Source organism: Typopeltis vanoorti, chromosome 5, assembly GCF_054136105.1.
Source record: "Typopeltis vanoorti isolate ZY-2024b chromosome 5, IOZ_Tvanoo_1.0, whole genome shotgun sequence".
Lineage (NCBI taxonomy): Eukaryota > Metazoa > Arthropoda > Arachnida > Uropygi > Thelyphonidae > Typopeltis > Typopeltis vanoorti.
Genome location: NC_143553.1, coordinates 156,739,927 through 156,812,015, shown reverse-complemented (window position 1 = coordinate 156,812,015; position 72,089 = coordinate 156,739,927). Strand labels below are relative to the sequence as shown.

At 35.0% G+C, this 72,089-nt stretch overlaps 2 protein-coding genes and 1 long non-coding RNA gene across 3 annotated transcripts; 1 reads left to right on the top strand and 2 right to left on the bottom strand.

Annotated features, from left to right (window-relative positions):
* The first annotated feature begins 20,879 nt into the window (after window positions 1-20,879).
* LOC150106983 (alpha-tocopherol transfer protein-like) lies at window positions 20,880-26,620 on the top strand. The gene is made up of 3 exons (XM_090392862.1): window positions 20,880-21,067; window positions 22,175-22,288; window positions 26,066-26,620. The coding sequence occupies exons 1-3, from the start codon at window positions 20,900-20,902 to the stop codon at window positions 26,339-26,341; spliced, it is 558 nt and encodes a 185-aa protein (XP_090248988.1). The 5' UTR covers window positions 20,880-20,899; the 3' UTR covers window positions 26,342-26,620.
* A 27,952-nt stretch (window positions 26,621-54,572) lies between these two features.
* LOC150106982 (alpha-tocopherol transfer protein-like) lies at window positions 54,573-64,237 on the bottom strand. Its single transcript, XM_090393528.1, has 5 exons — window positions 64,185-64,237; window positions 60,373-60,615; window positions 58,218-58,414; window positions 55,596-55,706; window positions 54,573-54,737 (listed from the first exon to the last, which is right to left on the bottom strand). The coding sequence occupies exons 1-5, from the start codon at window positions 64,207-64,209 to the stop codon at window positions 54,573-54,575; spliced, it is 741 nt and encodes a 246-aa protein (XP_090249654.1). The 5' UTR covers window positions 64,210-64,237.
* Window positions 64,238-64,244: 7 nt separating this feature from the next.
* LOC150106981 (uncharacterized) lies at window positions 64,245-69,161 on the bottom strand. The gene is made up of 3 exons (XR_016548338.1): window positions 69,109-69,161; window positions 65,284-65,512; window positions 64,245-64,343 (listed from the first exon to the last, which is right to left on the bottom strand). It is a non-coding gene; the product is annotated as an uncharacterized LOC150106981 (long non-coding RNA).
* Between the last annotated feature and the right edge of the window lie 2,928 nt (window positions 69,162-72,089).

The window sequence follows — 72,089 nt, the reverse complement described above, 5'->3', positions numbered from 1 at the left end:
AGAGCAATATCAAGTACTAAATGTGGTAAATCCATAACATGTTTCAGTGTCGTTGGTAGCTGAAAGTGAGATAATCCCGGAGTTCTTCACTTGCATCCAAACAAGCAAATCCTCAAAAGCCTTTCGAGTCTCTTGTAAGCAGAGCGACAGACTGGCTCACACCGGGAGACGAAAACCATCGAGCATCTAAAGCCATTCGCAGATATTCGTTCCACATCGGGATTCGAACCAGATTTGATTGCAAAGCTGAGACGCCAATCACTCGGCTATCCACAGCGGTGAAAACAACATAATAGACTGAAGGTTCAGTGGGCTCTGTTGATGTTGGCACAAAGTACGATTGCAGGCGTTTTACAAATAATGACACGAATGAAGTACATTTTGTTTTTTAATTCGTAAGCAATATTATCAGTTCAAAATGAGCACCATCGCACTTACTCACCGCTCTTTCGTTAAATAGAAATGGGTGCAAACTCTTTTGGGAACACCTTTCACGTTTCAGTTGAATTCGTTAGCGATTCTCGTACCATCACGAGAGATTTTTTCACCCAGAAACTCGGGATTTTCAGCACGCAAACCAGCTTCGTGAACACACACACACACACACACACACACACACACACACACACACACACACACACACACACACACACACACACACACACACACACACACACACACACACACACACACACACACACACACACACACACATCTACCGACACAAGTATTAAGTTGTCGTTCGTCAAGTCTTATTATCACTACATTATGGCTCTTCGAATCAATGAAAACAAACGTCCACGATTTGGTGGGATCAGACCTAAGTTTATCCATCATGAGATTGTGGCCCTTAAGTACTATTAAGACAGGGAGTACTCTGTATTATTTTATTAGACCCAAAGATATCAAACGACACACAGCTAACCTCGAAGCAATCGTACTAAAATTCTCGAACGAAAGATTAGCAACTGAAGAAATCCCCAACATGTTACAGACCACAATAAGCATTCACTTAAGGGAAAAGAGATTCGGTTAGCACGTGCAGACCCATAGCTACGCTCCCACTCATCAACCACATTAGGGAGCGATTTCTTAACCAACTCGGTCCCACACCTACGGAAACAAATTCGCGTCATCAAAACCAGAGCAGTTCCACGGAAAAACGTCCCTTTCTTCTTGCAAGACATTAATTAATTAGCGGTTATTTATCGCTCTTTAGACAGAAGCAAAACCAGTCGTGTTTGCTGACCTGTCTGAGAGACAAGTTCTTCCACTACGCAGATGACATCCACCCCCCACTAACCATTCATGCTTTCCCAATTATAATTTGTAAAAGCGAAACTTCCAGTTAAATCGCTTTTTAACTTCTCAATATTTCATAAGCAATTAATGATTAATTCATTGATGGTCTCTCTCTCTCTCTCTCTCTAACATGTTAAAAAACAAAAAAGAAAAGAGATATTTTGTATTTAATACATTTTACCAATAAGCTAACATAGTATAGTAATATAGTAGAATTTGTGATGTACTTACGCTCTTGTAATCTTAATTTTTAAATGCGAGTTAAATAGTACTGACTGCAATCAGGAGACTTTCACTCGAAAAGCGAAGAATTCCAGGTTTCATCGTTTGTATATTGCCAGTTTAATTGTTACGTCACAAAGTTTGGGAAATGCGGACCTTTTTATTCCCAAAAAATGGTTAATTGTTCAGAGAATTTAGTGGATAGCAATAAACTGTGAATTTCGCTTCATATACGAAAATAAATAAATAAATAAATACGAATATTATAAATTTCAAAAAGACGCATTGGTAATCATTGTCCTTTGTATTCATGCGAATTCAAATGAATGCATCACAAATCCTGCTGGTTCCTAATATTAAACACGCGGGGGAGGAGGGGGGGGATGAAGTTAAATTTGTTATTGGGAAAAATGTGTCGATTTTTTTTTCTGTATTACAATATATAATAAAGAGATGCAAACAAAATTGGCATTTTTTTAATTTGAGGCAAATAAACAAATTATTTAACAGGATGACATAAATGGTGTTAATAAGGAACCATCGCATTCGTCTAAAACTTTCTTTTTTGTGAACAATTTCAGCGAAGTTCAGTGTTTTTCACGAATGTGAATTTGTCAGTATTAGGAAAGATGACTCCCAATACACGATACGAGGAATTTCTTTATATTTCCATTTATATATTAGAATTCAGGTGTATCGAGTAACATTTCAAATATAAAAATATTTAATGATAAATTGAAATAAAAAAATTAAAATATATTATTTTATATTGTATAAATACATGTCATATTCATATTTTACCAAATGATAGCAAAGTTTATATATAAATAAAATGGAAGCCAAATAATAATTGATTTTGTTTTATACAAAAGTGGTGTATTATAATCAAATTCTACATTTCAAAAGGTGCAGTTTGTTTTTCTTTTTTAAATTATCAATGATAGTATTATAGCCTACAAGAAATCCTCTATTTACTTCCATTTGTATTTATAAATCCGAAATTCAAATAGGAATCAAAACACGCCAGTTAAATTGGAGAGGTAGTGTTTGTTTTCAGTGATGTATTTAGATCTTGCCAATGCCTTTGATCAACTGCCACAAGAAAAACTGATAATAAATTGGAACGGATGGGGTTGAACAGTAGATTAGTTAGCTAGATTGCAGATTGGCTGTCTGATAGGTATCAGCGAATTGCCTATGGAGGCGCGACATCCCAGAGGAGGACAGTTACTAGTGGTGTACCCCAAGGGTCTGTTTTGGGTCCATTGCTGTTTAATTTGTATGGAAATGTGGTGTGAATGGTGATTGCAGATGATGCAAAGCTGGGTAGAAGTATGCAGAGTAGAGTGGATGCTGTGGCTTTGCAAGGGGACTTTAATAGATCGGCTGAATGGGGAAATGAGTGGGATATCAATTCCATGTTGCAAAGTGTAAGGTTTTGAAATTTGGGAAGTAACGATGAGATGTAGAGTGCACAGTCGGTGGAAATATCTTGGAAGAGGTAGACGAGATGAGAGATCTGGGAGGGTTGTGGACAAGGACTTTTTCAAAGAAAATTTCTGGGACATTTGCTAAAATTGTGAGGACAGCACAGCAGTTAATGGGAACGATGCTCAGGATACTGACTTTTATCAGTAAGGATGTTATGGTTCTCTTGTATAAGGCTTTGATCAGACTACATATGGACTACTGTACACAGATTTGGTCATCTGGTTTTCAAAAAGATGTACTGGAAAAGGACCAGTGACGGTTGACTAAGGGGGGTTTCAAATAGCTAATGATGAGTATGAAGACAGATTAAGAAAATGCAATTTGCAAACATTGATGGATAGAAGGAGAAAGGGGGGTATCTTTGAGATAGGGTTTGTCGGTTTTTAAAAACCGGTTTTTTAGATAAATTTGTAAAATTCGAAACCAATTTTTAAATTTAAAAGCTGGTTTTCGAATGAATGTGATACTAGAATTAATATGTAAAAATTAATTATTTAATTAAAAACGTTAACGTTTTGATTTGAAATCGATGAATATGTTACAAGTGAGGAATCGGAAGATGACGGAGAATGTGAAGATGACTATGGCGTGATTATTTAAATTCTCGTGATGCAGATAACTACTGTAGATTCCCTATGTTGTCTGACAATTACAAACAACTTCCCAAATTAGAAAAATATGCAAATTTTTTTAGAGAATCTCCCGTAAGAGATAGCATTCCTTAAAATTATTTGAAACAAGAAAAAGAAAAGGAATTAAGTCTGATTGTTGACTGCCAACGAGATGGAATAGTTTAGAGGCCATCATTGAAAGATTTATAACATAAAAAGAATGCGTTGTTTTAGCTTTGAATGATTTGGTGCTTCTCATATGCAGAATGAAGCTCAATGTACAAACTCGTGGAGTTTCTTAGGGTAACGGCGAGATTCCAGTTTATTAACAAGTGCAGGCATATTTGAATTTCTGTTAAATGAACTAAAACATTTAAAGACTGAAATTAGTTCCAAATTATTAAATGTTTTAGAAGTACGAATTCAAGAAAGAAGACGAGTTGGATTAGTAATCCTTTTGCTATATTTGCAAAATCCACAAAACATTTAACCAAGAAATCTAGTGGATTTCCACTACCCTCACAACTCGATATTGTTAAGTTATCTGGAAAAATCTTGTCTAGAATATATCCCAATTCTTGCATGGAAACAGATTCCGTTGATAAATATATCGGAGACGGAGACACTATTAATCAGGGTAATGCTCCAAAAAAGCCTTGGAAAAATCAATCCATCGGTTTCTTGAGGAACCTGAAGAAATCATATCAAATCCGAAGACACTGAAAGCTGAATTTTCATATTTGAGGCAACCAATAAAAAAACAAAGAGTTTAGATTTACTACTTGATGCCCTGAAAACGATAAAACCAAGTTCAGTAGCCAGCGAGAGAGTATTTTCTGTTTCAGGCAATTTTGTATCCAGAATAAGAACAAGATTAAGTAATCGTGCAGCGGACATTTTATTTTTTTGAATTCATATTTCCTGAAGAAAAGTACTAAATGAAATAAAAATCTATAAACTATATTTTCTATGGATTTTAGTTATTTTCGTTTTTTTTATTTGGTTTTGTATGGAAGTACATTTTATTTTGTTATATTTTTGGAATTCCATAAGCATTAAATAAACTGAAACATTTTTAAAACAGTAAATATTTTTTTACTGTTTTAATTATATATTTATATTTGTAAAAATCCGAAAACCGGTTTCAGATGTTTTTTTTTTTTTTTTTTTTTTTTTTTGTAAATACCTGAATTCGGAAACCGGTTTTTTTCAAAAGTTGGGTTTTGTATAAACCCTGGTTTGAGACATAAGCTCTTAAGAAGTTATTAGCAGATTAGTGTCGGGGAGGTTTTGCACAGAATAGGTGATGATAGGGAGAGAACAAGAGGCGACCCCTGGAAGCTGCATAACGAGAGTGTGAGCAAGGGGCTGATGAGCAGGTTTATTCACGGAGAGGGGTGAGTGATTGCCCGAGAGCGCGATGAGCGAAGAGACAGTCAACATATTTAAGGCGGCGCGGGATGATAAACTGTGTGTGTAATAGTGGGACCTCCCGGGATGAATCTTTGACTCCATGGAGGTTTTTATAATTTTTTTTTATTATTAAAATTTATGAATACACATTTAATTAAATGTGATACATACATTGCATACATACTACATACATTTTATTACATATGATACATACATTACATGCATTTGATTACATAGGACATACATTGATTACATTTTTTTAAAATCCAAATCTTTTTTTTTAATTATTAAAATTATGATTACATATTTACAATAGGTTTAATTCTTTTTTTTATGACAATGAAATTAGTACAAATGTTTCTTTATTTTTTCTGTATAGTGTATTAATAATAATAATAGCACAGTTACTAATTATATGAAGAGCCAAAGGCTTCAATTCGGCGACATGAACTTATTTAAGTTAAGGGATATTACATCCCCTGTTGTTTCTTAGCCGAATAAGAAACTCAAAGAGTTTCATGCCGAATATAGAAACTAGATAAAGTTCGGCGATTCCAAGCGTAAGCAAATACCTGGGTAGTGCAGCACCTGACCCATTTGGTAGTGCAAACTGAAGCAACTCATAGTAGGGGTGGAGCAAGATCCGATCACTATTCTTGATATTTACCCATAATGTGAACTGAGCTCCTAGGAGCTGTATTACTGTTCAACATTATGAGAGAAGGTTACTACCCAGACCGGTTTCAACCTTTATTGAGGTCTCATCAGTGAGTAGGTAGACCTGGTTAATACCAATTTTGTAGCGAACAGAACTTACATCCCTTCTATGAGAATTGCTAAGAAGGTGTCTTAATAAATTACTAATTATATGTAGAGCCAAAGGCTTCAATTCGGCGACATGAACTTATTTAAGTTAAGGGATGGGTCAGGTGCTGCACTATCCAGGTATTTGCTTACGCTTGGAATCGCCGAACTTTATATAGTTTCCATATTCGGCATGAAACTCTTTGAGTTTCTTATTCGGCTAAGAAACAATATGGGATGTAATATCCCTTAACTTAAATAATAACACCGCATTTATTAACATGACAATCAGTTCTGTATATATTTACAATTTTGATTTTTATATATTTAAGCGCTGCAGCACTTAAATATGATAGAATATATCGAGTTTGTATCCTTTGTTTTTTTTTTGTTGATGTTGAATAAGATGGAATTTCTCAGCTTTCATCCTAGAAGCTTATATGTAAGCTTATCTGAGGATAACACCAGTGTTAGTTATTATTTATTGGTTTGTTTGCTGTGTTGGGAAGCAGACTGATGTTTAATAGGTTTGATTTTCACTATAGCCGTTGATTGATATATTCACGCACGCACGCACTCACGACAACTTGGAATGTCATGATGAGTCGCTGAACTGGAAGCCCGAACGAATATATTGTGTTTCAATAAGTTTGTATGGTATTTGGGGTGCGTGTTTCTTGTTCGTAGTATGTCCTTAGAGCTCTTTTCAGGCTACTGTAGTTTGTAAGGTTTCTGTATTCAAAAGGTAATTAAAAGGTAATTATCATGTCTGGGATGTAGAAGTTTCGAGTGGCCTTTCCGTAGTGATTATTGTATTTACATGTGATATAATTAGTAGTCTGAGGTCTTGTTATACGGTGTGTATTTCTGACTGTCCTGTAATTGGCATCGAAATAATGTGTTAGCAAAGCTGCATAGTGACATAAATGCTTTGCTGTCAGTATTTTGTGTTCTGACATTGCAATGTCAAAACACAAAATACTTAACACAAATTCGTTATTGTCTCTTTGTTCCAAAAAGATTAGTTTTATCATTTTGTACTGTAGCGACATTAATCTATTTAGTTTGTGGGGTGCACAGAAAGCATACGTTGTTATAGCGTATCTTAGTATATTTTGGCATAGTGCTTTGTATATTAGTGTTTTAGACATATAGGAACTATGTCTTTTAACCTGTAGAGGTTGCCAATTATTGTTCGGAGTTTGTTGTGTAGATGGTTTATATGGCTATTCCAGTTCATATTTGCATCGAAGTAAATTCCAAGGTAATATATTGTTTCAACCTGGGTGATTGTATTGGTTTTACTGTTCTGTGTGTTTTTTATGCCGGAGACTGGGTGTTGGATGGTTATATATTTGTTATCAACTGGTCGAGTCAGTGGATTTCTGAATATCATTAATTTTGTCTTTTCTGAGTTCAGGTGTATGGAGTTTTTTGGTGAGCCAGTCTGTGATCAGATTCATGACATGTTGCATATATTCGTTTGGGCTATACTTGCATTATTATAGATGGATATTACAGCTGTATTGTCTGCGTATTGCAAGATCTTACCTTTGAGGGTAGCTGATTAATATCGTGGCTATAAATGTTGAATAGAGTTGGGGAGAGTACAGCTCCCTGTGGCACTCCACACGTTACTCGTAGCTCTCTACTTCGGTTTGACCTGATACGTGTGATAGCTTTCTATTTTGACGGTGGTAGTTTGCAGACCACCTGTGCAGAGGCCCATCTATTCCAACGTGTCTCAGTTTTTCTAACAAGGTTTGATGTGTGAGTTTATCGAATGCTTTAGTAAGATCAATAAAGACAACCATTGCAATTTTATTTTTGTCTAAGGTGGTATTAATTATGTCTGTAAAGTCTTCCAAGAAAGATGTTGTTCCCTTATTTTTCTGAAAACCATATTGTGTTTTGGAGATAATATGAAAGTTCTCTGTATATGCTGTGAGTTTCTTTTGTACGACCCACTCCTTAATTTGATTGATAATTGGTAATATTGCTATGGGTCTGTAATTGCTGATTAAATTTCTTTTTCATGTTTGTATATGGCTGTGATTATGGCGGTCTTTAGGATACTTGGTATCTGTCCTATTTTAAATATTTTATTTATTAGTTTTAGTAGGATAGGGCCTAAGATAGTTGCGTGTTGCTTGATATCCTTAGGTCTTATACCATCAATTCCTGGGCTTTTTTTTTTTTTGGTTTGAATTGATGTATTACAGAGAGAAGTTCTGCTTCTTTTATGGTTGGAAACCATAATGTCTGTTTTGATTGTGGTCCAAGTGGAGGATCACGTTTTGTGATTGGGGGGAATATTTCTGTGCAGTTCTTGTTTGGAGTTTGCAAAGTGTTGGTTAAAGTCATTTGTGGGTTAAAGTCAGCACTCAAAACGTGTCTTCTACTTGGCAGATTTAGGTGAAATATTCCTGTCTTCAGCGTGACAAGTAGAATTACGTTATGACACTTGTAAATTAAAAACAGGAGTTAGAACCACTTTAAAACTATAAAAAATAGGAGCAGCGATACCATCGTGCAGCCGTTCGTATGCCTACACAGCGCCCTCTCTCTCTATAATAATAATAATAATAATAATAATAATAATAATAATAATAATAATAATAATAATGCATTTTGCATCTCATTTCAAACGACATGAACGCTCGGCTCGAGGTTGCGAGCGTTTGTCGTTGCGAGGATGGTTAAATTCGATTTTATGAAAACCTCCCATTCACCAAATTCACTGTGGTGTTAAGCATACGTAACCAGTAAATTATAATTTATTTTAAATTATAAATTTAAAAGAAACTTCCCTCGTTCTGCTCGCATTTCCCAGATGCACCGCCAAATTTTACATCCCAATTTTTTCTCATCTTCACGATTACTCCATTCTGCACTTTAGAACCAATCGAGATCCTCCCCCCCCACAATAGAGGGCGCCAGCATGGCAACTCCTAGCGCCCTCTTGTACTTTTTTGTAACGAACATCTCGACTCTCCTTTCTCGAACATTCCTAAGTTTTTGTCTCGTTTTTTACTATCTTTTTTTACTATCTTTTCCTTTCATACTGACGCCCTCCTTGCATATTATTAAATTTACGAATTTGATATTCCCGAAAGGGAGAGTATCTGCTAACAGATTTGTGTTCCTTTCAGCCAGTCGTTTATTTCTCACTGTAAGGTAAACAAACAAACAAACAAATTCCGACCAGAAATGTTTGCATTTCAGATAGAAACGGACTGTAACTTGATCGTCGGTACAGATTGCAGTAGCGCCATCTATGAGATTAAATCGAACTGTAGTCCTCCCACTGTTGAAAATTTCGTACAATTTTTGGTTTTCGTTTCCACGCAAAAGCTCGGATAGAAAATAACACTCAATGCAAAGAACTTTTATGTCCTTCCTTTTCGTTCTTTTAGAGAAGTTAAGCAAAGTAAAATGGAAGGAAGTTTTCTAATCGGTGGAATTATCCATTTTAATTAAATAATTACTGGAAATGCTGAATAATGAAGTATTCAGTAAACAGCCCTTGAAGGGTGTGAGACTTCGATTTTGACGAACAAGTTTGCGGTTGGAAATATCACAGGTAGAAATAAAAACCGAGACGTTTTAAAACTTGTTCATCAAACGCCTCATATGGGAGGCAACACCACAGACATTCACAAACTGCATCTCCGAATGTGTCAGCTCCGCTGGCTTCGAAGCAAAGCACTCGTTCTTGTTTAAATTTCGCACATTAGTATGAAATAGTTTTCGTCTTGAAATTGAATTTGCATTGAAGTCATTTGGTTTAATGACTTCGATTTTGTCGAATAATTTTAGCTGCACTGGATTTATTCTTCTTTCAAATACATAATTTTTTTAAATAAAAATTATCGTTCAATAAAAAATGGGATGAAAACAGTGCGTGTGGGGGGGGGGGGGGTGGGGGGGGGGGGGGGTGGGGGGGGGGGGGGGTGGGGGGGGGGGGGGGTGGGGGGGGGGGGGGGTGGGGGGGGGGGGGGGTGGGGGGGGGGGGGGGTGGGGGGGGGGGGGGGTGGGGGGGGGGGGGGGTGGGGGGGGGGGGGGGTGGGGGGGGGGGGGGGTGGGGGGGGGGGGGGGTGGGGGGGGGGGGGGGTGGGGGGGGGGGGGGGTGGGGGGGGGGGGGGGTGGGGGGGGGGGGGGGTGGGGGGGGGGGGGGGTGGGGGGGGGGGGGGGTGGGGGGGGGGGGGGGTGGGGGGGGGGGGGGGTGGGGGGGGGGGGGGGTGGGGGGGGGGGGGGGTGGGGGGGGGGGGGGGTGGGGGGGGGGGGGGGTGGGGGGGGGGGGGGGTGGGGGGGGGGGGGGGTGGGGGGGGGGGGGGGTGGGGGGGGGGGGGGGTGGGGGGGGGGGGGGGTGGGGGGGGGGGGGGGTGGGGGGGGGGGGGGGTGGGGACATAACGAGGAAGTTATTGCTGGATATTAGCAAACGGGTGTCCTTAAGATCTGGAAAATCTCCTCTAACAATAAACAGAATTCGAAATATCTACTCTTATTTTCTTAATTAGTTTAATATATATTTTTTTAAATCTTGGTATTAAGAATATTACATATTTATATTTGAATCGTTTGTTTTCTCCCTCCTACGTTTAGGCTTATAGTCGGTCATATTCAACTATTGGCTTTATTGAAGCTTATTCGCTACCAATTCGATATCAATTCCATTCTATCCATGTACAACTGACTACAATGTACAGCATATGTGGAGAAGTGGTTGAGAAGGAAGAACGAACTTAGTGCTACATTTTTTTTTTTTTTGGAACAGCTGGACGTTATTGTTTTTCGTAAAAATTATGTGTTGAATATTACTATAAAGTGTATGCAAATAGTCTACAAATGTATGTAAATTTTGTTTGAATGAAAACGGTCCTCATGAGAAAAATCTGTGACTCTTTCCTAAGAGACCGACACTCTGTACGGCTGAAAAGCGCTTAGGAAACGTCTTCGCTTTCTGGCCGACATTATGCATTATGTTTTTCATTCCAAAGGTCATCTTGATTACCAACTTTGCAACAGAAGCTCTTATTTGAACGGAAAATAATAAAATGAGTTAATCCTAAATGGGTCTCTTTTTAAAATGTATATGTATACGAATTCTTAAACTTTGAGCTGAGAAGGGAATGTTGAATTCTTTCAGAGTTTATAATATTTATTTTTTTTTAAATATTAATTTGCCATATTAATTTTTGCGTAACTCACTAGAGAACCTTCACATTTTATTTTCTGATGTGCTTTGGTTGGAAAGAACTGGGTTCAAATCCCGGTTGGCGCGACGCATTTTCAGTTAAATATTAATTAAATGGTCTCCTACAATCCCGGAAACTTGCGATGTTCATTGCACCCAAAACAGACAGGCCAGAAGAATGCATTTATTGAAGAAACTAACTTCAAAATAACGCAACACATTCAAAATAATTTTGAAATGTTGGTAAAACGTTTCGACGACTCTACAAAGAAGCTTGTTATGTCTATAATGATGCAATTAATTTTACTCGCAACAACCTTCCTGTCAACTACGAAAAGTAGCATTACAGGATTTATGGAAGGAGAAATAATCCGTTAATCCTTATTATTAGTTTCTGACATTCGAAGTCACTCACATATGAAACAATTAAAACTGATATAGGCGTCAGTTGTTCTGTCAAAGTATAAGTGATCATCTTATTCGAATATAGTTAATAACAGAGATTTTCCGTCGATTATGCAAACAAGCCAAACAAGCTTTTATTAGTTCCTGCGTCTCCGTTTTTTTTTTTTTTGGAACATGCAGAGATTAGTAGTATCTTCCTAGGCATAGAATCATGTTAATATGAAATAAGTTATTATGCTGCAGTTTGTCAGGAATAAATAAATAATTAAGATAATTGACATATCAGCCAAAGCAATATTTTATGTCAGTGCTCTCCGACTCTAAATAAGATATTTATAAATACTATGACTGACTAGAGGCAGAACCCTCATCTTATTTGATTTCTTAGGAAGTATTTTTCTTCACCAGCTATATATTGAAGATTTACCCACAATTAATCTTTCGGAGGTAGTTACACTGAAATGTCTGATTGTTTGCTAAATAGCTTTCTCTTAGTGGTTAGTTTCGCTACAAAACTGTTACAATTAAGTCTTATGAGAAATCATGCTGCCACAACACGCTGAAAATGGTAAACAGTGTCATCCAGCACAGTAGCACGAACATAAAAGCACAACAGAAGATCAGCTAATTGAAGAAAACATACATAAATTAAATAAATAGTTTTGATAAAACTTTATAAATACTTTTATAAATAAATTAAAAATAACGATGTTTTTATTTTCAATTATATAACCTAAAGGTAACCAAGACAGCATGATCATAGACAAGCCTATTTAATGAAATTTCTGATGCATTTCGTATTAACCAGAGAGAAAGGAAGTCTGAAAATGAACTTGATTTAAATGGTTTTTACCTTTACAAAAGAGAGTAGTATATCATTGGGCTAGTTTGATCGGTTGTACTTGGGAATAATACTAGAATTGGCCAATGAAATATTTCTAGAAAAGAAAACCTTACATTTAAACAATAAATATGAATTAATAATACCTTATTTATAATATAATATTACGCATGGAGTTCAACGTTAGTTGTTGACGTTTGCATCCTCTGCTATAGGCCGTCCAAAGATAGACTTATGTTAAGACAAGTAATATGATGAGTAGCTGATAAGTATAAGCAGAGATATGGAAGCTGTAATTCCTCTTTGATACGCCCACATCTGGATTACTATGCTCAAGCCTGGTCCCTCGGTTTCTTCGGGATAAGGATCCGGTTGACAAGATTCAGAGGCAAATGACCAAGATGGTGAGTGGTCTGTGGAATGTTCTCTAGGAAATAGTTGGAAGATGTTGGTTGATAGGAGAAAAAGAGGGGATATGATAGAATATAAACATTTAAGTTGCTTAAAGGAATTTATAGGCTAGACGCATTGGGAATGTTTCAGCACTTAGCTAGAAGGTTCATCCTGGAAGTTGAATAAAGGTGTGGTCATTAGGGAAGGGTGTGAAGACTAGATTTTTTGCTTGGAGAGTTGGTAATGAGTTGAACGGGTTGCAGGTCAGTTATGAGTGCTTTGTCTGTTAATGTGTTTAAGGAGAGGTATGACATTTTATCTGGATAGATTAGATCTCCCGCGATGAGTCTTCGGACTCCATGAAGCTTCCCGTATAATAATAATTTTTTTTTTTAATAGTTTATTATTTCTCAAATAATTACATGAATATACTAATATTTAGGCAACAATGCATCTTTTTCTTGCAAAATGGTTCAGTAAAAATTATAATTCCTCTTAATATCATTATCATTTGCAGAATTTCTCATTGACACAAGAGTAAAAAGTGTATATTATTACCATTAATAATAATAATAGTAATCGTGTTTATTATTAATGACTCACAAGTTAAACAATATTACTTATGTTGCAGTTTACATAATAATATTTTTTAAATTTAAATTGTAAGTTAAATATATAATTTTAAACTTAAATATATAACTGAAGTATTACTATCACATTTTCTGTTTACTACTAGAATTCATTACAGAATGTTAAGTGAATAATGTTAGATAGATACTACTACTGGGATGTAACTCAACTGCACCCTCGAAGCTTTGTAATTAGCTTATATGAGGGTGATAGTGATTATATATACATATATTTGTTATTAATTTGGTTGCTGTGTTGGAAGTAGGCAGATCTTTGGGAGGTCAAATGAATGATCTGAAAGGTCAAATCAAAGTGAAATTGCCGATATATCCTGTGTTATTGCATCTGTCTTGATGGTTCACGTTCTTTTTTTATTGTGGGCTTCTTTTTGAACTATTTAGGAGGCTTTTTTCTTCACAGTGGCAGCCTTTCTATGTCGTCTGTGCTTTTAATTTGTATCGGCTTTGAGGTTTGTGACTTCCTTATGAATATCTTGGCATCTCTGGTCCACAAAAATTGGTAATTTGTTTCCATTTTTGCTTTTCTTGTTTGGTACAACAGATTCTGGTTGAATGGTGTTAAATATTCCGATAGGAAGATTGGTGTATTGTCTTGCGGTGCGTTCAAGTCCTTGGCAACTGGTTTTTTCTGCCTGCTGGCTTTTATGAGATTGTCTCTTGTGGACTTGCTCTTAAGACGAATTATGACTGGTGCAGGTCGTGGGAAGCCTTGGTTTTTGCTCTTCCTAGGAATCCGATTTACGGTCTGAATGTCGTTAAGCTGTAGGGGGATATCAATTACATGACCTAATTTTAAAACCACGTCTCTGAGGTTTTCTGTAGGTGCAGTTTCAGGAAGACCTTTTATGACAAGATCTTTTTTATGTTGTTGCTGATTTAAACGTTCGTATTGTAGTTTTAGAGAATGAAGTTCTTGACGGAGTTCGGATGTCTCTTTCATCAAATTGTGTTGACTGTCTTTTAGTGCGTTAATGCTCATTTTAATGTCTTTTACCGTTTGCAACACTTCTATAACTGCTAAATTATTATGTTTTACCAAATCTTCATATTTGCTAGATTTTTTTGTTATTTGTTCGTTCTGTTTCTTAAAGAGTTCTTGCATAAGATCTACTAAGCTGGCTTTTATAGTCACTAGACCGTTTTCTATTAGTATACTTAAAGAGTTTAAATTATAGGACTCACCAGCGTTTTTTTGTGTGTTCAATTCGTCATCTGATTTTGCCTGGTATAATCGGCTGCATCGTAGGTGGCTGCCTTACGTGCGTTTCTTTGTTCCTCATGTAGATTACACACTTCCATTCCTCACGTGTTACATCGGGTTCATACTTATGTTGCCCGGTTGTTTCTGAAAAGCTGGCACATTTTAAGTGTAGATATAATAATAATAATAATAATGTTGGGAAGTTATTGAAAGGGAGGTGGTAAATCCCGTTTTATTTTATAGCCGGCTACGAAAACTCGTACCCGGCTATAAAATAAAACTCGTTTCATGCCGAAAAAACTATCGGCGAGCCCAAGAGTAAGTAATCCCTTGGGTAGTACAACACCAGGGCAACTCCATGCAAAGGTGGAGCAAGATCCGTCACTAACCTTAATATTCTCTCATAATGTAAAACACAGCTCCTAAGATATGTATACTATTTTACATTATGAGAATACTAATAATAATGTTGGGAAGCTATTTCTTGGGAAGCTACGAAATCGATGATTGAAAATTCGCGCGCACGTACACACACGCACACACACACACACACACACACACACACACAAACATATAAACACACACACAATAACTTGGAATGTATTGATGCGTCGCTGATCTGGAAGCCTGAACAAATATATTGTGTTTCATTAAGTTTGTATGGTATTTTTGGGTGCGTGTTACTTGTTCATGGTATGTCCTTAGAGCTCTTTTCAGTCTATTGTAGTTTGTAAACTACAATAGCCTGAAAATGTAATTTTATCATGTCTGGGATGTAGAAGAGTTTCGCGTGGCCTTTCCTTAGTGATTATTGTATTTATATGTGATTTAATTAGTTGTCTGAGGTCTTATTATACGGTATATATTTCTGACTGTCCTGTAGTTAGCATCGAAATAATATTTTATCAAAGCTGCATAGTGACCTAAATGTTTTGCTGTCAGTATTTTGTGTTCTGACATCGCAATGTCTATAAGGTCTTTATTTTCTCTTTGTTCTCAAAAGATCAGTTTTATCATTTTGTACTGTAGCGACACTAATCTATTTAATTTGTAGGGTGCACAGAAAGCATACGTTGTTATAGCATATCTTAGTATATTTTGGAATAGTGCTTTGTATTAGTGTTTTTAGGCGTATGGGAACTATGTCTTTCAACGTGTAGAGTTTGCCACTTCGGAGATTGTTGTGTAGATGGTTTATGTGACTATTCCAGTTCATATCTGCATCGAAGTAAATTCCAAGGTATCGTATTGGTTTTGCTGTCCTGTGTGTTTTTTATGTTGGAAAGTGGATGTTGGATGGTTTTTTTATTGATTTCTAAGATATTTACACAATTACAATAATCATCTTTAGTGACATTCAACTTGTAATGTTTACAAAATTCAGCACTAAGTGCTGCATATGTGATTCAATTTCTACATTGCATTTCAATTAAAATTTTGATAATAATAATTTCTTGCATCTATATTTACAACACGTTCTTCTAATATTAACAATGAAGATTACATGGAATTTTTCAATAATGGATTTTGAGAAAGCGTGATTATTCATACTAATTTTTGTATTTGCTTATAAGGTTTACTTGTAGATGAGTGAGGCAAGTTAATCCCAACTACTTCGAAGCTTGGGTTAGCTTTTATGAAGAGAGTAGGATTTACCTTCACTATTTGTGTTGTTGCTAATGTTTATGTGAGCTACTGTTGTATTGTGTGTAAATTAGTGTTAATGATTTTTAACTTTGTTGGTATATTTCCCAGAGTTCGTTTTTTACTGTTCTGTAGTTATCTACGTGTTTTAGCTTTGTTGGTAGGTTGTTGAGCTGTGTGGGTATCTGATGTGATCTTACAAACGAACCGTATGCGCTATTGGAGGATGTGGGGATGTAGAGAGTTTTTGTAGGTCGTGTTATACGATATGTGTCTCTGTTGTTTCGGTAGGTGATGTTGAAATAATTCCTTGTTAATGTCATGTAGTGTTTCAGGTTTTTAATGCTCAGAATTTTGTGTATCGCCATGTACTTGTCGGATATTGGTTGCTGCGTGTAAGTTGTCCTGATCACTGTTGACACGATTTTCCTGTGTAGTGTTTCTAATTTTGTTAGGTGGCTTTTTGATGTATTTGCATAGAATGTCATTCCGTATCTGAGTAGAGATTCGCAAATACCGTGATATAGGAGTTTTTTTATGTTGGGTGGAATAATATCTTTAACTTGGAAGAGTTTTGCTGCGATGATCCGGAGTTTGGTGTGTAGGTATTCTATATGTTTTGTCCATTTAAGGTGGGAATCTATATACAGACCGAGGTATTTTGCGTGTGTTACAGGTTTGATTTCGGAACACATTGGCAGGTATTTTTGCTATTAATGCAGCGGTATGTATGACAATGTATCGATAGTGATGCAGGGCGTATGAATCTTGGGTTGTTTATTATCAACATCTGTGTTTTGGTGCCGTTGATTAGAATTGTGTTTTGGTGCCGTTGATTAGAATTGCGTTTTGGTGGAAGTATGTTGTTATTTCATTTAGGTCTTCTTGTGCTTTGCAGAGAGCTGTGTTAATTCCTGTGTGGATTGCTAGTAGTGCAGTATCATCTGCGTATTGAACTATTTGACTTCTTATGGATATGTTATGAACATCGTTGATGTATATGTTGAATACTGTGGGTGATAATATGGCACCTTGAGGTACACCATGTTTTATTTGTATACTCCGACTGTAACATGTACCTATTTTTGTTACTTGTGTTCTGTTTGAAAGGTAGTTCTTGAACCACGTATGCAGTGTTCCTCTTATAGCAATTGAGTATAGTTTGGTGAGTAGTATGCCATGTTCAAGTGTGCCAAATGCTTTGGTTAGGTCCAGCAGTATAAGGACGGTGTACTTGTTTTTGTTGAGAGCTTTGTTTATTGTGTCGGCGATGTCTTCTAATAATGTAATGGTGCCTTTTGTTTTCTGAAAGCCGTATTGGTTTTGTGAGAGGATGTTGTACTTCTGTAAATAGTTCTGTAGTCTGATGTTTTTTTTTCTAGAATTTTTGAGATGACTGGTAGTGTAGCTATTGGTCTGTAGTTCTGAGTACCGTTTGTATTGCCATGTTTGTATATTGGCGTAATTACTGCAGTTTTTAGTTGTGGAATAATGCTTGTGTCGAATATTATGTTTACAAGAACAAATAAATCCAAAATTATTGGATTTATTTGTTCAAAATATATTATAAGGTCTGTGAGTCTTAGTTTGTCTATTCCTGGTGTGGTCTTTGGTTTTAGTTGTAGGATTACTTCTTTCAGTTCCTGTTTTGTTATGGGTGGAAAATACATCGTTTGTTGTTGACTTTGTGTCGGTAGTTTTTTGATGATCGATGGTAGTTTGTCTTTTTTGAGTTGTGTGATGTTGTTTGTGAAAGCATGGTTGAATGAGCCTGCTAGTTCCTCTTGGTTTGTGTCCTGACGGAAGCTTTTTGCAATAAAGTCTTGTGCTGACGTTTTCTTTTTTCGGGTTATTAATTCTTGAGTGTAGCCAATGTTTGCTTAATGTTGTCGTTATATTCCATGAATTTTTGGAAGTAGTAGCATCTTTTTGCCCTGCGTATTTTTGTTGTTAGTTTATTTCTTGTGTTTTTGTGTAAGGTTTGTAAATGTGTGTTACTGGGTGACTTTTTAAGTTTTTTCCATAGATTTTCTTTTTTAGTAATAGTATTTAGTATGTCATCATTTATCCATGGATTGTTGTCTGTTTCTCGCCTCGTTTGTGTAGGTTTTTTTTTTTTTTTTTTGTATATTTCTGTGAACTTTAGTTGAAAATTCTCGTATAATGTTACAGGATCGTTTATTTTAAGTAGGGAACTCCAGTCTGTATTTTTTACTTGGTTATCGACAATACTCTTTAATATGATCGAGTTTTGTCGACTTTTGTGGCGGTGGGAGGGGGATAGGGAACGTAATAAAACGAAGTTGAGACAAAGTAGTGATCAGCAATTTTTACGTTAATTACTGATGATGTATATGTATGGATGGGAGCCGGTATGTTGATATGATCAATGCATGGTTGTGTTAGTGAGTTATTGAGTATTTCTTCTCTTGTTGGGGAGTTAATGGTAGGGTTTATGTTGTACTGAGTTAGTATATCAAGATATGTGTTAGTGGTTAACGAAGCGTGGTCAAGAGTATTTATGTTAATGTCTCCTATTAGGATGAACCTGTGTGTTGTACGTGGTTCGATGGCGCTTAGCCATGTTTCTAACTCGTGAAAAAAACTGAGTGGATTATTATCTGGGGTCTGTATATTGTGTTTATTGTGTATTTGACACTATTGTGGCTATTTGTGAGTTCCAAAATTAGTGTTTCCGCATGTTCAAAGTGAGTTTGTTTTTCTGTCACATTGTATTTTTCTTTGATAAATGCCACTATGCCCCCTCCTCTTTTGTTTGGTCTACAAAAGTTGTAGATTTCATAATTATTTATGTTGTATGCGTAAATTTCTGTGTCGTTTATTGCAACTTCGGTCAGTATTAGCGCATCTATGTTTATCATGGTATAATTGAGCTGTGTTATCAATGTAAGCCAGTGTTTTTTTATACTTCTTATGTTTGTGTGTATGATAGTGAAGTTGGTGTTGGTGGAAATGTTGTCTGACCATTTCTTCAAAGAGTCAAAGACCTTGAAGTTTATGTTGTCTGACTGGATATGCTTGCCTATGTTTGAGATCTCCATTATATAGTTTTTAAATGAGTTCTACTCTTATTCTTAAGGATGTAAAGAGTGAGTGTTTTATGTTGGTAGGCTGTTAATAATAATAATAATAATAATAATAATAATAATAATAATAATAATAATAAAAATAATAATGAGTTCATGTCTAGTCGCCGACTAGTGGAACTATTTCTAAGATTTTCTTCTGCTGGTTTCTGATTTATTCGATCTCATACACTAACAGGCAGATGTCTTTCTCCTTGAGACTCTCGTTTCTCTTCAAGTAAACTCGAAATAAGGGACCATAGTATTCACTCTAATTCAACAATAACATATTTTGTTAGGGTTAGGTACGAAGAGATGGCAGCAATTATTTTCCAAGCCCTTCATCGGTGGGCAATCAAATTTAGTGATAGTCTTGGGCCAGCTGTCTCTTTCTGGCTACCTGCGGAGATTGAGCTTCCCACTCAATATCCAAAACAATACACACTGTTAAAACCTAATCTCTATAAGCGAACAAAAGGCGTTAGCTTATTTTGTATATTACTATTTAATATTTATACTGTATTTATTCTAAATACAGTAAACTTTGGCACGCTTCTTGCACTCGATTAACAAAGGAGACATTTCTGAATTCTAGTCCCCCAAGGAGGGTTAAGTCCCCTAATTAGTGCACTTAACCGTAATAAGTGTGTGTGTGTGGGTGGGTGGGTGTCGGTTTGCCCGTTTTGAGGGACGGTAGTGATTTTCGAGGTGGGGGAACCCTGTACTTGCGTATGACAGTGTAAGACTAGCTAACTCATCATTTCTTTGAAAATCACCTGATTACCGTTGCGCACATTACAGAGTGGATTCGAACCCGGGTCGTTCCAACCAAAGTGTTCGTTGATACTAAGTGATCTAAGAGGATCACTTGGTACAAACAGGAAGTAGACATTTATGGGATTTTAATAACATTGCTTCGAAAAGATCATTATTGTGAGCAGAAGAATAAACAAATCCTGCTACTCGATATCATACACCGATCCATTCAGTCGAAATTCTAATACTGATAACATTCATATAAAGAACCAAATACTGTTTCAGAAAGCCTTTACATTTCTTTAGAGAATGTAATGGAAAATTATTTTATGGTGGAGAAAGGGTATTCCTAGACGTGAAGAATAAACAGTTTAATACACTTTTAAGATTGTGAAAATATTAAACGAAATTATTGGTGCTGTACATTAAGTTGAAGCAATCACCATTCCGCTGTTGTTACTGGCTCCGAACTGTCTGTACGAACAATGCTGTGAGAATTCCTTCCATGAATACTTCAACTGTGCACTGCAGGCAGCATTAATCGATTTGTTTCAAGTGTCTTGACATTTATACTGTATGCTGTAACATTTATATTCTAAGCAGAAAGGAATTTCGTGCTTTGAGAAAAAGTATACTGTTTATCACTACATCAAATAAACAGAACGTTTACTATTGGAATATCAAAAATATGTGTCATAAAGTCGTTCTTTTCTGGTGCTTATATATTGAAATTGTTTAATAAAGTTAAACTTATATATTCTATATGGTTTTGACATAATTCTGCACAGTAAATTTGGAATTTCTGATAATTCTCTAGACTTTCAAGATAATTTATTTTATTTTTATTTCAGGTTCTACTGATCCAGTCGCTCACTCTGTAGCCATGGTTCTCCGTGCAATATTCCAGTTCCTTGAGTGGTGTCTTCAATTTGAACCTTGCACTATCAACGGAGTCCATTGGATTTTCGACTACAAGTACTATTCGTTTAGCCACTTAAAACAGTGTTTGTTTCAGTTTGGTCTCGCGATATCCGCTATACAAGCCTTTCAGGTCAGTAATGCCGAACTGAAGAGGATCAATACAAGTAGTAATTTAACGATTTTTGTTTACTTGTTTTGTTTCGTGTTGTAACCCCAAAATAATAATAATAACAATTAGGTTACTATTGAGGTCACGATTGGGAATATATCACCACCAAATCCAAGTCATATTCTGAAAGCACCAAATGCTGAAAATTCACCTCCTTCCCAAATGGCAGTTTCTTCTTCGGGTCCCTTGCTAAGGCTATTGACGACACCTTTTCCCCACCTAAGTTTCCATGATTCTTATCCGAATTATACTCACCAAAACACAAGACGGTCTTATTAGAATCACTCTTTTTTGCCAATTCTTCACTACCAAGAAATTCACTGTCCATATTGATCATAGTCTTCAGCTAGAAAGAAATTTGAAGAATGTTAAATGAACTGAACACAGACACAGATACCTGATGCCGATGCCATCCCACCTATTCTGGGCTACCATCTAGATCTAGTTGTGATCTAAAACTACCACCTATGATGTGTTAAAGCAACTATGTGAATTCTTCCGAATTTTTCCACAGTTTGAGTCTAGAGGTGAGTGGTGAAACTGTGTTGCTGGTCACTGACTACTTGGTAGACCTTTAGGTATTTCAGTAGTTGGTTTATCATGACACCTTCTCTACAATTCTAGAGAGAAAGAAATGCCGGCAATTGAACGATAGCTTATTGCTTGATAGCATGGAGAAGGCGGGATTTGGGGCATGAAATAATGAGCAGAAGAAGCCATCAATCCTAAAGCATGGAATCAGGCCGAAATCCAGCCTTCCCCATCACATGATACTTCAACAGAAAGATATGATTTATGTTAAACGATTCTTAAATCTTACTCCTATTTTAAAAATACAGAAAAATCTGGAGATGCTTTAAATCCTGTACATCACAACATAAACTCCAGAGTTAATCTTTTCGAATATTTCTTTATAAAGATTATCCAAATATGCAAAAACATCATGTTGAAGACATAAAAAGGCCACATGCTTACATTTGAATTTTCTGAATCATACCTAATACTTTATTTTTTGTCAGCATTACTATCTTTACCTTGCTACTGATTGAATGACGTTTTCATTTCTAGGATGGTTTTCCTGTTCGTCACAAGAGTTTCCATATCCTGAATAACTCAGACTTCTTCGAAATATTATACAGATACATTCTTAAACCAGGGTATAGCAAGAAATTCCAAGATCGAGTAAGTATTCGAAAACGTTAACATATATTACTAACAGCGAATAATGGCATTTTAATATTCAAAAGAATTGGTACTATGTAATTAATTTGTACTAACATATATGTGTTTTCAAAATATCCTTAGTCAAGGCGAATTTATGAATTTTTAATATTTGTAATGAATTTAAGACTCTTGACTTGCTATGTAGTTTCCGTAGCTTGGTCGGTATAGACAAAGCCTTTTAATTTGATAGAGAATTTCGTATTCCGTGAACACAAAAAGAACGTTTATTAGTGCTTCTTAACCGAAGTTAACTAAACTCTCATTTTGGTGCAAGGATTTCCTTCCCAGAAACGTTTGATATTTCGTCTTGTAAAACAAAAGAACACGCGCATTGCGACTAATTTATTTATTACGTATCCTAACACAAGTAATACAGTAGTAAGTAAGTGGTACAACATTATTTCAACAAATTAGAATACATTACAAATGAGAACAGCTTATATTTGGTAGGCGAATTATACAGGAATTAATAATTAAATATGAAAATAATGAAATTATGCATAACTTACATACAATAAATATGGTCAGATGTTCCTCCAGCATCTTGCACAATCAAACATTAAGAGATTGCCACCAAATGGTTAACTGAGACAGAATTAATGTCCCGATCTTTTAACAGTAGTATGTTTATAAGACAGCCACGTTACTTACTATTGACCGGACATGAAGCGTCACACGATGTGGATGATATGGAAATTATTATTTGATTGGTAAGTAATCTACAAAAGCCAATCAGTAAATAAAATTTCTAGATCTGTTTCTAATTGAATAGATCGATGCAGTCTGTTGAAACGGTAGATCGAATTTTACCATAAATGCATATATGGAGAAACAACGAAGTATTATCAGTTATTCAGAACGTTTTATTTTTTTATTATTTGGCGATTGTTTAAAAAACCAACATAAAATAACGTAAGAGATATTTTAACAATAAGCAGCCGTTATATATTTTTTTTCGTTTTAGATGCAAATATTGAACAACAACAACAAAATGAAACTTGCAACAAATTATGGATAACGGGAGAGTTTTACGTCATTTTCGTTTCAATCTTAGAAGAGTTCCTCCTCCACAGCCCATGAAACCTCTAGGTTTTTGATGACTTAGAACAGGCATTCTTGTTCTAAGAACAAATATGAACACACTGCGTTTGTAGATATAATGAACTATTATCTAAACCTATTTAAATTATACATATTTAGTCATAAAATATGTATAATTGATAATACTTCATTATCCATGCAACAGCAAAGCAACCCAAATAGAATACCTCTGCATACGATAGGAAGGCCATTCGTGACTAACGAAACAACAAAGAGATAATCATTACTAAAGCTGACAAGGGAAACTCCACAGTCTTCTAAACTCAAATGATTATTTCACTGAGATAAGACAAACCTGCTGATCAGAAATATAATTGGTTGGCCTGAGGAATTAAAAAGAAAACTCAAATCCGCACATCACATTACTCCTCGCCTTTACGATGCACCCAAAGTGCATAAGGAGGGTGTTCCACTGCGTCCGATTGTTGATGGCAGATCCTCCCCTACATACCTATTGGCTAAACACCTTGCTAACTTACTAAAAGGAAAAATTAGACAAACAGAGTCCTATATTAAGAACTCTCAACAATTTGTAGAGAACCTGAAGTACGTCAAGACATCACAAATGGACATAATGGCCAGCCTGGATGTAGCATCTTTATTTACGAATGTTCCAGTGGAGGAGGTCATTAACATTATTAAAGATCTCTTCCCTACAGATATTACACAATTGTTCAATCATCAAATTTCTTTAAAGTAAACAATACAGTTTACCAACAACTGGAAGGCCTATCAATGGGTAGCCCACTGTCACCACCTTGTGCAGACCTATTCATGGAAAAGTTGGAAAATAAAATTTTTACCTAAATTACACCTAAACCCTCGATATGGTGGAGATACGTTGATGATATTTTCATCATTTGGAATGAAAACATAGAAAACCTACAGGTGTTTTTAGAGAGAATAAACTCTCTTCACAACAAGATTAAATTTACTCTAGAAGTTGAAAAAAACAGACAACTCCCCTTCCTAGACATACTGGTTATAAGGTAGGGAAATAATTTTAAACTCTCCATATACACAAAACCTAGAGATACTGGACGCTATTTACATTATTTTTTTAACCATCATAGATCAAAAAAACATAGCATCATTCACATATTACGGAACAGAGCCAAAAAAAATTATTTCAGACGAAGAAGAGGTAGACAGAACTTTCTCAAATTGCTATAACACTATCGCAGAATGGTTTTATTACAAACATCATAAACAATTTCATTTATAAAGACAACCTCCAACAACAAGGAACAGTCACCCAGTACGCTTCAACAGTAGTCATCCCTTATGTAGATTCAGTCTCTTCAAGATTAACGAGAACGTTAAAATCTCACAACATCAGAGTGGTATTTAAGCCTACCACTACTATCAGACAAGTATTAAGATCTCATAAAGACAGCGTACCATTTTTCAAATATCCAGGTGTTTATAGAATTCCATGTACGTGCGGCCTTTCATATATTGGGCAAACTTCAAGAAGCCTGGAAATCAGACAGAAGGAGCATGTTGGGGATGTCAATTGCAACAGGACAGTCTGCTCAGGCTTAGCACATCACTTTGCAACTTCCAACCATGCAATTGACTGGAGAACTAGCTTTATGCCGTACTTCGATGATGATTACGGTTACAGTATTTTCAAAGAAGCGGCAGTGGTATTAAGAACGGGTAACAACCTGAACAGAAATCAGGGTGCCATACTGAAAGATATATGGAAAAACTTAATGAACTCACTCAGTTTAACGGAACTACAATACGCAAAAAATCACGTAACACGTGTACATACAACACGCATCCATGATACTGACTGAAGCTTCTCAACAAATGTACGCATTGTCACGCATAGTATCAAACTTAACTGCCTAACAGTTAGCAACGTTTCTGTATTCTCTCAAATTTTTTGTGTGCACCGTTCAGCCTTGACAAAGCTAGACAGTCGCTAGCGAAACTAGTAGGCGGGATTATATTATTAAAGTACCTATGGCCTCATAACCACAAAAAGTCTCGTTTTTATAATCTAAACCTTTTTTTTTTTATTAAGACCATCATCCCACAGACAACGTCATTATATTGGCTGGAATGCAGAGAGGATTCTCAAAGTTCAGTACAGCTATTTTCTAATCCTTTGCTTTCAGAGTGGTCGTCATCATCACTAGATATTTTATCCCGTCCAACAGGAAAGTCACTAATAACAGCATTTTTAAATAACCTTATTTAGTCAGCCAAATATCGGCCATTTCAGCTGGATAGGAAAAACGTTTCTTCGCAAAACAGCGATGCAGGTTCGAAAACACACGCGATTTTCAGATATACTGAACTTATAGATATTGCTTCCCAGATAACCCTTAAGCGACGTGATCTTCCTTCAGGTGGCTCTTACTCTTTGGGAGTCACAACGTAGCAATTTTATGAAAGTGCGGAATGTTATCGATGAAATACATCAATATACAGCAGTACAGGTGACCTTACTTACAATCGACATGGAATGTTGTATCTTTCTCATACGCTACGTCATCCTCTTTCTATGTTTTCCTTATAGTTGCCAAATCTTTTCTTCAATCATTTCTTTATATGTATATATTTTCCTCTAAAATATATGTAATGCCAATTGATGTTATTAGTTTGATTGTTCGTTTGCAGATAATACTTCACGGAAGTGATCTGAACTCCCTACATCAACACATTCCTCCCTCTCACTTACCTCCTGAGTATGGCGGAACTGTAAAACCCATCAGTGGAGCATCACTTTATGAAAAGTTGGTGGAATGGAATCCCACGTACAGATCCTTCTGTGAGTATGGCTATCCAATGTGGAAAAGTGACAGCGATGGTACAGAGTTTATCCAGAAAGCCTGCTCAGAACCAGTTCTTCCTGGGTATCAAAAGATGGAAGATAATTTACTATCCTCGAACTAACCTGAGTGATTAATATTTAAAGATATTTCTCGAGAAGGAAATTATTTGAAGAAATAGCATAATGCTTTAAAATTCTTCATGTGCTGAATATCGTTTTTAATATGTAAAAGAAGAGAAACAGGTGCTTTTAGTGATAAAATTGACATTGTGTCGTCATAAAAATTTAAGAAATTTACATTTCATTTGTTCTTTAGGTTCCATTGTGAATTTTATGTTAAAATATTTTACTTTGATTGTTAACGATATGTTCTTTTTAATATTAAAAAATTATCAAATTTATCGGGCATTGTTCATGTTAAGAAATTCAGGCATTTTCAGACATATCGATTTTTTTTAATATAGAAATGTTTGGCTTGTACCATCCAGCAGTACAGAATTCAGTATGGTATTTTTAGGGCAATATCTGGAATTGCAGAAGCCATGATTTGCTGCTTGAGAAAAATGCAGTGATGCACAAAGTTCCAAAGTAAGCAGAGTTCAACACTAATCTTTTTTTTTTGTCTGTCAGCAAACCAATGTTTCTTGACTTTCATTTGATCTTTACATTTCCGACTGTTAATGATGTCGGTCAAGTGAACTCACATGCCTTAACTGTGTTGCAATCATACTGATTGATGACATTTATGATAATTCCTTGTTTGAGTTTACTTAGAGTGAACCTTGGCAGACAGAGAAAGATGAATATGTAGAAAATATTTACTGTCTTAGACCGTTATTAATGCAGTTTCGATAAACGAAGTCAGTTCGCATTAACAGGACGTCGAACTTAACACGCATTGAGAAGATGACATAGCGATGAACTCTAACATTCATACATTTCTAAAGTACACTAATACGATTACCGTTTATTGAACTCAGATATCGCATGCCACCACAACGTACCAGTTCAAACATCCTTTTCCCACTCGACAAGAAAAAAAAAAGTTAAAAAGATTTGAAAGTACTTGGATTCAACTTAAGTACCTCTCAGAAATTCAAGACAGCGTTTTTATCTTCAGACTATTCTGCATGCAGAAACTGCTGATGATGACTTCGTCGAAAGTTAAAATAAATAAACATTATAAATTGACCTTGACTGAAACTCGCATCCAGTCCCTGTACATATCCATTTCGTTTTCACTCTAGTTTTGAAATTTCATGTTTTCCAAATTGCCAGTCGGTTTTCTTGTCATTTCATTAAGGATGTCCACTTGAAAACAATTCGAGTTGTTTTTGTAAAATATAGAGAAGTGATCTAAGAACAATTGTAATTCATTAAATGTAAAGACGTTTAACAATCATATTTACATCTGTACATTTATCCTTCCATCATATTACAAACAGTGATTTATAGAACGACAGTTTTGATATCTGTTTCTTAAATTTAATATATTATATATAATCTCATCTCATCTTCCTTTTACTCTCTTTTACCTTGCGGTGTCGAGGGTTTATTAATCATCGGACCTCAAACCGTTCACAGGATAAAGTGGTCAGCCATATGCCCCGGTGTATCCTATGTCCTTAGTGTTGAGGCATGTTCCACCAATTTATCTGGGGTTTTTCATCCCGCAAGCAGGAAAAAACCCTGCTGTCCATGCCCCAGACCGGCTAACTTGGCTATGGCTGAGGAAGATCCTTCAGCTCCTCACGTCTCCGAAGGGAATCGAACCTAGGACATATGGTTGCGAAGCTTACAGCCACCAGGCTAACCGCGCGGACATTATATATAATGTACAGAATATTTACATAAGTATATATTAATAATCCCTTGCAATATTAATATATTATACTGAACAGAAGCACTGAAATTTATTATATTTTATGCGTGATTCCTGCCCAATAAATGCTAAACATATGGTATATTGATGTTGGTGTTTTGGATGGTCTAAGGATAGTTAAATAATCCTCAGAGAATGCTGTACAGAGCAAGCTAAAATGAATGTGAAAAAGATAGAACATTTTTATGATTCCAGTAAGCAAGAAGCTGCCTAAGACAGAATGGTTAAGTTCATCTACCCCGCTAAATCATATATTCAAGTATTAACGTTAATATTTTTTAAAGAATGATCGAATATGCTTCATTTCGATGAACTTATGAAAATACCTTTAGAACTTCCATACACGACAGTCATTTTCAATACTCTCAGCTAAATCTGTATTTATTTAATAGATAATTAAATATGTTCTAACGCATTTTGCGAAATTCATTATAAGAAATAAAAAAAATCAGAATATATATGAAGAAGGAGTTTCACAAAATGCTTTCAGTGACGGGTTCCCCACCGCTGAGTAGAGCTGCTCATATTCCAGGGATTAGATTTCTCCGGCGTGGCCTTGTCAGCCACTGACAAGGCCACGCCGGAGAACACTCTCCCCAAGGACTCAAAATGCTCTCTCAGAGCAAACCCAAAGAAATCTAAGCTCCCTCCCCCCTCATCGGGAGCAAAATTCCGGAAGAAACCTAAGAGATCGAAACTCTCGAAACTCAGCGTCCCATTTTAGTCACCTCTTACAACATGCATGTGCTATAGTTGAGATTTATCAAGTAAAGCCCTGTTTAAAAATGAGAATGATCCCCATATTACAGCAATCCCTCGAATAATGCGCCTCAGATTAGTGCGCTTTCGATTTGTGCGTCGTTTTTTTTCTGTACCCAAATTCGATTAGTGTGCCTCTAAATTCGATTAGTGGACCTATATACATCTTAAAAATAAATGTTACAGATTTTAAAATTTTTCTCTGTGTACATTTTATGGCTAACTATTTAAAAAAACACTCATCAGGGTGAAATAATTTAGTTACCGATTTAAAACATTTTACAAAGTTATTTTTTAATGGCATACTACACTATTTCTATATACACCAGGTTACAAATTAAAGCCGAAATTTATGTCGCTGCTAATTACATAGCATTTGGATGATCATATCTCGTGCTTTCTTTGCAATTGTTTTACTTACTTTCTTATTTTAAAGTATTTTCCCAACCTTCATCACAAGTAAAAAAATTAGTGAGCAAAAAAGTGGAAGTGTGAGAAAGATTCGAAAAATAATCTCATTGAAAGAAAAACTTTTAATAATAAAGAAAAATGAATAAGGCGAGTACAGAGCAAAGATAGGATAAGAAAACAAAAATAGGTGAATCACCTATAAGAGCAATTTTAAGCAAAAGTGCTGAATACAAAGAGAAAGGTGCTGCTTCAAGTTCATCATGCATGCACTCGAAATCAAAGTACAGTATTATAATGATTGAATTAGAGAGACGTTTTTCTACATGGATCAAATATTGTAACCGAAAACGGATCCCGCTAAGCACTGACCTTATTAAATCAAAAGCATTCTCTTTGAAAGAAACAGCTATCAATAATGGAAAAGAAGAATTCCACACTAGTGCTGGGTAGTTTGAGCGTTTCTAAAGACAAATAGTCTTCATAATGTTCTAATCACAGGCGAAGCTGCAAGTGTAGATAAGGAGGTGGCAGCAAATTATCCAGAAATTTTGAAGAAAATTGTGGACGAAGGGGGCTATCGTGACTAACAAATATTTAATGTCGATGAAAACGGCCTTTTTTGGTAGCGAATGCCTTCCAAGACGCTTCTGGCCAAATCTAAGAAATTTCAGCCTAGTTATAAAGTCGAATGAAATTCGACCCTTCGATTTCAGCCTGCTGTAGTTATAAAGTCGAATGAAATTTGACTTTATAACTATAGTAGGCTGAAATTTAAGTTAAACTTACTGCTAGAAATACCGAAGTTGAACTTACTGCTAGCAATATGCGAGCCGTTTGGAAGCACATTCTTCCAGATTGTGCGAATGATTTTAGAGGCTTTTCAAATGAATTTAAGTTAATTAAATCTCATTCTTAGAAACTGAGTGGTTCTGACCTACTAAATTGTGATGTACAGTGGTAAGATACTGGAGAATATGAAAAAAATGTAATCACTCACAATCCAAAAGAGAATTCACAGAAACAATTTTAAAATATTTTTTGTGCAATCGAAGTTTTTAAGCAGCAGTGCTTAGAGGCTGATTCTGATGAAGAGAGAAGCAGTAAAATTTGCAGGAGTAGTAGAAGCAATAGGGCCATACCGTCAGTTGTATGGAAAAAAAAAACAATGCTCGCCAAATTCTTTGTTAAGAAGTAGAATAATAAATGTATATTCTGAATATATTTTATTGTCTTTCAGCTTCATGGTTTTCCCTTTAACTAGGCCCTGAGACATACCCTAATTCTTTAAGAAAAAAAAGTACGGGTCAAAAAAGAAATTCAGAAAATAATTCTATTTTTCCCATAGGTTATTATATTTGATTAGTGCATTTTCGATTAATGCCCCTGTTTTAAGGAACGCATTAGGAGCACTAATCGAGGGATTGCTGTATATCCCCCATGTGCTACAGTATATCCATACGCGTGAAAAAATACAATAATCTCATTCTGAGTAGAATTGAGATTAATAAAATTTCGACTTCTAGTAAAACATTTGTCGAGATATTTTAATTCAAGATTCGATTTAGATTATACGAATTGAAGGAAATAAATATCCCTTTCAGATTGTCAACATTATTAGGCTTTAAAATTAGTTGCAGCCAATCAATATATAAAGAAACGTAAGCCGTTAAACTTACGCCATCCGATTAAAATCACAAAGTCGGATGACCTTCGAAACCATGCTTGATGGCGAGAAGATGATTCCCTTCCTGCTGATCATCTGTTTTAAATAATAATTACCAAGGTTTTTTTTCTTATCTATATATATATCATTTCCTTTGTAAATACATCTAAACTAGTATGCTCTATTCCTTACCTAGGAGAGGTAATCAGTAAAGATTCTCATATTTAATTTGATTCATGTAACTGAAATCTCTCTCTCTCTCTCTCTCTCTCTCTCTCTCTCTCTCTCTCTCTCTCTCTCTCTCTCTCTCTCTCTCTCTCTGTCTCTCTCTCTCTCTCTCTCTCTCTCACTCTTTCTTAGATGTTGCTTTCATATTTTTACATAATTGGTATTATGCGATATAGGCTAAGAGATATCGAATAGCTGTTAATAACACTTGATTTTGCAACATCCTTCAAGTTACGCCTTTTTGTGTATGTCTTCAATATTCTATGGAAATGGAAGGTGAACAAAAAGGAAAATGATGTGCCATGTGAATCTACTGACGTGGCATATAATTGAATTGGCTCCACAATTAAACAGTCTATGATAAAGAGGCTTACTGCAGAGTGGAAGACAGCTTGAACAGTATTTGTGAATTTTAAAGAAACTGAAAAAAGGAAGGATTTCTAGTAATTACAGTCTAATATTATTCGCCTAATAATAACATTGAAGTTGATCGCTGGACTTCTAGTAAGTTTGCTTAGACACATTTATCAGGACATCAGCGTCTGCCCATTGAACAAAAGTTGCTGCATAAATTTCTGAATGAGTTATAATCGATACATATTTTTCCATAATGAACTACAGTGAACTATAATCGATATAAATTCCATAATGAACTACAGTGAACTATAATCGATATAAATTCCATAATGAACTATAATTCATACAACTCTCCCTCAAAACTCATATCTATCTCGAATTGATTGCATTTAGCTACTTGCAACAAAAATAAAGCATTCGCAGTCGGTATTCCAAAGAAATTAAAAACAAATGGGAATTGACAAGAAATTTATTTTTAAATGGATTTTCATTATGGGGCCAACAAGTAAAAAGAAAAAGATTTGATACTGGCTGTTCAAGAACAAAAATCTGAAACTAATATAATAACGCAAATATTGCAAAACATCAGTAAGCATAACAAACGTTTAGCAGATAACTACCTGCTCAGTTCTTGCATCTCGGTTGTTCAAACTGTAAGCTTGTTTGAGGCAATATTGGTTTGCAATACTTTTCAACTGGAACTTAGGTAGGAAATGGATGATTTTCAAACTTGTAAAGCAAATAATTGAAAACAAAACATTATTGAACATGAAAATACAGAAATTACCGAACAACTCAAAAATTCAGATATATGGGCATCTGCACCACAGTATGTAGCATATTAGTGGAGTCCAACAATATGTGAAGATATTGGCACGGCAACATCAGATGTTTCTAAACGAATTAATCCATTAAACTATCCAGAAACACTGATATAGCATAAGAAACGACATTTTCTCGCACCTTTTCGTATTTCCAAAACAGGATCAGTGATTTTCTACAGGACGATGAAATTCGTCTCTCATCTTAAAATATGAACGATACGAACATGCAAATGGTTGGATTCAGTCCCACAGTCTGTTGATTAGAGATTGTGCGACTGTTGTATATCAGATAAGACAACATTGTTGAAGGAAACCAACAAATAAGTTATATAATTATCTTTCAATTACTTTAATGTTGATTATTTTCATTAATTTAGATTTCCTTCTTGCGTAATTCCCTTAGTATACAAAGAGCAAGCGAGCTATTGAAGCAACGGGTATTAGAGATGATTATTATGTTGTTTACTCTCCAGTTAATGACAACCAACTTATAAGTAGAAGGACATCAAACCCGATACATGAAGACAAATTTGTCAGAATGCTTTAAATGTTTTTAATATATTATTTGGGTATGCTACAACAATGTATACTTTGCAAACCACTTTGGTACAGCTTTGCAACGGCACATGAAGACAAATTTGTCAGAATGCTTTAAATGTTTTTAATACATTATTTGGGTATGCTACAACAATGTATACTTTGCAAACCATTTTGGTACAGCTTTGCAATGGCAACCCATTCTCTCTCTCTCTCTCTCTCTCTCTCTCTCTTTCTCTCTCCCTTTGTGAATCTTCTTTTTCTCAATTGAAACTTTCCACAGTATTCATTAGTGTAAATTCACACAAACGTGAACTAGACAAGAATAGACCTCTATTTCATAATTATAACTATCAGCATTCTTGTTCAAGTCACGTTAAGAATTTGTTGCTTACTACCTTATACAAATATCTCACCCTGTACATTGAATAACGGTGACAGATGAAATACTGCCTAAAATTTAAATCATGATAAGGTCCTAAATTGAAGTAATGCATTTAATGATCAAAAGCTCTCTGATGTATTTTGTGCAGTAGAGAACTAAGATGGCATTCGGAACCACGTGAAATGTCCGTAAGAAGATTCCTTGATACATCAATATTAGTTTACCATAATATTCTTAGAGTTTAATTGGTGCGACTATAAAATAAATATAAGTTATTAAAAGTAAGTGAGAAATAGAAGAAATAACTGCTGCCAACACTTTCTCTTAATGAAGAAAATGTTGGGAAAAACATTAGGGAGAATTTAACTCGGATCGCTTCATTAGGAGCCCAGAGTACTAACTATTTTACCATAGGAGTGCACCTGACGACCTTGAAATCGGCTCTGTAGTTAACAAATAATGAAAACGATAATTTAATAAACAGTAAAAATGTGGCGTGAATTTGGCGCTCCTCATTGATTTTTAGTCAAAAGATGATCAACCAGTCTTTTTCTTAAACGTGTTGATCAACAACATCTTCAGATATTAAATGAAGGTAATCTATGTTGAACTTTATATAAAACTCTTAAAGAAAATTCTTGTTTCTTGTTGCTGAACATCTGTTTTATTTAATAGTTTCGTTATTTAATTTCTCATGAGTTGATGTATGTACTTATGCTCAATTGATTAAGTATTCTAAGATATAATTATATTCATATCATTGACATCTCTCTCTCTCTCTCTCTCTCTCTCTCTCTCTCTCTCTCTCTCTCTCTCTCTCTCTTACCTGATGCTGTGCAGCAACTGCAATTATAAGACAACGACTCACGGAACAAAAAAACATTTCATTTCTGTGTTTCACCTGTTCTTCATTGTCTCGACGTTGTAGTTAATTGCGGCAAAGAGTGAGCTGCTTCATTTGTTGCGTCTTTTGCACTCCTTCCACATTTTGTTAAATACATTCCATCAAATTGAGCAGCTGTCATTCCCAAACTACTTTATGCTACATAAGTTTAAATATGAAAAGAAAAGATTTATTTAAGAAGTAGAACTTTGATTAGGTCCCACAGAGTTTTGAACTCGGAATGCTAATTCTTACACCATATGACTAATCCTATTGATTATCCCTTCGGCTGTTTATTTAACAAGTGCCAAACGAACGAATACATGTTAATAATTTTTCACATAAATAACGCGAGCAAAACGGTTGGAATCAGCGGATGAAAACATATGAAAAAGTAATGAATTTTGATTTGGTACAAGGGACGTTAGCCTTTGGGAAGACGATTTCAATTCAACTAAGATGGGAACGATACGAAATCAAAAATTCATTCAAATTCATGTTTATAACATTATAAACATGAACGTGTAACCACTGAATGTATTCAGGTTTTAGGTTTGTGAAACGAGGCGTAAATCACAACACTCAGAAAGAAATAATCTCTAAAAGAACCACAGCCGACTGACTCAATGATGAAGAAAAATGGAAAGAAAAAACGTAGAAAGAACCATGCATTAAGTATTCCCTACAGACTGACTGATCAAATTGATACATTCTCCTCTTCTTACGTATATTAGGCTTAGTGGCCCGTTACATTCGTATTAGGCATCTCCTATTACCATTTGAAACTGTGACCACCTCCAGAATAAGGTGGTTAGTCCTATGCCTCCCGGTGTGTGTCGCCCTATCAATGTTCCCGGGCGGAAACATTGATAGGGCTGCAAGAAACAAATATCAAATATTTATTTTATGTAGCTAATATCTAATTTGGGTTATACAGATAAAACTGACAAATGGTAAAGATTCTGAGATAAACTCCTTGGAATTATACAAGGAAATAGAAAATATTTTAATCTATCTTAATCCGAATACGAACGCATTTCCGGTACTTGAGTATATATTTTCGAATGATCTTCTTAGTGTTTTCCCCAATTTGTCAATAACACTAAGAATTTATTTCACAATACTTGCGACTGTTGCAACTGGCGAAAGATCCTTTTCAAAGCTGAAAATTAATTAAAAAATCATCTCCGCAGTACAATGACACAGGATAGACTCAACAATTTAAGTCTTATTATCATAGAACATCAAATTGCTACTAATTTAGATATGGAGGATATAATAAATGATTTTGTTACAAAAAATCACGTCAAGTAACTTTTACATAAAAGCTTGTGCAATAAATCTTTGTTTATATTAAGAAATAATTGTTGTTCTTTTTTGGTTTGTTTTAGAAAAAATGTTAAAAATAACTATACGAAACTATGTATTCTGTGTTTTTAATAAATAAGACATGTATCTTTTGATTTGAATAAATTGTTATTTTATTTATTGTAGTAAATGCTACATGCAGTTACTTTTAGTTACTTTTTTAAGCGGCGGCCGATAAAGGTTTTTATCCTCAAGGGCTCACTTTAGTGAGTACGGGCATGGCAAACCCGAGGTACCTGGTGCTGGACCATGCCTTACTTCATGTAATATACATCTGTTATATTATCTGTAGACGGGTTCCTCCCCTTTTCTTTTCTCTCCTTCTTTCTTTTCTTCTTGCTACCCCCCCCCCACAATGCTATTAGAGTATTCGAGAACTAGGAGTGAATCTTTCCTATTTTGATATTTCATCTTATGTGGAAAGGGCCTCTGCAACCCTACCACTTTCTTCTTGCAGTGACTTCACTCCAAAATGCTACTATGATTGTGCCTAATAACGCATCTCATGCCGCATCGGCTGTCGCGCAAAATAATCAGAGCCGCGTTCAGGGCTTAGGCAGAGGGTCCTGTTCGAGAAGTATATTACAGTCGCCATCAAAAGTCAGTGATACCGTGAATGAGCAACACAGAATGTATAAGGTTAATCTTAGAAAGGAATTTTACATACGTAGATGGAATGTCCGGGGTTTACAGATGGGTACTCTTCAGACTGTCTGTAAAGAGATGGATAGGTATAAAATTAGCATCTTGGGAATTACAGAGACCAGATGGAATGGAGAAGGTCACTTCAAAAGACAGAATGGTAAGCTAGTTATTTACTCAGGTGGTGATTAAAAACATCATGGGGAGCTGTGATGGAAAGGGCCTCTGAAGACATACTGAAGACAACTCAGGCAAGAAACCTTCTTGGTTATAACCCCATTAATGATAGGATACTCTCCATTAGACTTAAGGATCAGCCTACCAATGTATCAATTGTGGTAGTTTATGCACCTCACACGGATAGGCCTGAAGAAGGGAGTGAAGAATTCTATGAAAACTTACAAACTGTTTTGGACTGCCTACCAAGGAAAGACATACTGTATATCTTACGAGACTTAAATGCAGAAGTGGAAAAGAGTATGAGTCAGGCCAGAGTGTGGCATGTTTGGTCTGGGTGAACGTAACACCCATGGTGAAAGACTGTTGGAATTTGCCAGTGCTAACATAGTTATTACCATTACCTGCTTCCAGAAACATCCACGACGGACCTATACTTGGACATCCAACATTGATAGGTCAAGGCACTAGATTGATTACATCCTGGCACTCCAGCGGTGGAAGACAATCATCTCTGATGTGCATACTTGTCCTGGAGCAAATTGTGGTACAGACCATCAGCTGGTAAGAGCCAAATTAAGACTAATACTCCGAAAACTTCCAGGTTCAGGCACATTCCACTAGATTGAATGGTAGAGTAATTCCTAGTGGATTCACAGAAGAAACATCAACTCGGCTAGATGATTTTTTGGAGACCAATGAGGAAATCTCACCAGAAATGCTTTGGGAAGGAGTCAAGATGATAATACGCGATACAGCGAAGACGTATCTCAGCCCAATAAGAAAACCAAGAGATCCATGGATATCAGATGCAACATGAGAACTAATCAAAAGAGGGCGGTTGGAAAAACAAAGAGACACAGGGACCGAAGAATACAGGAGATTACATAGAGAAATCAAAAGAGCCATCAAGCAGGATAAGGAAAAGTTCTATACTAATAAATGTGAAGAAATAGAGTTCCAGATGAGAAGGCATAATTATAAAAGGATGTTTTATTTAGTTCGTGACTTAAAGCACAAGTTCAAGCCTAAATTGAATGTCATCAAAGACAGGAATGGATCATTACTAACAGAAGAGTTGGAAATCAATAACAGATGGAAAGAATACTGTGAGGAACTGTACAGCAGAGCGGATGAAGAAAACGTGCAGTCCTCCCACCAAGAAAATTTTGATTTGGAACCTCCTCCACTTAGGCATGAAGTTGAAAGAGCAATTAGGCAGCTCAATAGCAATAAGGCCCCAGTTGCACATGAAATTCCAGCAGAGTTAAGTAAGGCCACAGAGGATGGAGGGATAAGAGTGTTTCATAGATTGATTACAAAGATATGGGAGACAGGATCATGACCTAGAGACTGTAAGAAGTCAGTTTTCATATCACTACACAAGAAAAGTGATATGAATGCATGCAAAAATTAAAGCACTATTAGTTTGATATCTCATGCAAGCAAAATTTTATTAAAGATCATGCTAAATAGGATTGAGGCCAAAGTTGAGGCAGAGATGCCAGAGGAACAAGCAGGTTTTAAGAAAGGTAGGGGCACCAGAGATCAGATCCTTTGCCTTAGACAGATCATAGAAAAATATAAAGAATTCAGACTCCCTCTGGTAATGTGTTTCTTAGACTACTCTAAAGCTTTTGACTGTGTTGAGCTTGTGAAACTGTGAGAAGTAATGAAAAGAATGGGTTTTCCTCAACATACTATCAGGTTGATAGCCAACTTGTATAAGGAGCAAGAAGCCACAGCAAAAACAGGTGTTGGATTGACTGACTGGCTACAAGTTGGAAAAGGAGTTAGACTAGGATGTTTACTTTCTCCTCACTTATTTAGTATATATGCAGAGGAAATCACGCTTGAAGCATTGGATGAGCTCAGGACAGGAATTACGATAGGAGGTAGATTGATCAGTAATCGGAGGTACGCTGATGATACAGTACTCCTTTGTTATGACATGGAAGAACTAGGACTAATTCTTGACAAAGTTAAAAAGATCAGTAATAACAGAAGACTTCAACTCAATTCGATCAAGACAAAGATCATGGTTCTCAATGGAAAAACAAACAGAGAAACTTTTGAGAAACAAATGTATCTTAATGGAGAAAGAATTGAGGAAGTCCGCAAGTTTGAGTACCTGGGATCCATTATTAATGTGAAGAATTGCTGTTCGGAAGATGTCAGAGAAAGGTTAGCAATGGCTAAAACAACAGTCAGACCTGTCTAAAATCTGGAAGGATGAATCTCCATGGGAACAAAGTTGAGGATTTTGGATGCAGTTGTTTTTCCAACAGCGACTTATGGATGCGAGACTTGGAACCTAAAGAAGTCGGATAAGAAACGGATATCTGCTTTTGAGATGTCACAGAAGGCTGCTGAGGATATCATACACTGAAAGGCGTACAAATGAATGAGTGTTAGAAAAGATTAGTAGAACTATAAGGCTCCTTAATGATATTGACAGAAGAAAGTTAAAATTTTGGACACATAGAAAAAAAAAATATATATATATATATTCTATATGTACATACAGAGACTAGTATGTATATATATATATATATATATATATATATATATATATATATATATATATATATATATATATATATATATATATATGGCTCGCCGTTTATATATATATTTATATATATTACGGCGAGCCAAACACGGGAAGCCCGGATGTCGAACCACGTGACATTTCCCCTCCTCTTCCGAATGATGTTCTTTGGGTCTCGATATCATCCCGAAAAACAAAAAAACGCAGTTCGATCAGCGATATTCACAGATTCTTCGATAATCATCTGTGATTATCGTTGCATTTTCACTCAATGCGTAACGGTGCACGTTAGCAGTTACAACGAAAAATCTGTTATACCAAGTATGATGACAATCTCTCTCTCTCTCTCTCTCTCTCTCTCTCTCTCTCTCTCTCTCTCTCGTCATCATTCAATACTAGCTTCTCTTGATATACTAGTTTCTCATTGTGTTACAATAACTTGTAGCACCTTAGCCAAAGACTAATTTTGTATGAATTTAAGAAGAATACAAAAGGGAAGAAACCGAAAAAGAAAATCAAAATCAATATTCTGATGCCTTTTTAATATACAATATTGCTATGCTTATAATCAATTAAAAAGAAGCATCAGATAAGGGTTCCTATTTTACTCCCAGCCTGGGAAAGTATGATCAAAATAAAAAGGCAAATATCATGATAAAAGGATGTTTTTTTCTTTTGCTTCTGATACCTCACACACAAGAAGTTGGGAAGCTTACGGTATGTTAGTACCTACTGAAAAGAACGTACTTGTTCTCATTTTGTTGAGAATTGTATTTCCTCGGGAGCAGTGAGAGTGTAGCACAAACAGAATGAAATGAACAGAAGTTGGAGTTTGTTCTGTGGATTGTAGATAAACTATAAAAGATGGGGGAATAGTTTCTGCACCGATTTCAATGGACTTAATTAACCGCGGGAAGAATTATTCATATCAGATAGGATGAAAATTGGCCTCGGAATTATTCGTAGGTCACTCAAGCAGATACTATGCGAGTGCGAACATATGGATTGAATTGTTGACGGATGGGTCATCAATATGAAATTGCTCTCTTCTATAATGAGTGAAGTACTTTTAGTTAGTCCCTATGGGAACTACCCCAGACGTACAAAAAGTGTTTCATAGTGGTTTGTGGTTTGTTTGGAATGAATGAAAATTTTGACGGCGCGGACATAACAGTTGTAATGTGCCTATCAAAAGAGATTTTTGCTGATAGAGTAAGCCAAAAAAAAAAAAAAATCTCATTTTGCATAGAGCTTTAGGTCATGACGAACACGCTTCTGTTTGGTGAGCGATAAGACAGAACTATGTTTTGCTAGCATTTATAGTGAAGAGGTTCTCCGATCCCAATAGAGACAACATCCCAATGTTCGATACCAACAGAGGTTACAGTTCGGAATTTAGAGTAACAGAGTTTGTTGTTCTGGAAGTTGCGGAGATATGTGTGATACACTGTTGACGAATGAGAAGTAGGATTGCAGTGTGTTGTCATCAGTAAAGCTTTGTGCTAGTTGTTGCACAGACATTGTTAATCAAACTGTTATATGTGTACAATTAGAATGATGGTAATTCAGTTGCAGAAGTCATAGGATTGGATTTGATAAGTGTTTGCTACACGTTTGTGCCAAACAGGGCCTATATATATATATATATATATATATATATAATCCTCAAGGGCTCACTCTAGTGAGTATGGGAACGGCGAACCCGAGGTACCTGAAGTTGGACCATGTCTTATTTCATGTAATATACACCTGTTATATTATCTGTAGACTGGTCCCTACTCTTCTTTCCCTCTGTATTTCTCTTCACCTTGCTCCTTCCCCCATTTCTATTAGCGTATTCGAGGGCTAGGCGTGATTCTGTCCTATTTACCTATTTTTTATCTCATGCACCTGCCCATCCCCAATTACAAATGGTGAAGATGAATCAGAACTCTATACCACATCGGTCATCGCGTGGGTTACCAAGGACTGCACTGGATGTTATACTTCCTGGACAGCTAGTGACAAATGGGCTACAGGAGCAAGATTCACAGAACTCGACAGTATTTACTAGGAAAAAGTGGAGCATGGCTGAAAATCGACAAGTCATGCAGTGCTTCTACAGTTCAAACCCATCAGTTAAGGGATTTAAGAAACGAATGTTCCAACTTTGGCTTGAACGACACCCAAATTCTGAAATTTCATTCGATAGGCTGTTGCAGCAACGCAGCTTCATTATCAAACGCAAGGTATTTAGTGAACTTGAACTGGAAACACTGAAACCTCAAGATGTAAAAGGAGACCGTACTGACTCTGAAGTGACCAAGAATGGAGCAAACCAGATTCCAACATGCAGAATGTTGAAAATTATTTTGAAAATATACAAATAGCTGAAAGGAAGCTATCAGATAAGGAACAAGAACTCGCAAGAAAAATTATCGAGTAACGGAAAAGCAACCAGGAACGAGTTAGGCTTCCAGTATTGAGACAAGTGCCTAACAAAAACTGAACGAACTCCTACAAGAGGCCAATAAATCTGTAAGGGATATTCCTCTGGAACTTAATAGCCTACGTCGTAACATTTGAATTAGGATATACGATTAGTGAACCCAAAAGCAGTAAAGCTCAGGAACCAAAATGGAAGCATCGACTGAAGAATAAAATGCTTAAACTCAGAGCAGACTTGAGCAATTTGAAAAACGTTAAGGAAAAGAAGCTGAAAAACACAGAAATCCGAAATAACCCCATAAAGAGATATAATACTGAAATACGACCTATTAATGAAGTATTAGAGGAAGTGAAGCAAAAAATAGTTGCAGTTGCAGCTAAAATAAGAAGATACAGTGCACGCATTGAACAGTAGAAGCAAAATTCGATGTTTCGCGCAAATCAGTACCAGTTTCACAAGAAAATTGATTGCTGCAGGAATGATAACCTGAAAGAAAATATAAATATAAATACCAGAGATAAAGAAAATACACTAAAGTTTTGGAAAAACCTATTGGACAACCCTAAGTGGCACAATAACAAGGCAAAATGGATTGAACAAATTACAAACGAATCCCAAGAACGAAAAATGGACCAACTGAAAATAACAACTGAAATAGTTCAAAAGCAAGCAGAAAAAATAAAAAAATTGGTCTACACCCGGGAAGGATGAAATACATGGCTACTGGTTGAAATATCTAACAGGTTTACAAAAAAAAAAAAAAAAAGACTTGCTAACCAATTTTATGATGTTTTAGAAGGAAAAAGCAAAGAAAAAGCAAACCCAGAAAACTTCCGACCAATAACCTGCCAGCCAACAACTTTTAAGCTACTCACAGGTACTACTAGCTGATAAAATATACAGCTATCTTAAAGGAAATTCTTTTTTCCCAATTGACCAAAAAAAGTAACAGCAAAAATTCAAGAAGAACAAAAGACCAATTGCTGATTGATAAAATGGTTCTTAGAAATTGCCAAAGTAGAAAAACCGACCTTCATATGGCTTAGATAGATTATAAAAAAGCGTTTGATTTGGTGGTTCATAGTTGAATTTTAAAATCCACAGAACTATACGGTATTAGCGAAAACGTACAAAAATGTTTGCAATCCAGCATGAAAAACTGGAAAACAACTTTGGTTCTAAATAGAGAAGAAATCGGAGAGGTAAACATAAAAAGGGGCATCTTTCAAGGAGACTCATTATTTCCTCTATTGTTTATATATTGTCATTCATCCCCTTAACTAGAAATTTCAATAAAACTGCTAATGGTTATCAAACTGCGCATAAAAGTGCAAAGATATTTCACCTTTTATACATGGACGATCTGAAGTTGTATGCAAAATCAGAGAATGAACTCGAATCATTGCTTAACACTGTGAACATATTCAGTCAAGATATATCAATGGATTTTGGCTTAGACAAATGTGCAATTACTGGAATAACAAAAGGAAAGTTTGAAGATATGAACGAAATCTAGCTGCTCAATGGTGAAATAATTAAGGCAATAAAATTCGAAGAAAGCTACAAATATTTGGAAATTTTAGAAGCATCACAAATTTTGCACAATAAGATCAAAGAAAGAACTAGAGCAGAATACATAAGACGACTAAGAAAATTCCTTAAGTCAATGCTTAATGCTGGAAATTTGATAAAAGCAATTGATACCTGGGTTCTGGAGTATTCAGCAGTATTGTTGAATGGACTCAGCTACAGATGGAAGATTTAGACCAAAAAACTTAAAAATTAATGACAATGCACCATGCTCTAAATCATCGCAGTGACATTGATAGGTTATATGTATCACGCAAAAAAGAAGTTAGGATTATTACAAGTGAAGCAAGTTATTGAAGAAGAAGAAATCATAGGTTTAAATTATTTGAACCCATGGAAACAAAATTGGAATACAAAACCAACCAAGTAAAAGTGAGAACTGAAAGATGGAAAAATAAGGCATTGCATGGAAAATTCTTTCACAGCATAGAAGACAGCGTTGACAGCAACTTGACCTGTTAATGGTTGAGAAATAGAGCACTGAAGAAAGAAACAGAATCAGTAATTTTTGCAACACAAGAACAGGCCGCCAACACGTCCATTGTTAATCACGCGATATCGCGTGATGCGAGTTCTCACAGGTCGACCGATCGCGCGTTATCGCGTGGACATCACTATCAAGTTTCTAAGCGGAATAGTATAGTGGCCACAGCGAAACGGCGCGTAATATTTATATTGGCCACTAGGGAAGGGATCGACTTTCGTGGAGTGGCGATGGCCGCCAGCCATTGTCTATTGTTTATGTTAGCCATTGTGCACAGTGTACATAAATTTTATTATTATGTACGTAAATCCTATGTACATAATAATAAAAGATATAAATAATATATTTAACTTATTTTGAGCAATAAAAACTAAATAAAAAAAATTAAAAAAAAATTGGCCACCACACGAAATTCCAATTTTCAGCTTGGCAATGAACGTGTTAAAGTCAATGTTATGAAAGCAAAAATACAAAAAAATTCAAGAAGACAGTAAATGTAGATTGTGCAAAGAAAAGGAAGAAACGGTAGACCACATTATAAGTGGACGCAGCAAAATCGCACAGATTGAATACCGTAAAAGGCATGATAATGTAGCTAAGATAATCCACTGGCATTTATGTAAAGAGTATGGGCTTGAAGTATCTAAAGACTATTGGAAGCATAAAAAAAAGTTCACTAGAAATTGGTTGAGAATGAAAAAGCTAAAATATTCTGTGATTTCAAAATCCAGACTGACAAAAGCTTGGAATGTAATACACCCGATATCACAGTGGTTGCAAAAAAGTGAAAACAAGGGTGTTCAGTTTATGAAAATATCAGTACCAGTAGATAGTCGGATTGAAAACAAAGAAAATGAAAAAATCACAAAGTATCGCGATTTGCAAATCGAAGTTGAACGAATCTCCCAAAAGAAAACGAAAGTTGTTCCCATAATAATAGCTGCTTTAGGCGCCATCCCTAATACATTGAAAAAAATATATATAACTTTAACATATATATATATATATATATATTTCAAAAAATAGATTTAATGACTCCAAGACCGAGATAACATATAAAGATTTTAATGATAAATACTACTAGTTTCGGCATATAGCAGCCTTCTTCAGGTATTTATAAAGGAAAAGAATACTAATAAACATTGAATTATTTAAACAAACTGGAAATTACAGGTACAAATTGCCTCACATAATCGATACATAAAAACGTTGTATTTTTCAAGTTGTTCCAACTGGCGTGCCATTGTTTGTTGCAATTGTGCGTGTAAGTTCACGTGAACGCCAATATTGAATAACTGCAGCATGGCTATCTGGGATGTTATAATTTAAATTATTATTTAAGTGGACCGGGTTCAGTAGGATTTCCCTTGATTCTACGATTTTCCTTTCAAACTCATCTTCACAGCGAAAAATATTTTCTGATCTATTCCAGCATACAGAGTGGTTTTGTTGGTCATCATTAGGATTATTTGAAAAAAGAACATGACTGGATAACGCAGTTGCATGCGATCTTTTGTATGAGATGTCTCTCTTATGCTCTTCTATGCGTTGTTCAATAGATTTGTTAGTTTGACCAAAGTATGGGATATTGCAATCACACCACAATTTGTATACTCCAAGGTACTTAAGGTTGTGATGAGTAGGTTTTGGATGGCTGATTAGAGAGCGGATTTTTGGAAGTGTGGTGAAGAAGGTCCTGATATTATATTTTTTAAGGACTTTAGCTATTTTCTTAGAGACTGTGCTAATGTATGGAATGGAGATGCTACCTTTAAAATTAATAGTCTCTGTTGTGCACTGCTTAGGAGGGTTCAGAAGAAATTTCTTAATTGTTTTTTCAGAGTATCCATTTTGTTTAAAAATAAGAGTGAGGTGATTCATTTCTTTTTGTAGTTCATCTTGTTCATTTAAGAGAGAACGTGATCTGTGTCCTAAGGTAGATATAATTCCAAGTTTTTGTGGTGGAAAATGATGAGAAAGATTATGCAGATATCTATTGGTATGCGTAGGTTTTGAAGGAATTGATTCACCTACATATAAACTTTCAAAATATTTAGCAAAGTACCTCAAGTGTTTCTCCAATAAATCTTCATCTTTCATCAAAAACACCACAGATTTTGTTTCTCATATTAAAGATATTCCCATCGATGATAATGATATTCTAGCTAGTTTGGACATTATATCTTTATTTACTAACGTTCCTACGGACGAGGTACTTACATTACTACAGGATAAATTATCCAAAAAAATGTTCACTTTATTAAAGCATTGCATTCATTCTGGTTACTTCAGATATAAGGACTCCATTTACCAACAAAACCAAGGCCTGGCAATGGGCAACCCTTTGTCCCCAGTGCTAGCTAACATCTTCCTTGAAGACTTTGAAAAGAAAGCCATATCTTCCTTCTCATTTAAACCAAAAGTTTGGAAAAGATATGTTAATGATATATTCATTATTTGGAATCACGGGCACACAACACTCACAGATTTTCTTCGTCATCTAAACACCCAACATCCTAATATAAAATTTACTGCTGATATAGAAAATAATAACTCTTTACCTTTTTTGGATGTTATGCTTACACGATGATCTGAAAGATTAAAAATCTCTATGTACAGAAAACCTACGCATACCAATAGATATCTGCATAATCTTTCTCATCATTTTCCACCACAAAAACTTGGAATTATATCTACCTTAGGACACAGAGCACGTTCTCTCTTAAATGAACAAGATGAACTACAAAAAGAAATGAATCACCTCACTCTTATTTTTAAACAAAATGGATACTCTGAAAAAACAATTAAGAAATTTCTTCTGAACCCTCCTAAGCAGTGCACAACAGAGACTATTAATTTTAAAGGTAACATCTCCATTCCATACATTAGCACAGTCTCTAAGAAAATAGCTAAAGTCCTTAAAAAATATAATATCAGGACCTTCTTCACCACACTTCCAAAAATCCGCTCTCTAATCAGCCATCCAAAACCTACTCATCACAACCTTAAGTACCCTGGAGTATATAAATTGTGGTGTGATTGCAATATCCCATACTTTGGTCAAACTAACAAATCTATTGAACAACGCATAGAAGAGCATAAGAGAGACATCTCATACAAAAGATCTCATCCAACTGCGTTATCCAGTCATTTTTTTTTCAAATAATCCTAATGATGACCAACAAAACCACTCTGTATGCTGGAATAGATCAGAAAATATTTTTCGCTGTGAAGATGAGTTTGAAAGGAAAATCGTAGAATCAAGGGAAATCCTACTGAACCCGGTCCACTTAAATAATAATTTAAGTTATAACATCCCAGATAGCCATGCTGCAGTTATTCAATATTGGCGTTCACGTGAACTTACACGCACAATTGCAACAAACAATGGCACGCCAGTTGGAACAACTTGAAAAATACAACGTTTTTATGTATCGATTATGTGAGGCAATTTGTACCTGTAATTTCCAGTTTGTTTAAATAATTCAATGTTTATTAGTATTCCTTTCCTTTATAAATACCTGAAGAAGGCTGCTATATGCCGAAACTAGTAGTATTTTTTTTAACTTTAACTTTAACATATATATATATATATATATATATGTTAAAGATATCAAGCGATTTTATAACCTAGGTTTTTTAATCCTTTTTTCCCAAGTAAGCAAACAGACAAGTAAGTCAAGTTTGCGGCTTCAAATAGTGCAACACTAGGCAACTCGTTGTAAAGGTGGAGTAAGCTCTGATCCCCTTCCTTAGAATTTTCTCGTAGTGCAAAGTACATTTCCTTGCTGAGATGTATGATGCTTTGCATTAAGGTAATGGTCACTACTCATACCGGTTTCGACCTTTATTGAAGTCTCGTCAGAGGGAGCCAGACCTAAAAATTGCCAAAGGTGAAGTAATACAGAGCTTATAAATATTTTACCTAAACAAGTTGCCATAAGGTGCTTTGACCTCATTAAATAAAAATCGCATGATGAGAGTAATATGTAGGAAAGTTTTTTATCTTGGGTATATATTATGTTAAAGATACCAAGCAATTTTATAAGCTAAGTTTTTAATCATTTTTCCCAAATAAGTAAACAGACAAGTAAGTCAAGTTTGCGGCTGCAAGTAGTGCAACACTAGGCAACTTAGGAAATGTGCTTTACATTGGGGGAAAATTATAAGGAAAGTGATCAGAACTTACTCCACATATATAAGTTTGTGACAAGAAATTTCAAAAGAAAAAAAATCATTTGTACTTTATTCATTTCAAAAGACACAATTACATTATTAGCTATCACATCTGTGTTTTTTCCCCCATTCTCTTAAGGGAATAGCATTTGTTGTGAAGTTTTGAAGAAAAAAAAAAGTTTTGACTCCCAGTCATATGTTTTTTAACTTATATCATGTAGAAATATTAGAAAAGAAAAGAAAAATGTGCCAAATAAGAATTTTAATTGACAGAGTGGATTTTCAAAAAATTCGTTGTCGCAGTTGTGAACGGTGATAAATTTCTGCCGTTAAATTTTCTCTAAATTTCTTGGCAAATTATGGCTGAAAAATGTCGGCATTGTTACAGTATTGCATACAAGCTACGTGTGATTGCGTATGCTAAACAACATGGAAACAAGGCTGCAGAGAGGCATTTCGGACCGCCCTCAACTGACAAAATGATAACAACTTGGCAGAATCAGGAAGAAGATTTAAAAAAAGCACCTCTCAGTAAACATAACCTACGAAGTTGAACTGCAAAATGGCCAGAACTGAGGTAGAACTGAATACTTGGGTTTTAGACCACAGACTTTCAGTGTCTACAAAAATGATTATTCATCAAGTGAAAGTGAAAGCCACTAACAGAGGGATCGCCAACTTAACTGGATCAACATCATGGTGCTCAAGATTAATGAAGAGAAACTAGCTATTTATGTGGACTAAAACAAAAATATCACAAAAGATGCCAGCTGAATATGAAGAAAAATATGATTGAATTTCATCGATTCGTCATTAACGCAAGGAAACGAGAAAAGGTTGAACTTGCGCAAATAGGAAACATGGATGAGATTCCACTGAATTTTGATGTGCCCTCAAACAAAACTGTAGATTCCAGTGGCACTAAATGTGTTACTATTAAAACTTCGGGGCACGAAAATCTCACTACACGGTTGTTTTATCCTGCTGTGCCGATGGGACAAAATTGCCGCCACTATTGTTTTTTTAAAAGGAAGACACTACCCAAAGAAAAACTGCTTAAAGGATTGTTTGTACATGTTCACGCAAAAGGCTTGATGGATGGAGGATTAATGAAGTTATGGATATATAAAATTTGGTCTAGGTGGACTGTTGAAGAAGCCTGCTATGCTAGTATGGGATCAGTTTCGTTCTCACAGAACAGACGATGTTACAAGTAAACTCAAGGAATTGAAAACTCGGTTAGCTGTAATTCCATGAGGTCTAACTAGTAAGTTTCAACCTTTAGATGTCTGTATTAATAAACCATTTAAGAGATTTATGAAGGAGAAGTGGATCAGCTGGATGCATTCGTCAGATTTTGAAGTTACACCATCAGGAAGAAAGAAGAGGCCTAGCATTTCGCAAGTTTGTGAGTGGGTCAAAGCTTCATGGAATGCTGTGAAAAGGGAGACAGTGGTTAAATCATTTAAGAAGTGTGGAATTAGTAATACACTGGATAGTACAGAGGACAACTTGTTGTATGAGGAACTCAGATTCTGATTAAGAAGAGGTTTCAAGTGTCTCTTCATTTAGCTCTAGAGATGAATTTCTAGGTTTTGACGATTAAAAGGTAGTTACACTTTCCTAGTTAGATTAGGTATTTGTTGAAAGAAGACCTATTTATTACTTTATATTTGAAATACTGTAAATCATTATAATATTCAGTGATAAAGTTTTTTCGTAAAAATGTGTACAAAAAAGGGGGTGCGTCGTATACGCCGGTGTGTCTTATACGCCGGCAAATACGGAAATTAAATTATTCTGAAAATCCAAAACAAATTAATTAGTTTTAAGAAATAAAACTAATTAGTTATTATTAGTTTTATTATTATGACACATGTTCACTTCAAATCTGACAAAACAGCAAGGGAAGGAGGAAGCAATAAAACTATATTGTTGTTTACTTCACCCCTCTTATTATTCGTCATTCTGCCACTACAAATTATTGTAGTAGCAGAATGACCAGTAATAAAAGAGGGGTGAAGTGAACAACAACTAGTTTTATTGCTTCTACCTTTGAATATTCTGAAGCTATTTGTTGATTTTTTTAAGTCTTCATTTGATTTCAATAATTTTTAATTATTATTATTCAATTTCAATTTGTTTGGATAACTAAAAATATATATATTTATTGAATTAATAAATTAATTAAATCTGCCTGCGGACTACCTGTCCCATCGTAACTGACTACAGGTTTAGAAATACTGATATAAAATATCTGAAATGCGATTCCAACTGATTTCAAGTTTTATATATATATATATATATATATATATACAGGCAAACCTCGCTTAATGCGATTATTTAATCCAAAAATTAATGCCCACTAAGCAAAATCGCGTTAAGCGAATGCAGTAAACAATAGGAATATTATTAGTTTCATCCATCAGTTAGCGTACATTTGGGAAAACATTACGCTGTATTAGAGGATAAAATCAATTGCATAAATTTTTATTTAATGTATTCACATTTGATTGAGCTACTTTTTTACAAAAAAAAATTAAATAAACAGATTTGAACAGTGCTCGACTTTTTCACCTTGTTATGCAATTTGCGATAGCTGGCGATCGTTTTATCAAGATTTCGGCGCACTTCGATTCTTCATTCCATATCAGGTTCAGCATCAAACAAAATTTCCTTAGTATGCTCGAGGTGATTGAAAACTAGCTCAAGTTCTTTTGCAGTTAGATTCTTAGTCGTAACATCCTCTTCTTGTTCGCACACTCATTTTTTTCTTCTTCATATGCACGCTGTTCTTCCAGTTGAAAGAGATCATTCTAACACAATAAACTAACATAGACTTGAGTTTAAAGTCGCCTTCTCCATTGACTCTTAATGAGATCGTAAGACGATCTTTAGATACTTGATATTCTGGATGAGATGCTTCAGATTTGAATAGGAAAGTTTTCGTTGATATACGCTTCCAAAAGTGACCAAATTCTTCGACGTTGAATATTTGCCGATCGTCATAATAACCCTCCTGAATTATGATTTGCAATTCATCACGAAATTCGGCCGCATAATCTTTATCAGCACTAGCAGATTCCCCAGTTATTCTAGGTTATTCAGTCCGATTCGATTTTTAAAGCAGTCAAACCATCCTTAACACGCAGTAAAGCGTTCAAATTCCTCTTGAAATTTGGTCTCTTTCAATGAGGTAAAATATAGAAAGCTTTTTGCCTGAATATTCCCTGTACTAAGCAGGTTCTTTTTTGGTTATAATCCTCAATCCAGAGTGATAGACGACGCTCCATCTCGATCATTAAATGGCTTCTATTTCGGGAGAAAGTAATAAATTTAAGTAAGTCTAGTCTACGGCTAAACTTACTTACCAGTTACATTTATTAAAAACAAAGAGAAAGTTCTCAGCCAGGTGAAAAGTACTAAACTAGTTAATACTTGTTATCCTTAAACGTGACAGCAGCCTATATGAAATGGGAAAACTTTTAATCTTGTAAATTAATGGGTAAACAGGTCGGCGTTTTCCTTTAAACCATGCATATCACTCTAAGTTTTACTTTTCCAAAAATTATTCTAAACATTTCTTTTGCGTAACTGACGTAAACGTATGCTTTATTTACGTCATTTTCGCAAATATATGATTAAAACATTTTTAGCCATTACATGCATGCTGTAAGTGATAAAAAAGGCAGCAGTTCACTATACGATGAAATTGACTATACAGCGGTGGTCTGGAACTTAATGTATTATTGAAACCTACACGTATTATTGTGTGTGTGTGTGTGTGTGTGTGTGTGTGTGTGTGTGTGTGTGTGTGTGTGTGTGTGTGTGTGTGTGTGTGTGTGTGTGTGTGTGTGTGTGTGTGTGTGTGTGTGTGTGTGTGTGTGTGTGTGTGTGTGTGTGTGTGTGTGCTTTGCAGCCCATGGTATTCTTAGTAAGCGTCTCCAAACCCATAATTCAAGTGCATCTATCATCCTTGTTTCACTCTTTCTCAGGGTCCAACTTTCACATCCATACAGTACCACAGGGAATACCATTGCTTTCACGATTCTGATATTTGTTGCGAGATTAATATCTTTAAAGATCTTGCTTAAATTTGTCATTGCTTTATTTCCTAGTAATAATCGTCTTCTAACGTGTTCAGTACAGTACCCATGTTTATCGGGATCCTAGGAACACAAAATTGTTAACTGCTTACATGTTCTCCCCATCTAATTCAAAATCATTAAGATCACATGTTGCCATAACTTTTATCTTTATGACGTTAAGTTTAAGGCCATATTTAGTACTTTCTTCTTTAACATTCATAATAAGTTCCTCCAAATCTTCTTCGCATTCTGCTAGCAAGGCGGTATCATCTGCACACCTCAAATTATTAATATTTTTCCACCAATTTTAATTCTAACTGAAGACTCCTCCAGCTCTCCCATTCTTAAAATGTATTCACTGTATACATTAAACAGGTACAGAGATAAGATACACCCTTGTTGCACTCCTTTACCTATTGTGAAATACTTAGTTTCTCCAAGATCTGTTCGGACAGTATCTTCTTGTAGAAAATAAAGATTCTTCAGAAGGATAATGAAATGCTCTGGTACTCCAATTTTTCTTAACATATTCCACAGTTTCACATGATCTACAGAGTCAAAAGTTTTGCTATAGTCAAGGGAAGTAAAGGTTGAGAAGCTCAATGAATATTCCATCCCTTCCTGTTGCTCTTTAGTCGATAGCTGTTGCAGTGCCCATCTCACGTCATTCTTCAGTGGTACGGGCTCCTGTGTATAATCTTGCTCTTCAAATTTCTTATTAAATTTGGAGTCCTTTCTGTAAAGGGCTTCTGTATACTCTTTCCATATTTCTTTTGATGTCTGCAGCTTCTGTACGGTATGCTTTCTGATTACTTTTCAAAATTGTCACCTTGGCACTAAACTTCCCTGTTAGTTCCCTGATATTTTTGAAAAGATCTCTTGTTTTTCCTTTCTTGTTTTGGTCTTCTATTTGTTGGCATTCCTCGTTAAAGTATTTTTCCTTGTCTCTTCTGGCTTGTCGTTGAAACTCTGCATTCAAATGCCGTACTTCCTGCACATTTCCTGTGGCCTTCATTTTCCTCCTTTCCTGAGCCGTTTTGATGGCAGCTTCTGACAGCCATTTCAACTTCTTCTTCTTCTTAAAACCTGTTGGAATATTCTTTTTTGCTTCTGTTTTAATTATAACTTTAATCTCTTCTCATAGTTCATCTGGCTCTGTTTCACTCAAATTGAGTATGTTAAATCTGTTTGGTATACTATTATGTATTCGGGTATGTTTCCAAGCTCCTGTCTGATCAAGATTTGTGTTGTTTTCAATTTCCGTAATTTCACATGTATCATAGCCAATAAGAATTCATGGTCTGTGGAACAGACCATGAATTATAAGTGTCAACAGAAAAGAATGGAAATAATTTCTATAAATTAGTAAACATCTTGAGATATTTAAAACACACTATGTTAACAAGCGTTCACCAGGCTATCTCCACATCCATACCCTGCCATCAGACTGGAAACAAGTGAACCTAGATTCATCGCTGTGTTGACGAATTGACTAATCAAAAGAACAGTAAAAAAAAGTACCGTTTTTCACTGTTCTTTTGATTAGTTCACATGCTTTTTGCACCAGATCAGAAGAGCAGCCTTGTTCGTTGTTGTGATGTACGGGCTGTGCGCCGCTGCTCTTACGTGGGAAACCCAGTAAATGGATTCATTTTTGTACAGTATTAGTGTTCACCATGATGTTACCGGCATTCGGGAATTCTTCACGGATGGTGTGTGACGATTCTAACCGGTTTTTGCATGCCACCCGTTTTTACACAGTTCTGTCCCTGTCAGTCATTTTCAGGGGCCGTCATGCACTAGTGATGCTAGAAATTATCAATTTCTTGATCTCGTCGGTAACCATTGATTTTGGATGTTCCAGTTGAGAGGCAATGGCATATATGGATATGCCAGCAATGTGACAAGCCACAATGACACCTCTCTCTCGAATTTACTGAGTTTATGTCGTGTTGCCATAGCACCTATATTCAACAGATACGAAAAATACTGCTTCCTGCTATCTGTATACTGGCTTTTATTTTATTAGGAAACCTGGAATTTTTCATAACTTCAAATAACAGGGGTTTACAGACAATTATCTGTTGATTGTGTATATTTGAAATCAGAGTAACACATTGCATTTCACACCTCCATGGAAAACCCAAGGAAGTGTGAAATGTGTTACTGTGATTTATGAAATAATCAACATATTATAAATGCATCATTCATTTGAGGGTGACTTGAAGCAACATTTATGTTCTTGAAGATATTGCGGATACTACTCGATAAGTTTCATGTAACCAGAGAGCTGTAATAATATTCCAAGGTTGCCACCTTACTGTGAAGGAAGAATAGCTGGAGGAATGTACTCATGCATGGATTCCAAATTATCATGTATCTGCACCTGTACCTGCAACAAAAAATAATCTAAGCAAATCTAAGAAAACACTGAATAAAACAACAAAAATCACAGATATTTTGGTGGCTTTCTAACAACACGTCATTCTACCAAATAGCCTCGAACTTGACCATTGTGAGAGACTTTGTTTACCTGCCTTCAAAGCTTTGTAGAATGCTAACATTCTTTTAGTTATATTTTAAATAATATAACAGTTTCTCTTATTATAAACAGATTATTGTTATTATAACAGTTACTATTTTATTAACAAAAGCAATATGACTTTTCTATTACAATTAAACAGAGAAAGAATTTTCCAATTGAGTGAGCACCACTTTTCAACCCTCAATCGAAGAGAAAACTTATTGTAGAATTTATATTTTGAAATTATTTAGGCACGCATGGGAGTTCCTAAATCATTGCAAACAAGTAAAATTTTCAACGTCTGCAATATTTACAACCACAGTAAATCGATTTCTGACTTCATTTATTTGCAAAAGCCTCAACCGATCCATAAATACATTATTCATGTGAGGTTGACTAAAAGCCACATTTAAGTTCTTCAGCATATCGCGGATGCCACTCGACAAGTTTCTTGTAAAGAGACTGCTGTGCAAATGTTCCAAGCTCGCCACCGTACTCTGAAGGAAGAAGTGCTGGTGGAATGTACTCATGCAGGGACTCCAGATTGTCATGTAAAATAACCTGCAACCAAAAAATAATGGAAATAATAATTATAAATTAGTAAACAACTTGATATTTGTAAAACATATTTTAAGGTATTAATATGCAATGTGATGATTTAGAAAAATACCTTATCGAAACAATTTATTTAAAAATCATATTTTTATTCATGTTATTCGATTTACACTTTATATTTAAAGTGTAAATATTTAGTAAAGAAAGTAAATGAATAAAATTAAGATAGAAACACCAAAGGCCCAATTTCGTTTGGTCAGTCAGGAGGCAGGCACTGTATTTGTTCTTAGGTTGGAATAATCTGGGATTCAGATTCACTTGTAGGATGCCTGAAAAGCTTTTCGCAGAAATTCTCAGCTGAACAGGAGTTATCCAGTGTTATGCGAAGACGGTGGTTTCGTTTATTCAAACCTCAGTTTTTTTTTTGTTTGTTTGTTTCTTTGAAACTCAAATATTGCCCAACAAATAGAAGACCACCAGCAGGACATACATCCGTAATCCACAAAGAATTATTTCTAAATAATTCCAAAGCACCGAACCTTATGGATTATCAATGCTATACGCATGCTAATTGGTGACAAAAGTGGTTCGAACAATGAGCATGATTCACAAATGATCAAGCTATCATCTTACCCACATCTTCAAATGCTCTATAATTACATTCTCGTAGATCAAATAATGGAAAAATGAATGTGACTCTTTCCTGGTTGTAAACATTTGAAGAATCGCTTTCGTTTGAATGGAACTCTTCTTCATTTTGTTAAATAGTATCTCTTTATACAAATAAATATGAATCTAAGGAGAGAAAATGCTGTAAATTTATTGAAACGGATGAAGTTTTAAATGTAGAAACAGAAAACTCACCCTGTTGTAGATCTTCTCACTGACAACATATCGGACTGCAAAATAAATTGCTCTTAATAGAGATGATGCATTTAATATGTGTATTTGCTTCAAGCGAAATGGATATGCATTCTGAAATAGAGTTAAACAGTTTTACAATGAAGTCACTTATTAAAGCGGTCGACCAATATTAGTCTCTGATTTTCTTAACAATATATTTTCATATCCTAATAAACACATTATCAAAATAAGAATGAATTTAAATATCAATTATCATAATAAATGAAATCTAAGATTCATGTTAATACAGCTACTCCTTTTTTTACCTACTGACTAGACCCCTTATAATTATAAAATGTTATTCATTATCTTAGTTTTAAATTTCGAAGTGTAATAAATCAAACATATATCAATGCCATGAAAATGAGAATCATGGTGCAAATACATAAGTAACGATATTTCAAAGGATAGATATAAACCATATACAGTAGGCCCCCGTATTCGCGAAGTTTGGTTCCATCCTCTTCCACGGATACCTGAAACCGCAGATAGTAGCGAACCCTATATATACCATGTCTTTTTCTATACATAAATACCTATGACAAAGTTTAGTTTATAAATTACGCCCAGTAAGAGATCAACAACAGTAACTAATAATAAAACAGATCAATTATAACAACATACTGTAATAAAGTTATCTGAATGTGAATGAAATTTTAGCAACCTCAGAAGTGTGTATCTTTCTCCACCTTTGCAACGCGTTGCCCTGGTGTTGGACAATCTCTGCGATCACCGAACTGTCTATTACTAAACGAAAGAGCCATACGGCTTCATTTCGGCGATGTAAAATTACAAAAGCAAAGTGGATATCAGATCCAACATTATTTCAAAGCCGAATGTTTGAAGAGACTGTGAAAGTTTCGTAAGTTGACCTTCGTACGTTAATATCTCCGGAACAGGGTTGACCGTGGATATCGAACCGCAGATATGGGGGTCCTACTGTACTTATAAAACCAACTTTTTAACTTTCGTTCCAAAAGATAAAAACTTTTGGAACGAAATGGATTTAAATATATGAAATTTATGAGTTAATCAGAAACAAACAAAAAATGAAGTTGAAGAAACCAGCAAGCATAATGGCGGCATGCCGACCGATCAGTAAAACATCATCAGATAAATAACAAGAAAGGTGTTTAAGAGCTTCTTGTTTAGTGCGATGAATATCAATTAACGTTTGGTTGGAGAGTAAAGTGTAGAAGTTTATTTTATTTATTTGCCAACAGAGAGAGAGATTATCCAGGGATTTCACGTGTTTACGGCATATTCTTCGGTTCTTATTGCTCGAAACTCTGAGCAACAAATTGTTTGAATGTTATTGGAAATCAATAAATAGGGACTACTCAACATCAGGGATGTGTTTTAGTCGAACACATTGAATTGAATTGAATTCAGTTCTATTCAATTCAATTGAACTCAGAAGAACTCTTCAAAAGAACTCAGTTCAATATTGAATTGAACTGAGATTGCACTATTCCTGTACCTGATTATTGAAATCCCACCAATAAACAATGACAACCATTTACTATGCTGTAAACAATATCAGAATCATAATATTAAGATTCTATTTAATGTTATCCTCATGCAATGAAAGAATATAAAGTCGGCGGCCTCATTCTCAAGTCAAACAAACTTAAATTAGAATCAAGAGAAGCAGATCGCAAGCTCAAAATTCTGCCTTGAGACCACCCAACCAAACCTCACGTACACTGTTCGTAATGCCAGCTGATTTTGTATGCTATTATTTCGTTATTGTTTTTAGTTTAAATCGTACTTTTAAATTTCATAATCTTTTAATCTATTTCTTTAAAAATGTATTTTATGGTTTTGTGCTAGCCTTTCGATATATCGGTGCAAAGTATTTGGTTTTCACTCTCCACTTCTTTCCCGAAACCCACGTCATTTTTCTGTCTAATTTTTGGGCTAATTTTCTTAAACAATTCATGAAAACTTCACCATGGCTAGAACCTTCATGCTATCCTTATTTTCTAATTTGTTAACGTTTCGAATTTAAAACTTAAATTTATAAATGATTGTTTATCTCCATTAACCTAAAGGTTTGGTTTACTTATTCTCCACCATTTAGGGAGATACTTGAAATTTGTTTCAGAATACTCAAAGTATCCGTTATCATTTTATATTCAGAACATTGTTAACGTTTGATTTAAAAATGCAAACATTTTACCGTGTTTAGGTTTCTATTATAAAAGAAATATACCGAAAATAAACCAGGACATGAAGAATTTTATAAAAACATTTCAAATACAAGTGAATTTGCTGGTCTCGCTAATGATGACTGAAGGTGATTTTCTTCCTGATACTTTTCTACCTATATACTGAGGGATCACTTTATTAGAAACACCTCCCGATTCAGGAAAATGAGGAGGTTTTCCTAATAAATTAGCCACTCAGTGTGTGTGTGTGTGTGTGCGTGTGTGTGTGTGTGTGTGTGTGTGTAGATATTTGTCCACCTGACCTGCAATATCATAAAATGTATGCTTCCGTAAGAAATGTTGTTGACTTATAGCTAAATATGTAGAAGGATGTTTTTTAAATATATTTTATTGCAACATTCCGATTACCTACCAGATTCGCTTTAATGAGAATTAGAAGTGCACGCAATCCTATGTGTCTGCAAAAATTACTCCAGGTGACATCTTGTAAGTCGTATACAGAAACTCCGCCATGTATCTGACTTAGCTCATAATTGCCATGCCATTCGTATATACACGTCATTGCTTGAGAAGAAAAGACAGCGTTGCAATCTTCTAAACCAACGAATTCTAGATAAAAATCATTAATAATAGTGAGTTACTGAAGGTACAGAACGATAAAAACCTGTATTAGAAAGATACATATCTTTACTCTTTCACTGAAAAACTGATTTCTTACATTTTCAGTTGTTTGCTATATACCATTTTATTTCAAAGCAAGTCAGTACTTAACATTAGTATTTTAAAAAAATCAGACATTTATTCCATTTCCTCACATGTTGTCTTTAAAATGATTTATTCCACCGTTGCAGATTTGTATTTCTACAACATTTTATTCAATGGATTAAATTTAAACGAATATCATTTTCGCATTTATATCTGCATTTATTTTTGAATTTTCCATTCATTACGTCACTCATTTCTTTGTATATTTCTACGCAATGTTCTTATTGTCTCTTATTTTAGAAGAATAGTGACCCGTTCTGTGAATAAATATAACTCGTTTGAGATTTTTATTAAATATATATGCTTTTGAATGATAAAGTTATTTTTTAATTTAGTAAATGACATTAAAATATGAGTTCAGTGGAATAGAAAAAATTACACTACTGTAAGAATATGGGCCTTCATAGTTTACGGAATCTTAAAGTTTTAGCTGTCTGTTAGTAGGTATACTCACAATTTTGCAAAAAATACAGCTTTTTTACTTTAATTCTGCATAGCACAGTGAATATTCATGATGACCTCTGGTTGGAGAGACTGCGTATGAGCCTTTGTTGCAAGGAAATAATCTTTATAAAGGCGATTCAACACATGAGACCATCTACGTCAAAAAGCACTGATAAAGTTTCTTACTTTCCCACACAGGATTCGAACCCGCATCTTTGCAACCAACGAGCGGCATGTCCGAATTTGATAGAAGCTGTAATATTGCCGATAACTGGTTTGTGAGGGAGAAAAAAAAAGAGATTTATGAAAAAAAGTAATTAGACAGTGAATATACATTTCTGGACTTCTTAACACACACACACACACTAACGCTATTTGCGCTAAAGAATTGTTGATTTCAATCTAGATGATATAGCAACCATAAATGAAACCTGCACATAAAGGCTTTATTTTTCTGATGGAACATAATAAAGAACCGAAGAGTAAAACATCTTTTACATGAAAGTACTGAAAGCATATTAGGCTGTCCTCAAGCAGATTAACTCGTAACAAACATAATTAGAAAAATCCCGAAGACAGCAAGTTCGACTTTCACATAATCCGAAGCTCAGATTTCTTATGATTGTTCTAATATTCTTTCTCTAATAATTTTTCTAAACAAATTACAATATATGAATATTGTCTTTTCCATAATCCAACATAAAACATCATCTGGCAAGTTCAGTTGTATGGGATGGTGCGGAAGCTGGTTCTTTTATTCCCAGTTCTGTTATTAAAAAGATAAGTAACCAAACAACTTCATGGTTTTTCGTGTATTCTTACACATTTTCTGAACACCATTTTAATTATTATTCTCCGCATGTTATGGCTGTTATCAGTTGTATGAACCTGATGAATTCGCTGTAATCTCTCTGCATCCGAATTATCGAGAAAAAAAATATTTAGCTCCACTTTACATGTTTATTGATTCGTGCAGATGTCATCGTGTAGACACCTTCTTATTCGAAAAGTATGGGAGCACATTAGTGCAAATCTATTTGAACAATTGAATAAATATCTTGCTTTATGTTACACTCAATATGTGCTAAATAGTTTGATATCGAAAGTTAAGCGAACGTCCAATACCAGATAAGTTGTTTCTTCGCACAGTTATCTGAACTTATGAAAGCCAGGCATGTCGCAAAGTGATAGAAGATGTAATATTGCCGATACCTAATTTGTGGAGGAGAAAAAAAAAGAAATTTATGAAAAAAAAAGTAATGACAGTGAATATACGTTTCTGGGCTTCTTAACAAACACACACACGCGCGCGCACACAGATCTAGATTACGATATAGGGTCATTTCTAACATACCTACCGAGACGACATAAGAAGATAGATTCTCCCCCGATGTGCCGATAAGGAAGAATCGTCATATACTTTTCAAATAAGAACTCAGGAATTTTTTCAAAGTCCCTCACCACTACGTAATTTTCCTGTTCTCTCCTGGTCTTATGGAGGTTTTTAATGGCGTCGAACGCCCTTTCGGCATTGAACTTTTTAGCACGAAGAAACTTCAAAAGGAACATTGGATTGGTTGGTACACGGAAATTTTCTTTCTCTGTAAAAGGAAAGAAATCTATTAAGCCTAAATGATAATAATCGAACACAAAATAATTCGGAATTCAAACTTGTCTCCAATCAGTGAAGAAAAGAATTCCAAGCATGGCTGTACCGCAAGGGACACACAAACTCAACTTTAGTATATAATTATAAATGTTTAATAAGTAAACATGTATAATATACATTTATAATATAATAAAATAAACTGTTCCTAAATATTTTACATATAACATTTTATATAATTTTATATATGATATATAATAATTCCATATCCTGGTCGCAGGCTACATGTGATTGGCCTGTGAATTTAGAGCTCGTGTGAAATTGGTGATATTTAATTGTTTCATTGTTTCTCCCTTAGAATCTCCGTGTTTTATAGTACATTGGTGTAGATGTAGGAATTGTTAGTATATTTAGTGTTTAATAACACATTTGCTATCAAGATATTGCAGTATTAAATATAGTTTAGTGGCCCAAAATCGCAAACGCTGAAAAGAGCAGCGAATTCGAGAACAACAAAAGCTGGCCCGCTAGGAGGTTGTTGAAGATATTCAGGAGGTGATGAAAAATAAATAACCACCAAAATAACGAAATGAAAGCAAATTATCAGAGAGACAACGAGGGAATCACAGGAAGTCGAGTAGCGTTTGAATGGACATAGAAAGGAAAAGAAAATTAAGAAGCAAAATAAGAAACAACAAAGTACGCGATCAGGTAAGCCAGAAAGTAACGAAAATCACGTAAGTTCTTTTTTGTTTGTAATAAGAAAGATGTTATTTGGTATGGCGACCATAAAAAATAAAAATATAACGCATGCAATTCAAAAACAAAAAAGAAACGTAAATGAGATCGTAATTTTAGTAGGTACTAACGAAGTAACTAGCGATAAGTTCAATATGAGAGAGGACATGAAAGTGTTGTTGGAAGAGGAGAGAGTGAAAATCGTCAGTATTTAACCTTGATATTATAAAAATGAATTAAGAAGGAGGGCTATAATGGCAAAAGATTCTATGCGTAGGCTGTGTAGAAGGAATGGATGAGAGTTTTTGGGATGTGTGGAATGGGTTTGAGGGAATATTGGATTTGTATAAGAGGGATGGCCTAAACCTCAATGCGCTTGGTATCAGGAGTCTAGAAAAACTAATAACTAGTATAAGACATTACACAGAGAATGAGAGAAAATAGATTATAATGGTACGAATGGTGAGATTGTGAGTGTAAGAACGACAATGTTATATAATTGTGCTGATCACGGGAATGGGATTTGTCATGGAAATGTTGATGAGGAGTCAATGATTTCGAATTTGTGCTCGCCCAGTTCGGACCAATCAAACGTGTGGAAAGATGTCTACATGTAAAAAGCACTAGAGAAGAATAGAGATCTTCAAGTTGTCCAACTGTGTACAGGAATATACAAAAGAACATGCAGGTAGACTATTATGTCTGTACACGAATGATAGGAGTATCAGATACAAAGCAGTAGAATTTGTTGCCTTGGCCGATATGTTACGACCTCAGATAGTAGATATTAGTGAGACCTGGCTATCAGAATCATACTAACGGACATCGAGTGTAAAATATATAGTATTTTAGGAAGGATAGAGAAGATAGGAGAGAAGGGGAATGTGCTGCTAATGATATTGGATGACTTGAATCCAGTTAGTGTTGAGACCAGTGGCGGTTCGTCCAGTATAAAATGAAAGTTCCTGTTTTATTATCGCCCTTCTAAAATTTTGATATCTTTATCTAAAAACCGTTGTTTCCTGCTTGTAATAGAATTCCGCTGGATAGTATTTTATATAAATCATTTTGTAGCAGTAGTGGTATTTCAAAATAGTCAATGTGTGTGCGGGCTAGGGTTAGTATCAGTACTGGCTAGTATACTCAACGCTGGAGCTGCATTCATTGCAGACCTCACCAAACCATTACCGAGTGGAGATAACGTAGGTGGGGTTAACGCGTGATTTACGTACGGTTTGGACTGGTAGCATTGCAGCTCCACCTCTACAAAATCTTACGAGGCGCCGCTTTTCGAGACCTATGAATGTAGTACTAGTAACAGTATTTTTTGTCTCATTGAATTTGAAGCCACCTTCTGTGAGGTGGAATACAACCAGATCAATTACATAGTGGGGTATTGTTACAGACCTGGAGGATCGATTACTGGTTACGAAAAAATGCATCACCAAACAGGGACTACATGTGCGAAAAGAGTAATCATAATGGGAGACTTTATTTATCCAAATATTGATTGCGTAGCAGTAAAATCTCATGAGAAAAATGCAACTGGGTTTATTGAACTGTTTTGAGACTTCTTCAAGAAGCAAGTGACAGAAGAAACTCAAAGTCACAGAGTGTTAGATTTGAATATAGTGCCGGGGGGGGGTCAATTAAAGACATAACTATTCTGCCTTCGTTTGGTGACAGTGATCATACAGTACTCTCTTGGGAAGTGACTAAGTTTATGAATGTTCCATTCAGAAAAGGTTATACGCTGAACTACAGCGTATAACCAAGAAACGTATTAGTACTTTATGCACTCAGTGACATACAAGGATTCGACATTCGACATACAGCTATTTGCTGATGAGGCAATGATGGGTAGGGTAATCCGGAATGCTGCTGATATGCAGTACTTGAAGAATGATTAGAATAGGCTGAAATCGTGGCATGGGACAATGGATGTCAATTCAATGTAAGTAAATGGAAAATAATGCACTTTGGCGTATTTAGTATATATTGACGGGATTATGCTAGAAGAAATTTGCCAAGCTTGGCATCTTGGAGTGTTAGTGGATTGTACGTTGAAGTTCAAGGCCATGTATCAAAGATACAACTGAAAAGATAATTTCAATAATGAAACGAACTCTCACATATAAAGAATAAAGAGACCATCGTGCCTGTTTACAAAGCCCCTTGATAAGACCTCACTTGGACTATTCTTCTCAGATCTGGAGTGGTTTCCGTTGTGATTCTGACACAATGAACAGAATGCAAAGGAGAGTGTTAAAATGATATAAGGATTGCGGAATACTGATATTATGAAGACAGACTGAGAATTTGTAGACTGCAGACACCAGAAAACAGGGCGAAGAAGCAGGTAATATGATTGAGACGTACATACTTCTGAAAACGTTATACAGATGTATATACAATATTTCGTGTTATGGAGGGGTGGGGAAATGACGCGAGGGCATTCGTGGAAGTTGAGAATGAATGCCACTAAGAATGGGAGTTGGGGATAGATTTTTCTCTCATAGGGAAGTGTGTGATTGGAATGGATTGTCATTGGATGTTGTGTGTGGAAGAAGCGAGAATGAATTCAAGGACAGGTATAACAGCTGGTGTGTATATTATGTGGCTTCACTCGATGAGTCCCAGGAGATCTAATACGATCTAATAATAATAATAATAATAATAATACAATTTTATAAGCATTATATAATAAGCATGTAAAGATTATTTTATATTATTTAAAACACTATAATTGAACAGATTATAATTTCATTAGCGTTCATTTATATTATTAATTTTATAACATTTTCAAAAGTAAATTCATAGTCTTACTCAGCATTTCCTTGAGTTGCTGCATGCATTGTTCCCGTGTTTCTGGGTTTTCATTTAGCTCCTCTCTTGCTTTCTGCACATCTCCGTCGGTAAGATCTTTGTCATCTATAGTCCTGTATACTATTTCTGCTCCTGAACTGAGTTTCATTTGCTGAATGTCTGTGGGATATTAATAATAGCTATCAGATCAGATTTCCTGATTCAGAAAAAAACATTTTTGTGTGTGTGCATGTATGAAACATTTGCCAATAAATTTAATATTTCTTCTTATTAGTACTTTATGCACTCCAGTGTCTTAAAGAAAAGGATATCGCAATCTATTTTATGCTGAGTGTGTGTGACTTCGGATGTTTAGTGTATAACTATGACTGCCAGCACACACACAAACACACTGGATTTCTGTGCTGTTGATTTTAATACCTCGTGGGTGGGATTACTATATATGTAAAACTCGTTTTAGTAAATTTCCAATATTATGATTGGATTATTGAACCGACAATACTAATGTCGATACGGAGGAAGGTAATTTTTGTCGAGTAAACTCGGTGTTTTTCATCAGCAAACAGGAAAACTGGCTCTCCTGAACACAAATATCTACTCAAATAAACAAACAAACAAAAACATATTCGATTTGAAAGGAAGGTAACTGGAGACCGCCCTGTTCTGTTATTATTATTATTCACTAGTTAAATACCATTACGACTCTACAACTTTAGAGTGAGAAGAGGAAAAGATATTCCACAAAGGATAATATTACATAAGAATGTATTTATTTACCATTCTACAGTACATATATTACTGCAGAAAATGCAGCATTAAACATAGTCTCAATTTAATTTTAACTTCGCATAGCAAGCTTGAATTTCAAGACCAGCATTTGCCCCTGCCAAATTGGGAGCTACTTAAATCCATCTCTGTGTTGTATTTCTTAGCAAGAATGTCTTTCATTTAATTTTCGCAATCACTCTCTGTGAACTTTCAAGAATTGTTTGTGGATTTAGAATATGCACCCCACCCTTAATTATATGTGAAGCGAATATTCAAAAACTTTAAACATTCCAAATACTTATTAACAAGATTATAGTTCACTCCAAATTACCAGGTGTCGCTTTATTGAGTTCTTGCAGATAAGAGTTTCTTGTTTCTGGATCTTCGCATATCTTTTTTACTACTTTATCAATATCAGTATCCTGCAAAAAATGGTCCTCCTCCAATGGTTTGTAAGAAATTCCATTGCATGCCATTGACAAGATCTATTGTGGAATAAAACAAGGATTAGGAAGACTGATTGCCCCTGATTACACAACAGTGTATTAAGGTGGAGTTACCTGAAAGTAGAAGTGTTAGAAATAAATTTCACATTTAAATACGATAAAATCAGAATAAATGTGCAGTTTTTTTTTAAATATAGTCATAACTGGAATAGTACGAAATACTGACATCTTACATCATGCGATACATAACGAGGATATTAAAGATCAATCATCATTTTATATGCAAATAAAATGAAAATAAATGTCTCAATTTTTTCAGACAGTTTATGAGAATAAACCTTGTCATTGGAATTGTCTTGGTCGGCCCTATTTAAAACACGCTGACTCTCCAGGTAGCCAGTATATTTGCTATTTTTAATGCATTGAGAAGATTTCACTGTCATCTGAGTGGATACGAACTGTCTTTTCTGATTTGAGATTAGGCAGAATCCTCAGAGAGTAGAAAACCTCTATTCAATACTAGTGAAAGTCTCAGCCCAGAGAGAGAGAGAGAGAGAGAGAGAGAGAGAGCCAGATTGAAGCTTTTATGGATCTAAACGCTGATATCATTTTTTTTTCTGTCGCAGGTTTTTTTTTCCGAAAAAAAATGTTGTTTGATAACTAAGTTTAATTTTCAGTTATTTATTTTACTTTTATTTGTGTTTGTTCATTTATTGCTATAAATGTGCATACTGCTGAATATGACTTTGAGAGAAAACTGAAATGTCAGTCTGAGAAATTATAATTTTTATTAAACTATTTTACTCAAAATTAGGTTTTATATTTGCCAGCTTCCTTTAATGAAATATTTGCAAGATCCTATGGTCTTAAGTACATGTTTTCCCAACACGACCAAGCCCTGCCCTTAACAACAGTGAGCCAACTGCAAAACAAACAAACCACACACATACAAACACACGCAAAAAAGATCGTAATCGAAGCCTAATTAGAGTGAAGAAATGGGAACTTAAACAGATAGCCTTGATTTTGTTTACGGTTAGCTGTATTACATGTTAACAGTCAACTTGTATGGTAGATGTAGCACTTTTCTATTGTCTGTTTGTTTATTTTTGGACACTTTCCAAAACATTTGATTGCAGCTTGTTAGTTAAATGCCTTATCTAAAATATTTTTATTTCCAGTTTTGTTGCATGCAAAATGGGGAATTTTGGAAGCTATTATAAATAAATATTGTGTGAAATAATTATCAGATTGTAAGACAGATAACAGTTTCCATAATTCGAAAGACCGTGAAGAAATATTATGAAGATATTAATGTAGTAGTCAGCGTATTCAGAAGAATATTTTATGTGAAAATGAAATCATTATTTTCCTGATATTTACTGTTTTATGCATTCACAATATTAAGTTATTACGATAAAGAGCCAAGAGGCTATTTTTCCTGTGACATAAATTAAGTAAAGGGGGATAGTAAATCCTGTATTATTTTACAGCCGGTTACGAAACTCGGAGATCGAAATCCATCGAAATTTAAGAGTTTCATGCCGAAGAACAATCGGCGAGTCCAGGCATAAGTGATCACCTGGGTAGTGCAACACTAGCGCAACTTGTTGCAAAGGTGGAGCAAGGTTTGTCACTATCCTTAATATTTTCTCATAATGTAAAAACGCCGCTCCAAGAAGATATATTAGTGTTTTACATTACTTAATAATGTAAAACAGTAATATCTGTAACAGTAATCCACCTTTGCAACGAGTTGCCCAAGTGTTGTACAACCCAGGTGATCACTTACGCCTGGACTCGCCGATAGTTCTTCGGCATGAAACTCATAGATTTCGATGGATTTCGATCTCCGAGTTTCGTACCGGCTGTAAAATAATACGGGATTTACTATCCCCCTTAACTTAAAATATTAAGTTATATTAATGAGTTTCCTATGAACACAATGATTTTCCACAGTAATTCGAAATAAGTTTTCTAGCGTGCTTAGAATAATTTAAAATGTTAAGAATTTCGTTATATTAAAAGCCTTGTCTGGAAAATATATATATATATATATATATATATAAATTGGACACTTGAACCAGTATTTCTGTATCCTATAATTACGTAGCAACATTAATCTCTCTCTCTCTCTCTCTCTGGATTCTTGCAAAAAAAACAAAAAAACAAACAAAAAAAAAAAATATATATAGAGGAATTCCGTTTAATTCAAATAGCATTGTATCGAAGATAGGATGGTATAACAATCGTTTATAACATGATTACACGTTACAGGCTTTCGATAACTTCATGACAATCGGTGAGATTTGTTGGTTCAATAATTGTTGACTCATTCGCTACCAAACTATCTTCAATCTTATACATCTTCAATAAATGCATTTAGAATGATCATATATTTATCACATGTTCTTACAATTATTTAATTCTCATATAATTTGATTCTTACAATTAAAATCATAGATAAAAGTTTTATATAAAAATATAAATATTATATTTTTATGAGATAAAAATATAAACCGCTATTTTGTTGATTGCATAACTAAGTGGTATAATAAAATTGATGGAGTATAATGTATGAGTATATCTAATATAAGTGGATAAATAAGTTATGTATTGAATTCCTCTTAAATACTTGATTGATATTTCTTTTCTACCTTGTTGTCCGAATGGTTAGTATATCCACTCAACCAATGACATGCTAAGAGTTCGAATCCTGCTGTCGCCATGTTTTTTGTGATTCTCGTTAGGTAGAGATGAGTTTTATCGCCCTGTGTGAGACCAACACTCAGCTTACTGATGAATTCGATTAGTTTCAAAAAGTTCCGTATTTTATCTCTAAAGCACGGTTTCAGAATTATATTGGAAAGAAATAAAATTTCAAAAATTACTATAAATAAAAATGAAAAATAGACAAAAATCCTTAGCTCAACCACGATGCTAATGTAGGAGAATTTACCATCTGTCGGAGCGAGGGTCCCATAAAAATCATGTAATAAGTTAATTATATTCAACGAAATATGATAATTATATTCAAACTGAATCAAATACTGAAGTTTCCAAAATAAATAAACTAGCACACGCACAAATACAGATTCAGTCAACCAGAATTTCCTTGATAATTTAACACAAAGATAAAACTAAATATTGAAAGCTTTATTTACTCTTATACATAGTTTACAACAACAGCATAAATACATGTTAGAGTTAAACATTCTTGATTAAACTTCCTACAAAATATACTTTGTAGGAAGTATGTATAGTATGTATGTATCTATATATTATGTATTAAGTATAACTTTATGACTATCGGTGAGATTGGTTGGTTCAATAATTGTTGACTCATTTGCAACAAAACTATCTTCAATCATATTCAACTTTAATAAACGCATTTAGAATGCTCATGTATTTATCACATGATTCTTTGAATACTCGTAATTTGATTCTTACAATCAAAATGAATCAATATTCTACTACGTATTCTGATTTTTAGTAATTATATAAACTTACAGAAATTCTCTGTTTGCACTGTCCTGAGAATTAATTTTCACAAAAAAAAATTAAAATCGATTCACGGATATTTTCCTTTTGGATAGCGAACTACTACAGCCAAGTCATTATTTTAAAACAATCGACGAATTCAACTACAACATTTCGTTATTTATAGTATTATTTTCATGAGATAAAATGCAAACATGCGACCTACTTACCAACTAAAATGATCACAAGTGATATTTGAGAGGATGGTCCTGACAAATAAAAGATAGCAATTCTATATCCTTTGCGAGATGTTAGGAGCGACAAATGTCTAAATGCCTCTCCTAAATGTCTAACAGTTACGCTGTTCTGACTTCTGATGTTGTTTTATAAATGCTGACCACTCTCACACACATTGTTTGTTCTCTAATCATGCCTGGGGCTATTTACGCTTTCTACCTAAGTAAGAAAACTTGCCTTAGGTAAGTGGCTATGACACTATATGATGTGACTAAGCGATATCTTTGATTGGCATGTCAACAAGACATGATTGTCTTAAAGTTATTTCAACATTACAAAATACATGTATTTTGTAATGTGAAATTCCTTCCTTTGTTCTCATATAAAATATGAGAATAAAGGAAGGCGTGAATTTAATGTGATGAAAGAATATACAATTTGAGACTATTTAAAGAGATAATTCGATACCACCCAGTGGAAGGATAAGAAATCTGCAATAACGAAACAAAATACGTAAAAAAACAAACAAACAAACAACTGGGCCTTAATCACTAAGATGATAAATGACGGAGTTTCAGAAATCACCCGTTTTAGAACGATGACCTTTTTCTTCTATTATAATCAACATTCACTCCGATTATCCAAGCCATAGTTAACGGGCTTTGTGCTTGATTTTGGATGCTCTGGTTGAGAGACAGTAGCACGCATGGACATGTCAGCTATGTGACAGACCACGATGACACATCTCAACACGAAGTCACTGCGTTCACGTCGTGTTGCCATAGCACCTGTATTCAACTGCTGCGATGAAATTCCTACTATCTGTACACTGGTGTCTATGTTATTAACAAACCAGGAATGTTCCATAACTTCAAATTACAGGGGTTACCGCATATTATTGGTAAACATTGTATATTTGAAATCGCAGTAACAAATTACATTTCACACCTCCCTGGAAAACCCAGAGAGGTATGAAATGTGTTACTGTGATTTATAAAATAATCAACGGATCCATAAATGCATCATTCATGTGAGGGTGTGATTTAAAGCAACATTTAAATTTTTTAATTAAAGGAGTTCCTGCAGTGTTTAAGGCTTTATCTAGGGAGAACTTTTTCAAAAGCCATTTCTGCCACTGAAATAAATGACCAGACTCTCATGCAATTCTGGAAAGCATTCAGTAGTTTTATGCTATTAAAAATATTGCTGTGGCTTGAGACGAAGTGCCTCTCAATGTATGAGTGGTATGGATAAAGACATTTAAAAGGTCTGTGCACGAATTTGGAAGTTTCGAAAATAAAATTAAAATGAAGACCTTTGTAAATTGAGTGAAGAAACAGTGGACCTTGAAAACAATCTGAATCTCGAAATGAATTATGACGGCATAGTTCAACTCATAGAAAGTGCCCTTCTTCAGTTGACCAACGAAGAATTGGTCGAAATGGAGGAACAACGTGCAGAAGAGGAAGAACGAGAAAAGGAAGAGATAAAAGAGAAACAAGAAGAGGTAGTTAAATAATTCACAGTGAAGGGTCTTGCAGAAATGTTCTCTGCATTTAGTGATTTTCTCAGAATGGTTGAAGACATGGACCTCAATGTTGAACGCTACTTAATAATAGAAACGAAAGTATATGATGCGTTTGCTTGCTATGAACAAATTTATGATGAAAAGAAGAAGAGGAATAAGCAAAGTATGTTGGACATTTTCATCAAAAAAACAAAGGTAACAACAAAACGCTTGGAGTCTGGTCCTTCACATAAGAAGGATGTGATTGTGGAGGAAGACTTGGGTGATTATTCTCCTGTTTTATGGTGACAGTAAACACAGTACAAGTTTATAAGGCTTAAAAATTAAACTGACAGTATACTTATTACGGTTAAGTCCCAAACCCGTATAACTCTGTTGATTTAATGTATCGATTTAAGTCATGCAAGATGGAACGGAACCCTAACGTAAGTCGAGGGATGACTATTTTTATTAACAAAAAAGTTATTATTATCACTTTTTTCGGAGTTTAGTTCTGGTCAGTTTCTTGAGCCTGTTGGTTAAATTTCTTATAATTTATATTTCGTTTATCTCAAATAAATACAAACTACACTACTACAGAATCGTAAAGAAACTTGTATAGTTTAATAGAAAAATAAGATATTCGTTTGAAACTAATTTAATATCCTTTGCAAGCAATTTTCATATTTCGCTCTCACAATCTTGTATATTTCCACGAAATATATTTATTTTTTAACGGAGTTGGATAATGCCTTTCATATCTTTCTTTCAGACTGGTTCTTTGAACAATTCATATTATGTAAACAACAAAAATCGTCCAAACAATCTTCAATAAATTACGTTCCCCATCCTACATAACCTCTGCTTTATCTCATTGTTAGCAATTTTGTGTTCGCAAAGTTTTAAAGCAATCACAATGAAGCATTAATTTTGGAACAATTCTAGTATTTGACTTAAGCATTAGTTATTTGGGTGATTATTCTCCTGTTTTATGGTGTCTAATACCATTTAATTATTTATAATACGCTGTGCATAAAAGCCGATGATGCGCAGTTTTTCTTGAAAAAAACTAAATGTAAAACGTACTTGCGAAATGAGCAGTGCACAGCTGATCTTTGCGAAGTCACTGTTGAATAAAGTACCACAAGTGTACATAATTTGTGAGTTCGTTGTTTACCGCAGTAGTTAACTCCGAATTTTTTAAAGGCGTAGTTCCTCTGAATCACACTATATATTTCATTTTATTTTATTTCATTTTTTTTTATTTACGTGACAAAATTCTAATGACAGTATCACGATACAATGTATATTTTCCAAGATACAATGTATATTTTCAATATAAGCAACTTCTGGCAGCCCAACAAAAACCAAGTTGCTTCAAAGGAAGTATATTTTCACTGTATCAAGTATAGAGAATAAGATTAAGACGGATAGAAATTGAAGTATCTGCAGCCATCCATGAAAATG

Bases quoted from the DNA above. Each gene is read 5' to 3' on its own strand.
- LOC150106983 (XM_090392862.1), top strand. From the start codon at position 20,900: ATGGTTCTCCGTGCAATATTCCAGTTCCTTGAGTGGTGTCTTCAATTT. The intron at 21,068-22,174 runs GTCAGTAATGCC...TTTCATTTCTAG, and splicing joins CCGCTATACAAGCCTTTCAG to GATGGTTTTCCTGTTCGTCA. The intron at 22,289-26,065 runs GTAAGTATTCGA...GTTCGTTTGCAG, and splicing joins GCAAGAAATTCCAAGATCGA to ATAATACTTCACGGAAGTGA.
- LOC150106982 (XM_090393528.1), bottom strand. From the start codon at position 64,209: ATGCAGCAACTCAAGGAAATGCTGA. The intron at 60,616-64,184 runs GTAAGACTATGA...TTCCTTTTACAG, and splicing joins GCAACTCAAGGAAATGCTGA to AGAAAGAAAATTTCCGTGTA. The intron at 54,738-55,595 runs GTGAGTTTTCTG...TTTTGGTTGCAG, and splicing joins GTGAGAAGATCTACAACAGG to GTTATTTTACATGACAATCT.